Source organism: Cricetulus griseus, chromosome 10 (genome assembly GCF_003668045.3).
Source record: "Cricetulus griseus strain 17A/GY chromosome 10, alternate assembly CriGri-PICRH-1.0, whole genome shotgun sequence".
Taxonomy (NCBI): domain Eukaryota; kingdom Metazoa; phylum Chordata; class Mammalia; order Rodentia; family Cricetidae; genus Cricetulus; species Cricetulus griseus.
Window position 1 is genome coordinate 9311776 of NC_048603.1, and position 72089 is coordinate 9383864.

General features: G+C 40.7%; 1 protein-coding gene and 1 pseudogene across 1 annotated transcript; one reads left to right on the forward strand and one right to left on the reverse strand.

The window, feature by feature from the left end:
- The first annotated feature begins 39248 nt into the window (after nucleotides 1-39248).
- Nucleotides 39249-40152, forward strand: LOC113837413 (annotated as a pseudogene).
- A 2673-nt stretch (nucleotides 40153-42825) lies between these two features.
- Nucleotides 42826-43826, reverse strand: LOC113837414 (tudor and KH domain-containing protein-like). The gene has a single exon (XM_035449657.1). It carries the CDS (start codon nucleotides 43824-43826, stop codon nucleotides 42861-42863), a length of 966 nt encoding a protein of 321 aa, XP_035305548.1. The 3' UTR covers nucleotides 42826-42860.
- Nucleotides 43827-72089: the final 28263 nt, after the last annotated feature.

A 72089-nucleotide genomic window follows, 5' to 3' on the forward strand; every position in this document is an offset into this window, starting at 1 on the left:
TAGCTTAGGAATACATGCTAGACAGAAAATAGAAGAGGATCCAGGACCAACACCTAAAGTTATCCGTACACAAAAGCTGGGCAGAGGAAGAGACAGGACTGAAATCACAGAAAATTGTAGACTTTGTCTGGCTACCAGAGACTTGGCTGTTGTGGTGCATAACCTACAGATGCCTGTGACTTTGCATTTTCTTTTTTTTTTTTAATTTATTTTATATTTTTTATGTTTTATATATTTGAATTACAAGATTGAATTACATGGTGATCCCAGTTCCCTTCTCCCTCCCTTCCTCCTCTAACACCCCCCAACTAAAATCCTACCTGTCATATGTCCTTTCTTCTAATCTACACCTGTCTCAAAATTTCTGCTCCCTCATGACCTCTGCACCCTTCCTTTTCTTCCCTTCTCACTCTCGTAGCTTCCTCCCCCTTATTCCCATGCTCTCAATTTGCTCAGGGGATGGTGACCCCTTTCCCTTCTCCAGGGGAGCGTAATATTTGGACTGTTTGTGACTTTGCATTTTCATGGTCACTGATCTACTGTCATTCAGTGTGACTTTGCCACACGAGATTTTAATTTGAACTTGTGTTTCTAGCTTATAAAAACTGAGTAAGTGCAGATTGTATTAATAGTGTTAGTGATCTTCTTGGCCAATACAAATCCGTCAGTCTACATACAATGCCTTCTTAAATATTGAAATCTTGAAAGGGATGACTCTGGCACTACAAACAACTATCCTATCAGGATAAATTAATAAAAGTTGAACTTCTTCTTGTTATTATGTAATACTTCTATCTCGAGAACAGTTGTGAGCTACCCACAGTACAACCACAGAGTGTCTAGAAGGATGCTGTGTCTAGTTATCCAATTAGCCTAGTCTACCCAAATTTTAGCTGAGTTTTCTTTCCCCTTAGGCTAAGTTGTTTTTTTTTTTTATTTTTACTGTTTTCAAAAGTTTATTGTTTTAAATTTATATTTAATATGGGATAAACAGTGTCACAGAAAGAACAAAGACACAACAAACAACAAAAGCAGTTTCATTTGGTGTATAAATACCAACATAGGCAAAGCAATCTATTATCCTGCTTCACTTTTGGCATTATTTTTATCGAATTAAGTTGGATAAAAGTTCCAAATTTTCTTTGGGAAATATTTGGTTGTTTTCTTTAACAGCAGTTTTTACTTAATACAGAACAACTCCGTGGCAGATGCCCAGATTTTATACTGACGTGTAATTTTCCAAAAGAAATGTCAAGTCCGATTGCTTCCCCTTTAATATGGATTGATTAGATGCAATGTCAGAGTTCTTTTCAGAACATCTGAAATGGAGAATGCCTAGGAAAGTGGGCACATCCGTGGTAATACTAATATTTTGTTTCTACAGAGGGATTTTTTTTTTTTTGCTAAAACAGCACATTTCTCTGGGCTTCAATGAATAAGATCAAATTTCAGACTAACTGATGAAGTACAAACACTTGTGTTCAGATTCTGTTATTTTTGCACATGTATCCATGGCCCTCAGGGGACTTCCCGATTCCTGGAGATCCTCCTTAGCTTTGGGAGCTCCTGAGTCACCCAGCAACTGATGGGTGCATCCAATCCTAGTACCTCCTGACCATCCTCTCCCCCATGGGTCTTATTTGTCAAAAGTCGGCTGTGAAATACTTGGAGCCAAGAGCCTTGTTTTCTCCATTGCTGAATTAGTAATCACATTCTTTTCACCATCTCTGATTATATTTGAGTTTTCTGCTATAAGACTCTCAGGATGCTTGCCAAGACTGGATTCTAATCTTAAAACAACCAACGACATTTACCTTACAGTAATAAACTTGGATAAAATATCACAGTGTTTCTGATAAATTAAGCTTAAACCTATTTCTAGTTGCTGTAGCCACAGAGTAGGTGAGCGAATCTCATAACTAAGAATTACCGTTTATATCTTTCCTTTATGCGTCATAGTCATAGAAAGAGAAGCCCATTCCATATGTGTTAACAGGACATGTCTGTTTATATGTGTAAATGGATATATTTATATTTTATTTCATACACTGTTTTGCTAGCACTTAAATGGCTGAACAGTGTTGAGAGTTCTAGGCGAGTCTCGACTACAGAGTGAGACCTTAAAACCTTATCTCAAAAGAGTAAAAAAGAAAGCCTCAAGCTTTTTTTTTTGCAAATATCTATTAATATCCATTATATATAATACTAGCAACTTTAAAACTATTGCAATACTTTGTTAAGAAGAGATGAATCTTTTTCTATCCAGAACTTTTAAAACATTGAAACAAATAGGCCTTTAAATATCAGAAGTTTGCTTGTTTTTAAGGGACAGGGTCCTGACTATGTATTCCAAAATGGCTTCAAACTCTTTTTTTTTTTTCTGGTTTTTCAAAATAAGTCCTAAAACTCTGTAGACCAGGCTGGCCTAAAACTCACAAAGATCCGCCTGCCTCTGCCTCCCGAGTGCTGGGATTAAAGGCATGCGCCACCACCGCCTGGCCTCAAACTCTTGATCCATCTTCCTCTGCTCCCCAAATGCACCCAGAAACTCAGCTTTTAATAATATCTGTATATTTTAGAAAGTCATGCGTGGAGTGACTAACACTTGTCATCCAGCAACCAAGTAAAAGAATGGAGAATATAAGGCCCACTCCTGGGACTCTGGCATTATGCAATTACCCCAGTGCTAATCTAGGAAGTCTCAAATCTGTCCAGCCTTCATGCTAGAGACATGGAGGTCTTGATGGGTTACACACTCTCCTTTTCTCTCAGAGATGTCTGTATTTGATCAATTCAGTTCCTACTTGAAAATTGTAATAAGAAAATACAATATTGAATGCTTATGTGTATCTGAGTTGTGCTAAATTGCTTAGCCTGCTTCTTAAATTTTAACAATAGCCTAGCTTGCCAGGCTCTTCATCCTTTTGGGACTCCCCTTCATCGCAGACCCATGAGAACATTAATTTGACTAGTGATTACGTCAACACATACACATGGCACAAGGCCCATCTTCCTAACCTTGCTCATGAAGCTTCAACCTGAATGACATTCAAGTTCTCAAGTAGAAACCTTCGGAGTAATTTTAACTCCTGTCACCTTCCTCAAGGGACCATCCTGCAGCTAGCCCCAGCTGCAGCTAAATCTATACTCCAGTTCCTTTGATTCTTACATTTGCTACTGAAAGAATAACACAATCCTACTAAAGCCTTTTTCTGTGGTTTAACTAAAGTTAAAAAGAATGAAAAGAATATATATATATATATATATATATATATATATATTATTTTGAGCTTCATTTTGTTGTTCATACTTTATTTTTTATTGCTTTCCCCACTTTCTAATGGATCCCCCTTCACAAATCGATGCTTCTGAAACCCAACTTTTATTATATAATACACATGAACTTTCTAGTCTCTTGATGCCAAAATTTCTATGCTGAGACACCAAGTTCAATAGAATTTGATCAGAACGATATATTTCAGTCAGGCAGGTATGCTCTCCACTTCAATCGTGTTCCACTCTCTCCCACACAGAGCCATCCTCAAAGCCTTTAGTCCTTTGCCTTGCCATGCATGCCTCCTTTTAAGCTCTCCCCCATGTGTTTAATTTCATTCATCATTTAATGTCCCGCTTTGGTTTTCTTTCAGTAGCCCTGCCCTACGGTCAGCATGCGTTAATCTCTCCATATGGAACTTGCTGAATCCACTACTTCTTTTTTGTAGAAATGTATTGATTTATTTTACATCCCACCACAGTTTCCCCTACCTAGTCTCCTCCCAGTCCCTCCCCCCCACCTCTGCCTCCCCCATCTACTTCTCCTCCATTTCTATTCAGAAAAGGGAGGCTTCCCGTGGATATCAACAAAACATGGCGTATCCAGTTGCAGTTCAGACTAAGCATCTTGCCTTGTATTAAGGCTGGGCAGGGCGACCCAATATAAGGATTAAGGTCCCAAAAGCCAGTAAAGAAATCAGAGGCAGCCCCTGCTCCCGCTGTTAGAATTCCCCTATGCACAGGGCCTAGGTCAGTTCCATGTAGGCTCCCTGGTTGTCAGTTGAGTCTCTGCGAGCTCCTGTGATCCCAGATTAGTTAATTCTGTGGGTTTCCTTGACCTATCTGGTTCCTCCAATCCAACCCCCCCCCCACGCAGTCTCTTCAGCAAGATTCCCCAAGCTTGGCTTAATATTTGACTTGGGCCTCTGCATCTCTTTCCCTAGTTGCTGGAGGAAGCCTTTCTGATGACTATTGGACTATGCATGAATCTATAAGTATAGCAGAATATCGTTAGGCATCATTACATTGACACTTTTTTCTCCAGTTGTGTTCGGCTCTATCCTAGTTCTCTGGGCCATCCAGCTTCTGGGTCCTAGCCCTCCAGATAGTGTCAGGGGTGGGCTTAGCCTCATGGTATATGTCTGAGGCTTGACCAGTCATTGGTTGGCCACTCCTACATCTTCTGTGCCACCCTTCCCCCAGTACATCCCATAGACAGGAGGGCAGACTGTAGGTTGGAGGTTATGTGGCTGGGTTGGTGTCCCAATCCCTCCACTGATAGATAGCCTTGCACACTTGGTCAACTATGTTCATAGCAGCTTTTTTTGTAATAGCTAGAATCTGGAAGCAACCTGCATGCCCTTCAACTGAAGAATGGATAAAGAGAATGTTACACACACACACACACACACACACACACACACACACACACACACACACAAGAGTATTACTCAGCTGTTAAAAGCAATGACATCATGAAAGTCAAAGGCAAATTGATGGAACTAGAAAAAAAAACAATACCCAGGAAGACAAACATGATATGAACTCACATAAATGAGGCTAGGTAGCAAGGAGGGCCCAAGGGGGGAACTCAGATCTCCATGAAGAGAGATTTCGTGGGTGGACTGACAGCCCATGGGGATGAGAACATGAGAGATCAGGTGGGGACAGGGGAAAGGACTGAAATGTCCCACTAGAAAAGGGGGGCATCTCAGGGTCAGGTAGAAACCTAGTACAAGGGTTTCCCATGGATCTACAAAAATGACTCCCGCTAAGTCTGCTAGCAATTGCAGATGCGTGCTACGTCTTAAATGTACTGGCCCTCCAAAGAGGAGTTTAACCACAGCTTCTCGAGATTTTCAGTGGCTATCTGTTGCACTCTGACTCAAGTCCAATTTCAAAACTGTTGACTTCGAAGGCAGGTATTATAGGACCTTTCTTTCTCTGTGCCTCTTATTAAACTGTAATTAATTGTTTGTTTTCTCTTTAAGAAGCACTTGGAAATTCACTGATTTTTTGGTAGGAGAAAAAAAGTCAGTCAAAAATAATAAAATAATTTTTAGGTCTAAATTAATATTAAATAGTAGTGAAATCTTATCTACACGATCCTTCAGACTATTCTCTCTCTCTCTCTCTCTCTCTCTCTATATATATATATATATATATATATATATATATATATATGCAAGATGGCTTAGCAGCAACATCAGAAAATTGATTCACAAAGTTGAACTCTGACTTCCAAAGGAACATGATGGCACGCGTGCCCACATTCGTATACACGTGCACACACACGCATACTCCCGTCTGCTCATACTTGATATAATTACACTCACACACAATAAAAATAAGTAAAACTCAGTAGCTTTAAACATTTGGCTTATGACGGTTGTTATTCATATCCCCCAGTGGAAGCGGGGATAAGATTCTTTATGATAAATATCTGTAAACATGGTTTATAGAACTTCCCCCAAAGGTAAGGGTATGTATGTGGTACAACCTTGACTGTTCTTTCATAGCCAACATGAATGATAGTTTTAAAATCTATTTATAAGCCAGGCCTGTAAGCACAGCTATTGTAAGTGCTGAGAATAGCAGAGTTAGTCCAAGGCCGGACTGAGCAACTTAGGGAAAGACAACATCAATGTAAAACAACGGAGAAAGGCTGGAGAGATAGCTCAGTCCTGGAGTGTTTGACTACCATGTACAAGGTGGACTCCCAAGTTCTCTCCAGAAATCCAGTTATAGTATTTATTGTATGGGTCTCTGAGAAGAAGGCTTTGACCATGTTCTAATTCATAAAAGTACAAATCAACATGGACATATCCCTTATGCTAGAAAAAATGATACAAGAATTTTGTACAACAACCCATGCTTAGCTTCATAACTTTAGTATAAACTGTTTGAATGTAATAGATGGGGCTGGTATTGGCATTACTAATAAAACAATGTCAGTTTTTCAATCCTATCACTTTATCGAGCGTAGAGTTACAAGGACGCAAATGTCAGAGTCAGGGTAGCAGGTCTTTGCTTCACCTCCTGTCCCGGAGCACCCACTTAATTTCCCCAGGCTGCCTTCCCATCTATTGCTCAAGAGAGCAATTCTCACCTCCATTGTCTATGTGCTGACTCAGACAGAGCATACAGCATCTCTTTTCCTAACTTCAGCTATGTCACCGCAAATGCTGACTGCTGACCAACCTAAAAGAGGTTTCCATTTTAATCTCTCTTAACAACCTAAGTGTTTCCTTTACCAACTTTTTGTAACTTTTAATGATTCTGCTTATTCATTTCTTTACTTTAAAAAACTCCATTCCTATTGGATGGAATGCATCTACAAGACTGATAGTGCTATTTTGTTAACCGTAGATATCCATTGGCTGGTACAGTTGTTGGCGCACAGACTACAATTAATAAATATTAGCTAAATAGATATCTTCTATATTTTAGATGTTAGCCAACAGCTCTCTTTAGGTAATAACACCATGATTTCTTAGTTACATAATGTTTTATGAAAATAAATATTATGTTAATTTTTTGAAAACTTCACTAGAGGGATGTTTTGAAATAAAAAGATGATAAAAATTACTTACTTCTCCTTTGAAAGAACTTGTACAGATGAAAGGAACCTAAAATTTAATGTCCTTGTAGCTCTACCATAAGTTCTCCACTAACTACACCCAAGTCTTGATTGCAATGGTTTCTTCTTGTTTCAGGCCCAGCAATTGCAAGTTAGAACGTTAGGGCACTATTCATCTCACAGTTTATTCTGTGAGACCTTTGGGGCACGCTCACCATTTCTCCATACTCCCATAGCTGTTGTTTATTTAAAGCAACAAAATGCCAACTGGGCATCAGTATGAGAACCCAGTGTCATCAAAACAGCGGTGACTATGTCAATGCTAACCCAAGGATGATACTCGCTATGTGATCACGGTTCCGGGTCTCAACTGGTCTGAAAATATTTGACTCCTGACCCCCATATTTGCTCTTCTCTCTCTCTTTTCCCTTTCACTGTCATTTTACATCCTAAACTATCGTCTATTTTATTGACAACTATTTTTCTGCATTTTCAATCACGTATGACTTAAATTTTTTAGGGTAAGGATAAAACGCATAACAGCCCCTTGAGTGCCCGCTGAAATCTTATATCCCAACTACTCTATTTCAGTACTACTGGGAGGCAGTTTCAGTTTTACTGATGAGGCAATAAAGCTAAGAGAAAAAATGGAAATATACTAAATATGTCACTAAGAATTAGAGTTCCTCAAATAAAGTTCCCTCCGGGCAGCAGCAGTTGAGCCCTCTGCCCTGCCGTCTGATGACTTATAGGCTTTCATAGTGAGCAGTTCGGTGTGTCTGGGGACAACCGGCCATCTGGGAGGAAATGTTTAGGTTAAAAGATCTGCATCAGAGGTTGGGAATGTTGAAACACGAGCAAAGAAAATAAATGTCTTGAGGGGCTTAAACTTACAGCGAGCATATTTACCCCACATGAATATCTCGTGTGGCTGGGGGAACCCAGATATTTCACCTCTGAGGCGAGGAATGATAACAACAAAGGGTATTCCAAGAATGATGCTTTCTTTTCAGTTTTCTTAGCCGAGTCTCTAGGTAAGAGAAGATCAACTGGCCTCTGTGGGCTCTGCTCGCGTGGGAGACATTGGGTCACTACCTACAATACACCAGATACTGTAAGAAAAGATGGCTGACTTTACAAACACACACACGATGTGATAGGAAAGGCTTATACTCCAAGTATGGTATTTTGGGATTCGTATCATACAAGGGTCACACAAAGGAAGAAGGAACTCTTGAGTGGGTGTGAAGAAGGAGTCAGAGAAGATGAGCATCCGAATTGCAGTGACAGCCACTATCGGTTGCAGACTTTAGTTTTCCTGAAAGCCGTCTTTGAGTCAATGAGGTACAGTGTGAGGAATGGAGACAGTGAAAGCGCAGGGATGGGTAGATAATCGCTATGGTAACTGGCATCCCTGTACCGGTAAGACTCGGAGCTGTCGCAGAAATGTTCTAGTCTGGAGGAAACTGGTACTCACACACTTCCTGTTCCTTTACTTGAGAACTTCTTTAGGGCACACTCCCACAGGCAAAGAACACTCATAAGCAGAGTGGAACGGGAGGCCATGGGCATGTGAGAAAGCCATTGAGATGCCCGCTAGTAATTGCCAACACTGTCTACTCAAAACTTATCCGTCATTTCATCGAATGCCTTCTAAATAGAGCTCGTTTCGTATCGGCAGTGTGACATCCAATAGGCTACTCTCTTCAACACCCAGAATGAATGTTGATTACTGTAAACTGATTATTCCATTTCTCTTATCATTGATTTTTTAAAAGTAGAAATAGTGGGCCAAACTTAATAGATTTGCTGGGAGCCTTTGGGGAAATTTTCCCTCAATTTAAACTGTGTCAGAAGCAGGGTTGTGCGTCTTTTTGGATACTTCATGGGGAATTATGAAATCGTAAAGCTTAGAGATGCAGTACTCATCTTGAGTACTGACAGAAAGGTCTGCAGACTCGAGCCAGTGTATTAACAATGACAGAGGAGAAAGAAGGAAAACCCAGGCTCAGATCATTTCTTAAAGCTGCTCAAATTGTAACCTTGGAAATACCCAGACTTCCTGAATACGAAAACAAGGATGAGCCCACTGACCATTTTAAAGGCATGGGGCAGAGGAAAGGATGGAGGCTGACTTGCTGTCCTGCTTGGATATGGATTATTGATGATGGGCTATCCATTGTTTATCTATTCATTCCCCTAGGTTACCATTCACATGACAAGATAAAACATTAACAAGTCCATGAAGTTAAACATTCAGTGTTCTCTGGGACCCATTACCAACCCCATTTCTAGAGTTGGAACAGACAGAACATAGACTCCCAAGACCACAGTAAACTTAATCATGACTTTTGGGTGGGGCCTTTCAGACCTAGCTTTGAGTCACTTTTCACTTCAGAATCCTGGCTTCTTGCATGTCCATGCTAGCTAGCATAGTAGAGACCTCGGGTTAATTAGCACTACAAGCAAGTAGGAATTCTCATTAAAATCTGGAAGGGTCCAGAGGAAGAGTGAATGTTTTTAAGGAATAGGTTTTCTGGAGTCTGAAGATAGGGTATGCAATTGTTAGCTTGCAATGGTCAAGACGGCAAACCTAATGTCTTCTAAGGCACATTATTTTCTAGAAAAGAAATAAACCTAAATAATTATCGGAGAAAGATTCCATGTGTTGTAGGAGTTTCTTGGGTGAAGGCATGGAGAGGGAAGATAGATGACATGGTACCTAAGACTCAGGTACCAGTGACAGAAAGCCAGGCAGGAAGGAAGGGAAAGAAAGGGGCCATTGAGACACCCACAGCTAAACACTAAACTGAACCCTGGAACTCAGTTGCAGAGAAGGAGGAGTGAAGAGCAAAGAAGTCAACCCCAGGATGGTGAAACCCACAGAATCAGCTGACCTGAATAAGGGGGAGTGCATGGACCCCAGACTGCTGTCTGGGAGGCCAGCATGGGACTGATCCAAATCCCTGAACGTGAATGTCAATGAGGAGGCCTCGACACTCTATGGGGCCTCTGGTAGTGGATCAGTAATTTATCCCTGGAGTAAGAAAGGACTCTGGGAGCCCATCCTATGTGGAGGGATGCTGTCTCAGCCTGGACACATGGGGGAGGGCCTAGGCCCTGCCCAGAATGATATGACAGACTTTGGGGATCCCCCATGGAGGGCCTTTCCTTCCCTGGGGAACAGAGGGGGGATGGGCTGGGGGCAGGTGGGGGGCTGGGGAGTGGGGGAGGAGGGAGAGAGAGAAGGGATTGACATGTGAAGCAGGCTTGTTTCTAATTTGAACTAATAAAAAAAATAATTTCTTGCGGGGGTTGGGGGGAGATAGAGGCCATTGACAGCCAGCTGCTTCCCAGGCTCCGTTTGGGATATGTGGGTATGTCAGCTTCCTCTGGTACAAAAGACAGGCTCTGTTCCCAGGAGCATCTTTTCTCCCATGTTGGAAAGCCCTCTATGAGGCATATGACTACAAACATATTAGCAATCTTTGACACAAATAGCATGGTTGGTGATCCCCTGTGCTCCTATACAAATAGCTTGGTCACTGACTGGTTATACCCTTTTGATGTAAATAGCAGTTGCTTCCCTCAGCCAATAAGGGCAGGAAGCCTGCAATATGGAGAAAAGTCCTGTTTGTTAACCACAACAAGACCAGAACAGAGCCAAAGGGTAAAAAACGAGTATGTTGTGACTAAAGAGATGATAAGAGAATGGAGGTAATAACTGTTCCCTTAATGAGATATGTACATATACCCCCCCCAAAGACCCTTCTTCCACGCAGTTACTTTCAGACTCACCACTAAGGCTGTCTTCTCCCTTCCCTGCATCTTACATCTCTCTTCCCCCTTGGCCTAGTGCTGCTTGTGCTAATACACATGACTTCTCGTTCTTTCTAAAATTCCTCCTTGCAGCTATGCAGCTCCCACTGTGTAAGGACCCACAGGCATCCACTGTAGAGCTTCATAGATTGCTTGATTCTGTATCAAAAAGCCTATCTTCCTCTATTCCTCCTTCTCTATCCCCAGTCTGGAAGCTGCTAAGTTCTCTAGCTTGCTCTCTCTCTCTCTCTCTCTCTCTCTCTCTCTCTCTCTCTCTCTCTCTCTCTCTCTCTCGGAAGACATCACCCTTGGAATCCTTTCTGACTCTCTTTTTAAATGCTTATATTGATTAGTCCACAAATCTGCAAAAGGAACTCTGTCTCCCCCAGGGATACCAGAAGTCCACCTTTCACAATTAATGGTATCTAAGGAAGGCCCTGGACCTATTGAGCAGGAATGGTACCACAGGGATTGACATAGTCTAGTGCTGGGATGGTGTATAGTCACAGAAAACCTAATTCAATCCAATGTCCATGAGCCAGCTCTCTTGGAAAGTTGCACAGTGTACTGGTGTGTATGAGGGAGGGATGCACTGCTTATCTCCTGAAAATTTGGAGGAATTGTACTAATTTGTACACAGCTGTTAAGAGAAGTCTGACCATATTCTTATTCTTGGTCGGTTTTCCAGTGCTTGATAATAAGTCTCTTCCTTTTAGTAAAGAGAGATGGAATCCAGGGGGGTCACATTACTGGGATACTTTCATCTGGAAGAAGGAAAAACTGTTTTCATCTAGTCACTAAAGGATTTACACCATCTATGTATCAGGTACGGGTATAAGAGAAAAGGATGTCATCAGGAATAAGAGAAGCATCTGCCTTCAGAGAACTTATATTTCAGTAAAGACACAGAACCAAATGACAGCGTCTTTCAGTGTCTTTCACTGCTCGCATGAAACCCTAGAGATGACACCAGCACGGCGTCAGTCTGAGATGCAGGGACTATGTAGAAGAAGACTCTGGAGGTTCTCAAGAGATGCAAAGGCTCTAACCCAGTAATCCCCGAGGGAGAATGAAGAATGGGACACAAGGCCCTTCATTAAAAAGAGCTCAGAATGTATGATAACATTCAAGGGAAATAACGTTGTAGAATGTTAGACAGAGAAATGTGATCGTATTTCCATTTTGGAATGACAGTTAACATGGAGACAAAAGTAAGAGAGAATTAGTAGAGCGACCAGACAAGTTAGAATAAAGATGGTGGTTGTCAATATACGTACAGAAAGATGACTGAGATTTGGAAAGAGTAAAGACATCTTAGATTTGTGTCTAATGATTTGCTTCTTTAAAAGAAAAATGTGCAAAATGAAGAACACAGTATCATTCAAACAAGAGGGGTGTGTTCTACATAATAGTCTTTTTTCAGATTTTTTTATTTGAATTAGAAACAAGATTGTTTTACATGTCAATCCCAGTTCCCTCTCCCTGCCCTCCTCCCCTACCAACCCCCACCAACTACAACCCTACCTATCACATACCCTTTCTGTACCCCAGGGAGGGTGAGTCCATCCATAGGCTGTCATCAGAGTCTGTCATATCCTTTGGGATAGGGCCTAGGCCCACCCCTGTGTGTCTTGGCTCAGTGAGTATCCCTCTATGTGGAAAGGGCTCCCAAAGTCCACACCTATGCTAGGGATAAGTACTGATCTACTACAGGAGGTCTAGTAGATTTCCAAGGTGTCCTCACTGAAACCCACGTTCCTGGGGACTAGCTGGTATCCCAGCTATCAGTCTGGGGACCAAGAGCTCCCCGTTGTTCAGGTCAGCTGTTTCTGTGGGTTTCACCAGCCTGGTCTTGACCCCTTTGCTTATCACTCATTCTTCTTTGCAACTGGATTCCAGTTCAGTTCAGTGATTAGTTGTGGGTGTCTGCTTCTACTTCCACCAGCTGCTGGATGAAGGCTATAGGATGGCATATAAGACAGTCATCAATCTCATTTTCAAGGGAGGGCATTTAAGGTAGCCTCTCCTCTGTTGCTTAGATTGTCAACTGGTGTCATCTTTGTAGATCTCCAGACCTTTCCCTAGTGCCTGATTTCTCTGTAATCCTAAAATGTTTCCCTCTATTATGGTACAGCCTTTCTTGTTTTCTTCTATTCTTCCCCTGACTCATCCTTTTTGCTCCCTCATGTCCTCCTCACCCCTCCTCATCTCCCCTTCTCATTCTCCTGGCTCCCTCCCCCCTCCCCCCTCTTCCAGTGCTCCCAATTTGCTCAGAAGATCTTGTCCCTTTCCCCTTCTCCAGGGGACCATGTATGTCTCTCTTAGGGTCCTCCTTGTTTCCTAGCTTCTCTGGCAGTGTGGATTGTAGACTGGTAATCCTTTACTCTATGTCTAAAATCCACATATGAGTGAGTACATACCATGTTTGTCTTTTTGTGATTGGGTTACCTCACTCAGAATGGTTTCTTCTAGTTTCCTTATTGTTCTTTATTATAAAAATTGTTCTTTATTGTTAGAAATAGATTTTTAAAAGCATGTTCTTTTTGTAATAACAATTGCTAATGGAAGGGTACGGTAGAGCCAGTTGGAAAACGCAAGAGCCTTTCATTGGGTCTTTGGCATTCAGGATTCCAGGGACTAGAGGAGGGCAGCACTACCCAGCCCTCGTCTGCTGCCAGGTAGGAACTCAGACTTGGTGCTGCCAGGGGATTTAATAGTCTATTTTTTTCCCTAGTGTGAAATGTCCCCATTTTAAAGAGTTGGCAATGGATCCAAATGAACTAAACAAAGTAAAATGAAACACTACGAGAATCTAAATGAGGCGGGGAAGGAAACAAAGAAAGGAGGAGGGAAAGACATCAAATGCTCGTTCACATCGTTTATTCGCCCTTCTGCCTCCGGTTCTGCCACCTCTGCTGAGAGATCCACATGACAACCTCTTTCTGTGATAAACCTAGACGATATCGTCGTGTTTGCGTTGAGGAAAGCATTATTCAAATCCAGAAGGTGAAAATATCCCAGAGCTCTTACAAAAAAAGAAAAAAAGAAGAAGTGTTATTAACCAGAGCCCTGGAGTCCCCATGGAGAGGAGACTTGGCTCTGGCAAGGGTGATTCTTAACCTCTTGTATTCTTTTCAGTCTGCAAATCCTACACTGTGGGAACCTCAGAAAAGGAGCCAGACTTTTCCATTGACTCCAAGGCTGTGTCAGCACATGCCAGACCCAGCAGGCCCTTTGTATTATAGGCTAAGGGTCCAAACAGCTGTAAATAGTTTATGCCAGGATCCCTACAAGTGTGACAAACACACAGCATTCTAAGTGCCTCAGCAGGCCAGTTAAAGCTAGGAGACAGCCCAGATGACAATCTCTGAATACCGTGGCCACACCTCTCAGGGCTGATGGCCATGGTGGTTTTTTCTGTTCTCTCCTCATCAGAAATGACTCTAGGGTTGGAAGTTAGTTATCCATGGGTTTGCTTTAGTTTTTAGTGAAGGATTTTTGGAACTCTGTCTTTCCTAAAGCAAAATGACTGCCTACATGTTGAATTCCTACGTCTTCTTCTGTATGCCCTCTCGAGTGACTTGCTTGTACAGCTTTCCTCTAGTTTTATCCAAACGAGGGAAGAAATTAATGGATATATTCACATGTCAGAAACTGCATTGCAAAGACCTGAAATATCTTTATGCTGTGTGAGAAATTGTTTGTTGAGTCTTTCAATATTGTTTTTGGCATATTGTTTTCCATAACTCACAAACTTCCTGGCTATAAAATTAATCTTCCTTAAAGGAACTCTGCTTTTATATGTGTACCTCTTAAGTCCTGTTTTTATTATTTATAATTTTGGAGTATTTTTTTTTTTCGAGACAGGGTTTCTCTGTGGCTTTGGAGCCTGTCCTGGAACTAGCTCCTGTAGACTAGGCTGAATTTTGGAGTTTTATTGAATCATTGTATCAGATTTATTTGGTAACATGTTATCATAAATTATTAGTGGCATGAGATTGGGAAAGCCAAAGTCATACAAGATGAGCCATGGCCATATAGTGTTCTTGTGACTATGTGTACAATTGCCAGCTGCTATGATTCCTTAGAAACAGTTAGTGTAAATATACATTTACACCTAACTGGAGAATTATAGTGTGCTTTATATAAGGCAGCAGAAGAGAAAAGAGAAATAAGGGTACTGATGCTGAAACACTGCCTAGTGGAATGCTGAGTATGTACAAAGTCAAGTGAATTTTTGCTTTGTAAGGAGATAGTCTCATATGTGGGTATTATTCATAAAATAATAGGATTCCGGAGCCAGGCAGTAGTGGCTCACACCCTTAATCCCAGCAGAGGTAGGTGGATATCTGTGAGTTCCAGACCAGCCTGGTCTACAGAGTGAGTTCCACGGCAGGTTCTAAAGCTACAGAGAAACTTTGTCTCAAAAACAAAAATTCTTAAAACATAATGATCAAAGTCTTCAAATCAAATAATCATGTTACTTCTGAAATGGTGTGACTTCTTGTAGGTTCTTGTTGCCTATATTTCCATTTATTTGACATGTATAGCCAACCACCTCGCTTCAAGAGTGGAATTCCATAAAGGACAAAGCTGCATAAATAGTAAAATTACTATTTTTCTGTTGTATATAAAACTCACAATAGCCTGGTAGTGGGGGCACATGCATTTAATCCCAGAGGCAGGCAGATCTCTTGAGTTTGAGGGCAACCTGGTTTACAGAGCAAGATCCAGGACAGCCAGGGCTACACAGAGAAACCCATTCTAGAAAACAGCAACAACAAAACTTGTAAGTGAAGCAATATCTAAAAATCCCAATTGCTTTGAGTAACTTTGTAACTAACTAACAACAACACCAATAACAATAATAATAAAATCCACTAGAATTTTAGCTGGGGGGGTGGTGTTGCACACCTTTAATCTCATCATTCAGGAGGCACAGGCAGGCAGATCTCTGAGTTTGAACCCAACCTTGTCTACAGAATGAGTACCAGGACAGCCAGGGATATACAAAGAAACTCTGTGTCGAAAAACCTAGAAAAACAAAACTAAACCTAACACAAGTTAGGGATTATTATCAGTGCACTTTTTAATATATTCATCAATCAAATAAATTAATGGTTATGTTGAGAAACTGTGGATAAACTAAGAATATAATTAGGAATGAAACCACTTGGATAAGTTAGCAAAAATTAACAAAACATCAGCAAGGACAAGAGTTTATAAACATTAATTTTCTTTATATAATTGTGTAGGCAAGTTCCTTATTTTATTGTTTAGAATCCAAAACCTAAGGATAATCCTTGGCTGTCTTTGGCTCCATGTTGAAATAACAAGAGCTATCCAGCCAGAAATAAATCAGCTGCATGTTGTCAATTAATCTTGATCAGAGAGAAGCCTCAAACAAAACTGGGCCCACTCTGCTGTTTGCCTTGCCAACTACACTCTACTCCTCTGTCTTGCAAACAAGGCTACAGGACAGCTGGATTGATAATCTCCCAACTCCAGCCCCAGGAGATAGACTCTTAGCAGTAGTCTCTGTAGATCTTATGAATCTCATTTCCTGAGGACCCACCCACAGGTAAGCACACAATCCTGACAAGAAAAGCAAGACATAAGGAGACTTCTTCATGTTTTGGATCTGCGATAAAAAGAAAACCGGAAACCAAAACTTTGAACCAACATTGATTGAGTGGATGCATGCCAAACCCTGATTTTTAGAACTAATGAAAAACAAATACAGTTTGGAGAGAGGGACATCTATAGAAGAAGCCATTATACTTCTGTTAAAATAGATTTCTCTGACACATTCTTCTTGCATGCTTTTATCAGCGGTCATGTTGTTGGCCTCTGTGAAGTTCAAGTTGCCTTTCAAGTTTGATATGGTGGAACAACTAGTTACTCATTTCCCCATTTACCAGTTGTGTTTCTAGCCTTTCTAGTCTTCATCAGCCTTGTTAATAAAAGGTGATTATCATAGTGTATGACTAATAGGACTTTTGTGGATAAAAGAAAATCTGAACAGAAAATTACTGCTATGATCATTAGCTTTTGGTTCCTTTGCTATATAATTTTAATGAAAATTTTGACAGAATGCTGATCTATATGCGATAGCACTAGGTAAAGCATGTCATATGTATATATATATGTGTGTGTGTGTGTGTGTGTGTGTGTGTGTATAATGAGTTAGTTAAACTTAAAATAATGTTACCCCAAATACAATTTAAAATGAAGTGTAACAAAAAGAAAAACACTAAGTAAACTTTGCCATTACCATTTTTAATCAATAGATTTTATTTTGATTATAACTAGAAACAGAAAGTAGAGCTAAGTTGGCCTTTTCAACACCAACCATATAAAAACAGCAATTATCACCAATGTGAGCAGGGAGGATTTTAGGCTTGGGAACTATAAGTCAGCACAAAAACTGATTTTCTCTGTGCTTAGAATGAATCATTATGGGAAAATCAGATTTTATATGGTAGACAGATCCACATTTGGCATGCACAGACTTTTAGATACATAATAAATTAATAATTTTAGCATGAACATCTCATTTAGAAACTGTCATCATTCTCTTTAGTGGTCCAGTTCCAAAGTCCAATTTCCATCCCACTCTTCTAAATGGCATTAAATTTCTGCCTCACTTATATTTAGGCTTCTTTCTTTCATCAGTACATTGATTATAAAATGACATACTTATTGACTAACTTTTATTAATTTTGACTTCAAGATTCTTCATAGAACTGGGCTTATGAAATTTAGGTCTCTTTAAGTATAATAGAAAAAATGAAACAGTGCCTACAATATGACTAGGAGTGTAGATGGATATTTTTTTGTAAAAGTGCTGCTAAAAGAATTGTTCTGGGGGATAACCTCTTCAAGCATGAGAAGTAATTTTTAGCAATTTTAAAGCATCTAGATTACTAAATGATACATACATCTTGAAATAGTTACATTTTTATATGCAGTTAAGCTGGTTTTCCTATTCAGAAGAATACACAAATTTGAAGTGAGCCTGACTTGTCTTCTCTCTCCTTGTATTGATTTTGATCTTAAGTGCCCATGTGCTGAAGGCTTGCTGGAGAAGATGATGGGGTCCAACCAGATGTGTTTAAGATAATTAAGAATGTCCTTGATGCTTCTCTGGGCTTATGGTTGTAGTCTGGCTATCTTTTATTTTATGCCTGGTATACACTTATGAGTGAATACATACTATATTTGTCTTTCTGGTCTTCTCAGGTCTGACAAATGGGGAACTTGCTTAAGACCAAACTAGACTCCTTTAATATAGGTGACAGTGGTATGACTGGGACAGTATATGAGGCCACTGGCAGTGGATCCAAGATCTAACACTAATGTACAAACTGACTTAGTGGAGCCCATTCTATATGGAGAGATACCTTGCCCAGCCTAGAAACAGGGGTGAGGGGGTGGGGAGGTGTCTTGGTCCTGCCTCAAGGAGATGATGGGACAGACTTAGTAGACGTCCTAGGGGAGGCCTTACCCTCTCTGTGGAGCGGAGGGGAGGAGCAGGGAGTGTGGGAAGTGGGAGGAGAGGAGGGAGGGGGAACTGGAATTGGAATGTAAAAATAAATTAATAAATAAAAAGAGTGCCCCTCAGAAAGAGATTAAGGAATTCTGTCCACTTGGTCTTAACTCCTCTTTGCTTCCTGGCCATACAATTTTTACATTTTAATTACCAGCTGAGGAGGAGGATATGAGAACAACTTTATAGCGTGGTTTCTTTCTGTCCACCTTTACATGGGTGCCTGCAGGGCTCTAACTCTCCTGACCACACTTCTGTGGCAGTTGCCGTTCTCCGCTGAGCCATCTGTCTCACTGATCCTCTTGTTCATACAGGTAAGCAGCTTTGTTCTGTCCGTGTTTTCTGCCGTCGCCTTCGCACTCCCACTGAATAGTAAAAGGAATGATTCTATCATTTCACAATTAGAACTTCGAAAACTATACACCAAACACTGACCCCGTTCCTTTTACAAATTTGCTGGTATTTAGTATAATGACAGAAAGCAGACTTAAGTCTCTTCCCCTGTAAGATTTGGATATGTTTGTGGTGTAGTGAAAGCTTTTACTCACTTGAGTCATTTGGAAAGTATTATGGTATGTGCCGGTCCACTTTCCTCATAAACAATAAAATGGGACTCCTGGCTTCAGAGCTTTTGTAACAATTACATGAGCTAACGCCGTGAAACACTTACATTGAACACTGGTTATTTTAAACCTTTAAATCTAATCCTCTTACCCCATCAAAGTCTATTTGTGATATGTCATTATTCAAAGACCTCACTCACTTGCAGCTAGCTATCATATGTCATAACTTTTATGTTTCAAGTTACTTTAGCTGAAGAAAAGAACCACCAATTACTGATGGGAGTTCTGGGGACCCCAAAATTGTCAGCCTAGTATGATGAGCAAATAAAGCTGGTTAGCGCCACATGCTAAATACACTGGGAAAGTGGACACCTCCAGTTCCATAGGTATCCCTGAGGGTGATGAGAAAGTCTTCAGAATGCAGTCATCCCCTGCTCCCAATCCTGCTCCCTATGGACTGTCTTCCCTCTGTGGCCTTTCTTTCTTTGTGCACTTAACCTTCTGCCCAGTCCCCAAAGCTCTGCAAATACAAAGCCATTGGGTTCTTCAGCAATGTTTTGTTAAGGAGAACATTTGAAGAGAGGGACTATGTGCAACCTGGAACAGGAAAAGTAGAAAACTGATCATTGGAATTCTTCTTCTACGTGTCTCCCTACCCTAGAGGTCCAAACCCTAAATTTGTACCTCCATGCCCTTCATTGAATTCATAGTTTTAGTGTAACTTGCCTTGTCCAGTTATGTATTTACTGACAGTATACTTGATTTTTATCAGTCATTCACTCAATGTTTCTTACATACTCCATCAAAATAATCTTTGTTCTATCATAATTGGAACAGCTTTGGAAGAAACTGACTCCTTCTGTTTTGTATCTAACAAAAGTTTATGTCTTGTTAAATATGCCATATTGGTTTATAATCGTGCCAGTGTTTTTGACTCCTATTTCATTTGCAGATTCTCAAATTATTTGGGGGACTTTTGTTTGTTATTTTTAAAACATTTGAAGAAATTCATCAAGATTTTGTGGCATAAGGACAAAGAATTTGGATTGTTATGTTCTGATGATGTTACCCTATCCAAATTCCTAAAGAGGTATTGGGCAATTTAAAAAATTCTCATACTTTGAAACTTCAGTGAGGATAATACATCATCAGAATATTGAATACATTAAGGAATAGCATTCAAAGAATTCTAAGGCTTATTTGGCTTTATTTTATAAAATAGAATATTAGCATGTACTGTTAAAATTTTAAATTATTGTGTATAGACTTAATTGTGCTCAATTTCTTCATTTACAGCCCAAATAATCTGAGTTATATAATAACAATACTACTAACAGTTAAGATGGGTGTGTGTGTGTGTGTGTGTGTGTGTGTGTGTGTGTGTGTGTGTGTGTGTGTGTGTGTGTGTTTTGAGACAGCATCTCACTATGTAGTTCTGGCTGGTCTGAAACTAACTGTGTAGACTTGCCCGGCCTTGAATTCACAGAAATGAACCTTATTCTGTCTCCTGTGTGCTAAGATTAAAGATATATAACCATGTCTCACTTGGTTTCATTTTGTTAACAGTTACAGATAAATAAATTCTATAGAGATTATGGAAGTTATATTATGGAAAACAATATTGGGGGAAATATTTTGTCATTTGTTTCTCTATCTAAATATGCTGATTTTTTAAAAAATTAAACATTATCTACTGATATCTTCCTGTTGCAATTAAGCAAATCAACCTCCTTTGTCTTACCATCTCCAGATATACACTTCTTTTTCGTTGCTAACCTCTTTGCTATAGATATGACCCAATTTAAGTTATTCTTTGCCCCAGTTGCCATCAGAATAAATTGTATCATTGTTTACTGTTGTCATCAGTATAATTTTGTATCATTGTTCACTGTTGCCATCAGTATAACTTTGTAGATGCCCATCAAAGGCATGATATTCATGGTGGACAGTCTTGATTTTCAGTGTGACTGAATTTAGAGCAGCCAGGGGACAGACTTTGAGGTGTATCTGTGAGGATAGATACTGGACTCAACAGAAGGAAGAAATAAGCATCACTATTCATCTCTCCCTCTTTCTGAATTTGGACCCAGCGGGATCGTGCTCCTTCAGTGTGAGCTTGAGCTGACCTCACTGCCATGCATTCCCCACTGTGATAGACTGTACTCGAAAACTGTGGGCCAACAGATCCCTCCTTTTATCGGCCTCTTTTGTCAGCTCTGTCATGATAGCAATGAGAAAAGTAACTAGTCCTGAAAATTGATACTGAGAGGAAAGCTGTTGCTATGAAATAACCCGACTAGTTCTTAGACTTTTGGGACTGGCTTGTAAGAGAGGAATGTGGAAGAGCGTGGCATCGAAGTCTCCAAGAGTCTTAGAATGTAAGTGAAATCGATGAGTACTTCTTACGGGAGTTTGGAAGAGCTGACATAATTTAGTGCAGGCATTAAAGGCCTGCTTCGTGAGGTTTCCGAGCAGGACAAGGATGCCTATCGAGAACTGTGCTGGAGGACATTCGTGATACTCTCACAATACGACTTGCTTCATTCTGGCCATGCACTTAGTTGAATTGCATTTAGAAGTCGTGGGATTCATCTGTTGGAGGACATTCAAGATATCTCGGCATTTGAGAAAAGCATGCTCTGACCTTCTCCAGGTCTATTAGTGAAAGAGAACAGCAAAGGGAGTGTGGAGAAGACGGAAGTGTGAAAGAGCCTCAAGCTCAGACAAGGCATTCTGGGAGAAGGCCACTGTGATTGCTAAACAGATCAGTCTCATTAAAGAAAACAGATTCTCCACAAGGACAACAGGAAAGGTGTCCTGAGAGTCAGGCTCTACCTACCAAAGGCACTAACTTGTGAAAGTGCAAATTCATCTGAAGGGAACCTACACTGAAAATACTCCATGGACGGATGTTTCTGGTTTTCACAAAAAGTCAATTGCTTAGAAACATTAAAGCACACACACACACACACACACACACACACACACTCAGCCATTTACATGTTCAGAGAGCACTACAGCTGGCTTGAAAGGGGCCAGACTACATCTTGAGCTTGCAGAAGAACTTGGCAGCAAGCTCTACCCAGGGCTCATTTTACAGGCATGCAAAATGGAAGAGTGCAAGGGTGATGGAGATCTGAACCAAATATCCAGGAAGCTGCTGAGACCAGACCATGCGAGGCAAGGACAGATTCCCTCTAAGGAACCCAAGGGGCCATTGCCTTAAGCTAGGGAAGCCCAAATCACAGTGGAGACCCCAGCGTGGTGGAGATGGCAGGCCCTTGAGGTGTGTGCTGAGGAAATAGCAAGTATTAAGTGGAGCTGGCCCTAAAAGTAGGTTTAGTGTGGTCCAGACAGCAGAACTATGGCGTCAGGGCTCCCCAAACCCTGGTAGATGAGAGGCCACCATCAGAAACCTCCGATGGCCAGCAAAGAGCTGTCGGGGTTGGTGTTTGCCTTACTGGGGTTTTGTTCTTGCCTTGGTCCAGTCTTAAGTTGGAATGCTCCCACTCCTTCATTTTGGCTTGGGAATATGTATCCTGTGTCATGTGTAGAAATTAAGTAACATTTTTTTGTCTAGGGGCTCACTGTTAAGAGTTTGTCTGAGTCACAGACAAGAGTCTGAACCTAAATTCTGAATAATTTTGAAACTATCAAGGCGTTAGAGGATTTTAGAGATGGATAGATTGTATTTCATTTTTGCATTATGAGATGAACATTATCATTTAGGGAGCAAAAGTGAGATGTTAGTGGTTTATTGGGGCTTCCGCTTGACACAGGATGGATTTAAGATGGCTAAACTTTACTGTTAGTCAACAGATTGGACATATCACCTAGAAGAAAAATCTCTGAACATGGTATGAAGGTGCTTTCAGAGACACCTGAGGTGGGATGTTACAGTTACAGGGATGACCTACCCTGTAACTGATGTGGCAAATGAAAATACTCCAGTGAGACATTTGGACTTCTCCAATTATCAAATTAAAATAATAGACTCCAAGAGATTGGAATTTGCCTAGGCAAGTCATGCAGAAGGATGGCTTGTCTCTCAGAGAGAAATTTCAGAGTTGTGACAACTTGTCAGAGACCACTTTTCCAGAGAGTCTGCAGCCCGGGTCATGAAGGTGGGCGGGACTACCCGTGACCAGCACTGCTTCGTTACACTCATGCCTTCTGGGTACAGTATGACTGCTACACCCTGAACTCACAGCAGCCTGGCTTGCCTGCACAAGAGCTATGCAAGACCAAATCAGCTGCATTTGAGCATGGGGAGCTGTTTCCCAGCTCCTATCCCTAACTGAGGAGCTACGAAGAGCTGGTGGCTTCCAGGGGAGGAAAAGTCAGTTCTCTTGAAGAGTGAGGGCCCAGGTAACTTGGCCATGATCCAAGATGCTGTTGCACCATGAGCACATGAGTATCACTAAAAAAGGACATGAACTTTGGGGCAGAAGGAAGGAAGATTGATCTGGGAGAACTTAAGGGAATGAGTGAGACAAATATAAAAAAATATATATGATTTTTTTCAGAGAATTAAAAAATAATATATTTTAGAGCCAGGCGGTGGTGGCACATGCCTTTAATCCCAGCACTTGGGAGGCAGAGGCAGGCGGATCTCTGTGAGTTCGAGACCAGCCTGGTCTACAAGAGCTAGTTCCAGGACAGGCTCCAAAGCCACAGAGAAACCCTGTCTCAGAAAATAAATAATAATAATAATAATAATAATAATAATAATAATAATAATAATATATTTTAAACAAAGCATGCGTATTTGGGAAGAAACAGTGATGGGAGAAGGGGAGAATTGAAAGTGTCCCAGGAAAGTATATAATGTGTGGGGAGTTGGAAGTCATTGTGCCTCCATTATAAGATAAAGCCACTTAAATTCCTTTTATCCATGAACATGCATCTACCTTAGGAAGCCTCTGCAGCACTGTGATTCCTTTGTCACTTCAAAGGTCTTCAGTGTCAGTTAATCACATACGCCCACCTCCCCTTGCCCTCCCACGCCCCACCCCATTTAACCCTTCCTGCTTCTATGTTTAATTTCGAAGAACTCTAGATTATTTTCAGTTTACAAGATCGCCACCTGTCTGAGGACTGTGATGATTGCCAAACTTTCTTGCCACTGCATAGCCTCCGCTCCATCCAACACCTTATATTATTTCTCTTGCTTTTTCTCTTTGCCTCTGTACCCATAAAGGCTTTTCTCTCTCAAGAGCTCAGTCATCTTAAATATCTACTCATTAAAAGGTAGGGACCAACACTTGGCAAGAAGATCTGAACATGAGGTGTAATTAACAACCATTGTCTTCACAGTAGAATAACTTCATGATATTTTGTTGATATGCTTCCGGTTGCAGGATTTTGCACACATTTTCTGAGGACAACCACTTTCCCAGAACTGTCTTCTAGTTGCTCCGGTGTATTTTCCTCGTGAATAGTAACCCTCAGAATTTTACTTAGAGTGAACTGGTGCCACCCACCAGCTGCAGAGAGATGAGGCCGAGCCTCTCATTGCTTTTCAGATATCCTTCTGCCAATAGTCTCCACGTTCAAGCTACTAATCCCAAACAGTTTGGGGTTCTTCGAAGCAAACTAGGCTCTCCGCTTTATTATTTCTGCTGCTGGCTTGAGATTTAGCATTCTCCAGTTTGCTACATCATTACCACTTAATGAGCTGCCTAAAAGCTTCAAGAGTCTTGTGCTATTTTTCCCTCCTCTGTTTTCTCTTACACGGGGTCTCCTCCTTTTGTGTGGAGCTGGGGACAAGATAAAAGTGGATTTATGTGTATATGTGTGTTCTTCCTTTCTCTTTTTGGCTGAGAGTAGCAATGTCATCCTTTGGGTTTGTCTGGATCCACAACAGATGGAGTTCCATAACCTCTTCTCAGAGGAGCCTCATTTTTAAAAGAACATAAATTTTATAGAGTTTTTTTTACCCCCCCATAATTTCTGTTTATTCAAATCATGGTTCCCTAAAATGTTTCATTCTTTGACCTTATAAGATTAACCTTGGCACTTTAATTTTCTTTACCTAAAACACTAGGTACCTTTGTGAATGGAAAGACAGAGCAGTTTACTCATCAGTAACTTACTTCTCTACTCCACACAAAGCATTTGTTTTATTTATTTTTTGTATATAAAGCAAAGGCTGAAGAGTGGGAGAAGAAAAAAATCAATTAAAAGCAGAGAAATGAACAGATTCCTGGTAGCAGTTCAATGTTTACTTTATATCTTCCCCAGCTACACGTATCAATAATAAATTACGATTTTCCCCCAAATCAATTACATTGAATTTCTCTCAGTACTGAAACCGCTCTCATTAATTCCATGAACTTCTAGCAGTTTTCTGGTACTAAGAATAAGGGAATGATTTTTGTCAGCATGTTTAGAATGAATATTTTAACTGCCTAAGAAATTATAGGGACATTTATATCTACCTTTGTGTTTCTGTCCAGTTAAAGCAGACTGTTACGGTTTGGATTCAAAGCACCCCCCCCCAAAGGTTCAGGTCTCAATGTCTTCGTCCTAAAATGAAGAGTCCAATCATTAAGAAGTGATTGGATATTGAAAGTTCTGATCTATCTGTGGCCTGGTGCCTTCGTAGGTTCAGGATACAATATCATAGTGAGGACCCAGGGGAAAACTACAAATTGGAGCCTTGTAGAACAAAGTAGAGGTTAGTGAGACTATGTCCTTAAGGAACTGGATCTTATCCTCATCTTCCTCACCCAAGACTCAAGGAAAGGGATCTAGCTAGCCTTAGATTAAACCTCTGAAAATATGAGCCAAAATAAACCTTCCCTTTGAAAATTGTTTGGTCAGAGCCCCAAAAAACATATTTAATAAAGTCCTGAACAAACCGAATAATTACTGCGCACATCTGCATTTAAGACTCCGTCTATTTCAGTCTTTTATTCTCTTAATCAAATTCCCATGAAGTAAATGTAAAGAATACAATCTCTTGAGATTAAAATTTTCTAGAACTGATTTTTTTTAAGATCACAATGTCTGCTTTTTTCTTATCTTTCTAGCAAATATCAAAATAATTTCTCAGGAAATTATTAAATTCAGAAATACAGCCCAACCAGCAGTGTTGGAAAGCTGGGCCTCATGTTTTGTTTTGTTGCTGTTGTTGTTGTTGTTTGTGTGTGTGTGTGTGTGTGTGTGTGTGTTGTGTGTCCTTCCAAATATGTCATTTTATTGGAAACTTTATGCAATTTTGAGATGTATAAATCTCCCCTACCTTTAACACAATGTCAATTTGGTAATTAAAATGAGCCTGGTCATATATTGGCAACATGTATATCTACTTGGGGACCAATGGACAGCACAAAAAGTTATTAAAAATAATTCTTTCAGTCTCCATGATATCTAGTTATCTAGAACTAACTAATATCTCAACTAGTAATACCTTAATGTCTGCAACATATGTAACATATACAGTGTCCTATGTGGTACAGTCTCAGCACTCAAGTCTTCACCTTTAGCTTTTAAACACTCAAAATATAGACTATAACTGTACTTTTAATCTGTTTCTCTCTCCTCTTCCTAGGTTCCTATGCTTTATGAAAATCTTTCTGCTTAAAATTGGATGCCAGATCCCTTAAAGCATCAGTCTCGATCACTCACAGCAAATTTTGACTTTGTTCTCCAAGAAATTATTTTCTATTAGTTCAAATTAGAAACAAGCCTGCTTCACATGTCAATCCCTGCTCCCTCTCCCTCCCCTCCTCCCCCATCCCCACCCCCACCAAGTCTGCACCCTATCCCCCCTCTGCTCCCCAGGGAGGGTAAGAGCCTCCATGGGGGATCCCCAAAGTCTGTCATATCATCCTGGGCAGAGCCTATGCCCTCCCCCATGTGTGCAGGCTGAGTGAGCATCCCTCCACATGGGATGGGCTCCCGGAGTCCTTTCTTACTCCAGGGATAAATACTGATCTACTACCAGAGGCCTCCTCACTGACATCCACATTCAGGGGTCTGGATTAGTCCCACGCTGGCCTCCCAGCTATCAGTCTGGGGTCCATTCACTCCCCCATGTTCAGGTCAGCTGTTTCTGTGGGTTTCACCAGCCTGGTCTTGACCTCTTTGCTCTTCACTCCTCCCTCTCTGCAATTGGGTTCCAGAGTTCAGTTCAGTGTTTAGCTGTGGGTGTCTGCTTCTCCTTCCATCAGCCATTGATTAAGGCTCTAGGATGGCATATAAGGTAGTCGTCAATCTCATTATGGGGAAGGATATTTAAGGCAGCCTCTCCACTATTGCTTAGTTTGCCACTTGGTGTCATCCTTGTAGATCTCTGGAAATCTCCCTAGTGCGAGATCTCTCCTCAAACCTATAATAGCTCCCTCTATTATGGTATCTCTCATCCTTCTCTCCTCTATTCTTCCCCTGACTCAACCTTCCTGATCCCCCATTTCCTCCTCTCCCCTCCTCTTCTCCACTTGTCTTTCTCCCAGGTCCATCTCCCATGCCCCCCTGCTCCCAATTAGCTCAGGAGATCCTGTCCCTTCCCCTTCTCAGATTTTGACATTTTTACATTTTTCTCATATAGAATAGAAACCTTAACAAGGAAGACCAAATTTTCAATGAAAGCAAAATAAAATAGTAAGTATAAATACATCACCAACTCAACCCATCCCTAGTGATGGGAAAACATAGTACTGCTGTAAGTGTGGACGAGAGCCTCTGGTGTTCACCTGGAAAACTCGTAGAATTGACAAGCTATAAAACTTATTTTGGAAGCAATCACCACCTTGGCTTCACTTAACCTCTAACATATATCACAGTTTTTCATCTCATCTCTGTCTGTTCATACTTAGGCTCCAGTGTCCAGTAGTTCAGAAAAGAGCCATGATACACATAAGCACAGCACAATGGTTACTCTTACATCATATAAATAAGTGTTGTCATTTAAAGTCAGGTACCCTGAGGAGCTCTCGTTCCCACCCCTTGGTAGATTAGGTTGTTGAGCCTTTTAAGTGGGGGATTTCTATGAGTTACTCCTATCCACTCCTGTGGCTGCTTCTCTGCCAGCAGAATAAATTGGTGGGTTTTTTGTTGGTTTTTTTTTTTTTTTTTTGAGAGTTTGAAGCTCAGTCTTCAGTTTCACAGGTTGATCTTTAGGACACTCAGAGTATTTGGAAATGTATTCATGCATTCAACTTCAAGGTCCCAAGAGCAATCACCTAATGGTATTTAATAGATATATTTATCACTGACAAATTAGCTTCCAGTAGATGGAATAGAGCTGAACCCACTGCAGTCTGTTGCATAAACATGATTTAACACAGGTTACAAAAACCAAGACAGTCGTTGTTTTAAGAAGATGCATGGGTTTGTTGTTGTTTTAACTTTACACTGGTTTGAAAAATAACTGACTTTTCTATCTCTGGAAGTATGTAAATCAATAAAAAAAAAAAAAACAGTGCGATCAGTTGCCATTCAGGCAATTTGAAGAATGTACATATGCAGAAAAACTTGTCCCTTCCACTTGGTTTAAGTTTCTGGCAAAATAGAACTAAGCAAGTGTTTAAAAACATGATGTGAGTGAGTGCCTTTAGGTTGGTGATTTATAGCTGTCCGCAGCTATCAATTTTTATTTTAAAATTATTGAAGCAATTATGAGCAGAAGATGAAAGCTGAACTTGAAAACATGACCCCTAGATGATTTATATAGTGAAAACTACACACAAACGTGGCTTCCCTGGATAAAATATGCTCAGCATTTTCTTTTATGTAAGGGTCTTCCTATGATATGGTCCCCAGAAAGCCTCCCCATCCACTCTCTCACACTTAGACATTTTTACTATTTTGGAAAAATGCAATAAGGAAATGAAACGAAAAATAAAGTATTGCAAATGTGGATGCAGTATTTTCAAGTGGACTTATTACTATCTAGTAGGCTCCAAAGATGACAACTCAACTATTAGTTTAAAAGATAAATAATAGTAATAAAGATGATAGATTCCCTATACATGTTTAAAAGTGGATTAAGTTTTTACAAAGAAAAAAATGAATTCTCTATAGAAACTAAGAATCAGAGCTGTGTTTTTTTTTTAAAGCAAAACCATTATACTCTGCTCATGATATCAATATTCAGGAAAATATATTTTCCTTTCTAAAACATTAAATATCGTTATTTCATTTACATCTAATGTATAGATGTAACTGTGATTCCAACTAGAAATTATTTTAAAAATCCAAATTTTAATTGGTGTATGATTGTATCTAGTATGTTATCAAAGAAGATCTAAACTAAAAGTAAAAACCAGATAGCACTGACAAATATAAAATATGCTACAAAGATACAGTAGTTAAAATAGCACATACTGAAACAAAAATAAGACCACTGGCACATGTCAGAAAGTATTGAGCATGTTTGGGAATTCAGTATAAGCTGTTGAAGAAACACTGATGAGGTAATAAATTGTGTTTGATGACTGGCTAGCCATTTGGAAACTAATTAAGCTAGATTCCTACCTAACTCATTATCCTAAAATAGATTCCAGATGGATAAAATATTAAACTTAAGCCATGGAAGTAGTCTAAAAGGAACTTGGGTAACTGTCTTTAATAAACTCACAATAGAAAAGGCTTTGAAAGGTGACACACAGCTAGAATGCCAAGGGGGGAGAGCCTGATCATTCTAACCACACAGAAATGAAAGTTTACTCTTTAAAGCTAATAAATGAACAAAGTTAAATTCGACAAGACTAATATGGTAGTCAGAAGCTAATTCCCTTAGTGAAAAATATGAAAGCTCTTAAAGATACATTGTTTTTAATTCTTGGGGACTCAGTAGCATATTGACAAACTACTCCAAGTTCCTAGCCTCAGAAGAAAATACTCACTATATAAACCTGTGAGAAGACAGCTGTAGTTTTACAATTACAAAATTAAAGAGAGCAATAGAATTTTCTGAAGACATATAAACAAAGATTAATATTTGGTACTATGAATTACACACAGGAAAAGATGAAAAGAACATGGATGTTTTTCAAGGAGTATAAAGTATTGTGTGTGTGCTTTACTTGAAAGCAATTTACACTTAAGCATAACAATAGAATGTAAATGACACTTGAATGTCACTTACATTTAAGTATAACAATATAAATTTCCATTGAAGTACCAGTTGCAGCAATTTAAACAACAGATACATTCAGAAATTACCAAAGATACATATACAAGCAGACACTGAATATATCCAATTGGCAGAGTTGTAACCATGTGAGTAATTAATAAACTTTTTTTTTCTTTTTCTTTTATTAGTTCAAGTTAGAGAACAAGCTTGTTTCACATGTAAGTCCCTTCTCCCTCTCCCTCCCCTCACCCCCATCCCTCCTCCCCCACCCCAACCTACCCCCACCCCATCCACCCACCACTCCCCAGGCAGGGTAGGGCCCTCAATGGGGGCTCTGCAAAGTCCACCAAATCTTCCTGTGCTGGGCCTGGGCCCTTCCCCATGTGTCCAGGGCCAGAGTGTATCCCTTCACGTGGGATGGGCTCTCAAAGTCCCTTCTTACACCAGGGAAAAATGCTAATCCACTTCCAGAGGCTCCCTGGAGTGCTGAGGCCTCCTTATTGACATCCATGTTCAGGAGGCTCGATCAGTCTTGTACTGGTCTCCCCGACAGCATCTGGGGTCGATGTGCTCTCCCTTGTTCAGGCCAGCTGTTTCTGTGGGTTTCTCCAACCTGGTACAGACCCCTTCGATCTTCATTCCTCCCTCTCTTCAGCTAAATTCCCGATTTCAGCTCAGTGTATATCTGTGGATGTCTGTCTCTGCTTCCTTCAGCCACTGGATGAGGGCTCTAGGATGGCATAAAGAGAAGTCATCAATCTCCTTTTAGGGGAAGGGCTTTTAGGTTATCCTCTCCACCATTGCCTGGACTGTCAGATCGTGTCATCCTTGTAGGTCTCTGGAGATCTCCCTGGTTCCAGATCTCTATAGTGGCTCCCTCTGATATGGTATCTCTCATCCTGCTCTCTCTCCTCTATTCTTCCCCCTACTCAATGTCTCTGCTCCTCCATTTCCTCTCCTCTACTCCTCTTCTCTTGCTCTTATTGTAGCAGCACCCTCTCCTCTACCCTCATGCTCCCAATGAGCTCAGGAATTCATGCCACTTCCCGTTCCTGGGGACCATTTATCCCTTAGAGTCCTTTATGTTTCCTAGTTTCTTTGGTGAAGAGGATTATAGGCTGGTAAAATCAGAAATGAAAAGGGGATATAACAACGGACACTGAGGAAATCCAGAGAATCTTCAGGTCATACTTTGAAAACCTGTACTCCACAAAATTCGAAAATCTAAAGGAAATGGACAGCTTTCTGGACAAATATCACTTACCAAAATTAAATCAAGATCAGACAAACAGTTTAAATCGACCTATAACCCCTAATGAAATAGAAGCAGTCATCAAAAGCTTCCCAACCCAAAAAAAGCCCAGGGCCAGATGGCTTCACTGCAGAATTCTACCAGAAATTCAAACAAGAGCTGATACCAGTACTCCTCAAACTGTTCCGCACAATAGAAACAGATGGGATATTGCCAAACTCTTTCTACGAGACTACAATCACTTTGATACCCAAGCCACACAAAGATATGACTAAGAAAGAACTACAGACCAATATCCCTCATGAACATCGATGCTAAAATACTCAATAAAATATTGGTGAACTGAATCCAAGAACATATCAGAAAAATCATCCACCATGATCAAGAAGGCTTCATCCCACAGATGCAAGGATGGTTCAACATACGAAAATCCATCAATGTAATCCACCATATAAACAAACTGAAAAAGAAAAACTACATGATCATCTCACTAGATGCTGAAAAAGCCTTTGACAAAATCCAACATCCCTTCATGATAAAGATCTTGGAGAGAACAGGAATAACAGGAATATATCTAAACATGATAAACGCGATGTACTTAATGTTTTCTAACTTGAGACTTAAATGCTGCCAAAACTTGCTCTCTTTTCTGAAATATCCTTACATCAGCTTTTCTTTGCTAATATTGGGGCTGAGTTGGGATGGAGATGTGTGGTGTGTGTGTGTGTGTGTGTGTGTGTGTGTGTGTGTGTGTGTGTGTGTGTGTGTTCATTTATGTGTGTGTTCATTCTTGTGATTTTTAAAATTAGCCATATATATATATATATATATATATATTCTAAAATCAAAGTAGTTATAAAATAAGAATAATATATGCTGTACATCTGAGTCATATTAGTGCTGAAACACTATAAAACTGTGTAGCTAGGTCTGAATAATGGTAGAGCTTTATAATTATAATACAAAGGTTCTTGCTGCCAAGATCCTCAATGGTCTTATGCATTCAGCTTTCATTGTGTAGATTTTCCTTGGCTGCTATGCAGTATGTCAGTATTATTTACTACCTTTTAGTAGGGCTAATTTCTATTCCAACACCAGGAATATATTTGGAATAAAAGGAGTGCTGAGACGATTCCTAGCTACAAATTACTTTTATGATGACTTTCTTTTCAGAATTTGATACATTTGTTTAGTCTGTTTTGGATATTTATATGTATATATTTGTATGTGTGTACATGAATATATATTTATATGTGTGTACATGAATATATACACACATATAAATATATACATATCCCAAACAAAAATATTAGGTATATAAAGAGATATATTGAACTGTGTTCAAAAGGTAGAATGAGGTCATCTTCTTAGAAAAATGCAAGAATCAAAAACAATCATTAAATTGTAAAAGAAATTTACTTACTCTAGAAAGATGGTTTGCAAGTATGTGACTAAAGAAACTTTGGAAACACTTCAATAAAGATCAATGATAATTCATCAATTTAATCTAGCTAATAAAACGAGTGGCACCACAGAAGGTGGTAGTTAGCATGGAATGAATAGCAACATATCACAATAAGATCTCACCGTATTTGCCACCACAGTCGTGAGTGGAATGTAAATTCCTCATAGTGAGTGTAAGTGTGTTGACTCAATAATGTCTCTCTCCACTGATTCGAATTTGCAATGTATCAACCTCGTGATTAATTTTATTTACTGTGGATAGCTTTTGCTGAGGACACTGTGTGATAACCAGACAATAGCAGACACTGGATAACTGATTTTATTTCATTCTTTCTTTCTTTCTTTGGAAAATAATACTTTATATAATATATTCTCATCATGGTTTCCCCTCCCTCACCTCCTCCCTGTACCCAATACCTCCCCTTCTTTCTCTCTTCAGAAAACAGGCAAAAAACAAGATACAATTTTTTTAAAGAACAAGTACCAAACACACACACACAAAAAAAAAAAAATCATGAAAACAAAGTGTTTCCTGTTTGTGAGTCAATCTTTTATGTGCCTGTTTAGCAAGAGATTTGATGATTATTTCCTAACTTTACTTGCTATTTAATAGAAATTACTCTGGAATATCCTCCTGGAAAGAATGGGTGAGATTTTTCTTGTATTTTGCGTTTTCTTTGTTATACCCATGCTTGACTGAAAGCTTGGTTAGGTCCAGGAGTTTAATTGAATATAATTCTCATTTAGTGTTTGGAAAGCATATTTGTGTGTTGTCCCTAAGAAAGATGCTACCATTCTGATTCTTATTTTTTTTTTCCAAGACAGGGTTTCTCTGTGTAGCTTTGGAGCCTATCCTGGCACTCGCTCTGTAGACCAGGCTGGCCTCGAACTCACAGACATCCACCTGCCCCTGCCTCCAGCGTGTGCCACCAATGCAGGCTCCATTCTGAGTCTTGATCCTTCAGATAATGACCCCCCTTTTTTGGATACTCTCCTCCCCAGAGACTTCTGGATCATTTCTACATACTGTATGTTCATTCTGTTGTTCTCCATGGATATTTTATTTTTCATCTCATTTTATTGATTAGGAAACTAAGAGAAATTAAACAGATTGCAGTCATACGATTAACTACTGGAAGCAAAATCCAAACAAAATCTATCTAATTCAAGATTGTGTGTGCTTTATGTAATATCATGTGACAGTTAGGGGTTTAAGGGACTTTTGTAGTACATTTAACTCAGTTACTGTGGTTATACCAGTAACTCACTTTCGATTTTATCCCTCCACCAAATCCTAGGGCAGTTTCTTCTCTGAAGAATTACACTTGTGCATAAGAAAGGTCTCAAAATTTCATTCTTATAGAAAATACCTCCACCTGTTAATAGTTATTTGTTGACACAAGCCAATGACAATGTGCACTAAGATAAATAAAACATTTTCAAATACTAATCATCCTATGTATTCTAATAGAATTCTCTTTTAAACAAAACATTCTGATTAGCAAAGATGGTAACTCTAAAGTGTTCCGTGTTTCTTAATGTCTTACAATTGGTTCCCAAATCATTGCTAAACATAAGTTGTTTCTTGTAAGGAGTGCTAAACCTTTATTCTGTTTCCTTCAGCTGTTTATCATAAACTTGATACTAAATCACTAAGGACATTCCAAAGAAAATCAGCAGCTCAGAATGGCTGCTACTTGAACATGTTAAGAGGATCTCATTTCAACAAGATGTAGCCCAATCCTTTTACAAACAGCAACGTAGTAAAATTAAAATTTGTGACAATTGTGCTTACATAAGATTCTGACTGCTTTTTACTAAAGCTCACAGTTATCACCCAATTATGTACCCTAGTTTTTTATGCACAATATTTGTATTCCTGATGAAAACAAACATAAAATGAAATAGTTTCCTTATGGTTTTCAGGTTAAAAGATTCAGAAGTACTGGCATATTTAAGGTGATAAAGAGTCAACATACATATCTAAACCCAACAGTTATTAGTCATATTTCTTTTATTACTATGTTCTTGAATATTCAACTGATCTTATATTTGCTTCATTGTGGAAACAGAGAGACATATGTATCCACTATAAAACAACTGGGGTTTTTATGCTCTCTATTGTAGATTACTTATGTACCTATTGTACCTGCTTCCTCAAGACTATGGTGTACAGTACACACGTACACATACTCATAGATGTGCACACACACACACACACACACACACACACACACACACACACACACACGCACACATGCACACACATACACACACACATGCACACTCAAAACGATAATGGTAACCATTAACTCAGCACTGGCCTTCCAGAATTTCTAAAAATATATTACAAAAAGTAATTTAAGTCCATGTCTCAAAGTATGTTTTATGGGATGATTATTCATGTCACAGGAAAATAAGTGAGGGACGGACCTAGCCAGTTAACGTCTGGGTGGTTTTAATTGCAACGTTTTAAAGACATTAATATGTTACACTGTGTCACTACATTCTTTAGAACAAAAGTAAGCTACTGCATAAAATATTCCAAGACTAATTTTATGGGGAGCCTATTTTAACAGAAGCCTAATTTTTTTCTAGATATGACTTGAAAATCTGGAGACATTGTTTTAGAGACTCTTGGTACATCATTCTTGCTGTTACAAACTTAAACAAGCGTGTGGATTTGAATAGCTGATTTCCAGAAAAACCTGGATTTATGGAGAAGGAATCTATGCAGGAAATAAGGGTGTAAAATTAAACTGGATTTTCTATACAGAATCCAGGAATGAGTTCTCTTAAGATATTTAATAGAAATAAATTATTCAAACCTTTTAGCTTAGTGGTTCTTTGTGAACCACTTCTTAAAAATACATTCTTCCTTTTCTTCAAATGAGGTATTAGTGCCTTCTTACTGTAGACCTGACCGAGTAGGAAGTAGAGGTTTCCTATAGAGATGATTTAAAGCCAATGTTTAGAAGGAAAGGAACAGAGACAAGCAGAGGCTTGAGGCTCCTTTAAGAGAGGCTTCTTGACTCAGCATAAGTGGCAAAACCCTCAAGGCTCTTTTAGCCATGCTGTTTAGCAGATAAAAGACTATGTGGCCAGAAAAGGGTAAAGATCTACTGTAAAGAGAGATTCAGATGAAGAAAAAACTCTAAAGGTTTACAGTGTGTTTAAAAATATATGTAGGCTTGTGAGAGAAAAGAAACAGGATAAAGTAATTAAGAGAGAGAGAGAGAGAGAGAGAGAAGTCAGTTGTGGTGGCTGGTAGGATTTGCTGAAGGAGGCAGAGGCAGGAGGATCACGAGTTCGAGGCCACCTTGTCCCTGTTTATATTCTGAGTCTGCCTACTATGTCACTTCCTGCCTGGGTCACAAGACTTCTCTTTACTACATTTCCCAGAACCCTCCTCGACGCCTAGTCCCTCCTAACTTGCTTCCCTATTGGCCAACATTACTTTATCAACCAATAAGATAAACATATATACACAGAAGGATTTGCCCCTTCATCTCCTCTTTTCTGTCTAAATAAAAAGGGTTTTAACATTAACATATTAAAATATATAACTAAACGGGTAACAAGTAAGAACTATAGTGATGGGGAAGGTACTGTGTATGTTTATCTTATTGATTGTTAAATAAAATACTGTTGGCCAATGAGATAGCAAGTTAGGCAGGACTAGGAGTCAAAGAGTATTCTGGGAAATGTAGTAGAGAAATGGTGATCCAGGCAGGAAGTGACATAGCAAGGAGACTCATATTTAAGCGAAGGAGAAACAGGAAGGGCCCTCTTTTCCCCTCCGCTCCTGCTCCAGCAGCACAATGTGATCCACCAGCAAGGGTGGACGCCAATAAGGTGTGCGATAAGATAAGTCTTATAACATACATAGATTTATGATAATTAAGACTGAGCTAACAGATGAGGAATCCTAGTCATTGGCCAAGCAGCACTGAACCTAATACAAGTTTCTGTGTATTCATTTGGGCCTAACTCAAGAGGGTAGCTGGTGTAAAGCTCCCACGTGGCGGTAGGGCTCGGCGGCTTTTGGCAGAAAGATTTATCAGAACACTATAGTTTCAGTATTTAGTTCATTAACATTTAGCAAGATTTAAAGAAAGGTCAGTGTCACCTGTGCCAGTCCTCAAAGGGCATGGTCAGCATTTCCCCCTACACTAATGTTGTCCTTCAGTTATTCCATAAGCTCAGTGTCACTTAACATATGGCTATGCTAATTATCCTAATCTAATCATTGCACATGGATTAAAATGTAACCCTATACTCCTAACTAGGTACAATTACTGTGTATCAACTAAGGATTTTTAAAAAATGTTTTATAAAACTTGGATTTTAAAATCAGGTGTTCATCTATTACTAGATTAAAAAACAAAACATGTCCAAAGGGAAATAACCTTTCCCAGTAAGATAGTACCAATAGTGCCATGCCATGATTTAGCAAGAAGGCCCATACAGTTGCAGGCTGATTCTCAGGCTCTAGAAACATGGGTTAAACAAACCTTTCTTAGTTAAACGCTCCCTTTTTATTGTATATTCTACTCCAGCATCAAAAAAAAAAAAACAGACTAAACTTATGAAAAGTGAAATTGAGGACAGCAAGGATGAATGGCAGTGATTGAGATTATTTTGTTATATGATATCTGTACATGAAAAATGGCAGAGGGCTAAATCAAAGTAGACATAAAAATAACCAAACATGTATTTTGTGAAGTCTCTAGTGACCATTTCAAATACTTTGAGTTATAATTGAGATCATAAGACAAAAAATATGAACTCCTGTAGAATTATAAATAAGACTAGAGGTGGCAACTATAGAATCAAAGTCTCAAAAAACCAATAACAACAAAAGGCCCCAAGGAAAACAAATATGAAATAATTATAAGAATGGTAAGTAGTCAACTATATCAAAAATCACTTTGATGTCAATGATCTAAATTCAGCAATAAAAAAAAAAATCTGTCCAAATTGACAGAAATTTAAATACTCCACTAGATCTAGAAGAAAGCCATTTTAAATGTAAAAGCACAACTAGATTAAAAATGGATAGAGCAAGGTATACTATAAAAATCAGATGATAAGTATTACCCCATGCTCATTTCAGACATAGCACACCTCCACGTACACACAGTTGCCATGTGTGACGAGAAACATGACTTAATAATTAAGGAGTGAGTGCTTGCTGGAAAGATGGCTCAGTGGTCTAGGCGGATTTTGGAGGGGGTCACCAGCTCACAGGAAACAATATAGAAACTTACTATTAATTATAAAAAAATGATTGCCCTATGGGTTAGACTTGTCCCACTAGCTCTTATAACTTAAACTAACCCATTTATGTTCATCTGTTTTGCCTCATGTCTTTTTACCTATCTTCCATCTTGTACCTCCTGTTTTCTCTCCCTGTCTTCTGGCATCCCTCTCTTCCCTAGATTTATCTCCTTTTATTCTCTGTCTGCCTGGAAGTCCTGCCTAACCTCTTACTGCTCAGCTATTGGCCATTCAACTCTTCATTAAACCAATCAAAAGGCACCTTGGAAAAGACTCATCTTCTCAGTGTACAAAAAGATTATTCCACAACACAGTGGTTTAGAGCACTCATAGTTCTCAAAGAGGCCCTGGTTTCAATCCTCAGTTCTCAGATGCCAATATATATATATTACAAACGCTCTTGTGCTAAGGCCAGGACAAGCAACCCAGTATGAGAAGTTGGGTCCCAGTAAAAGAGTCAGAGACAAAAAAACCAAGCCACACAATTGTCACATATATGTAAAGGGCCTAGGTCAGTCCCATTCAGGCTCCTTGGTTGTCAGTTCAGTCACTGTGAGCTCCTATGAGCCCAGGTTAGTTGATCCTGTGGGTTTTTTTGTCATGTCCCTGATCCCTCTATCTCCTACAATCCATTTTCCTCTTCTGCAGGATTGCCCAAGCTTGGCCTAATGTTTGACTGTGGGTTGCTGCCATCTGTTTCAACTAGTCACTGAATGAAGCCTCTCCAATGACTATTGGGTTAGATAGTTCTGCTATGAATAGGGCAGAATATCGTTAGGCATCATTACATTGGATTTTTTTTTCTCCAGTCATGTTTGGTTCTATCCTAGGTCTCTGGACCATCAAACCTGTAAGTCCTAGGGCTCCAGGCAGCGTCAGGGTGGACTCAGCCTCAGGCTAGACCAGTCATTGGTTGGCCACTCCCACGATCTCTCCTTCATTGCTGGTGAGCCTACAAAAAGTTAGAGCTACGTTGGAAGGCAGTTTGGCAGTGACTTAAATAGATAAACTTCATACCCACCTGTTACTTCCTGGTATATCAAAATGAGTTGAAACCATGTCCATGCAAAACTCTACACATAAATGCTTATAAATCCTTAATTTATAATTATGAAAGCTTTGAAGTAACCAAGATGCTATTTATCAAGCAAATAAAGTCTACATATACTCAATGGAGCATTATTCATCAATAAATAAAATTCTGCTGCTAAGTCTCAAGAAACACATGGCATAAACTTAAGTGCATAATACTAATTAATAGGAAGGAAAGCCATTAGAAATAGGCTATTCAAGGTACAATTGCAATTATAAGATGCTCTCAAAAAAGACAAAATCGTCCCTTCCTGCTGCCCACTCCAGGCTCCTCATGCGGCGCTCAGCCCCCCACTCCAACCATGGCCACACTGAGGGTCCATCCTGAAGCCCAAGCCAAGGTGGATGTGTTTCGGGAAGACCTGTGTAGCAAAACAGAGAACCTGCTTGGGAGCCGTTTTCCCAAGAAGATCTCAGAGCTGGATGCATTCTTAAAGGAGCCAGCTCTCAATGAAGCCAAACTGAGCAATCTGAAGGCTCCATTGAACATCCCAATACCTGATCCAGTCAAGGAGAAAGAGAAGGAGGAGCAGAAGAAACAACAGGAGAAAGAAGAGAAGGATGAGAAGAAGAAAGGGGAAGATGAAGACAAAGATCCTCCCTGTGGCCCAGTGAACTGCAATGGAAAAATCGTGGCCCTCCTGCAGCGCCTAAAGCCTGAGATCAAGGATGTCATTGAGCAACTCAATCTGGTCACTACTTGGTTGCAACTACAGATACCTCCGATAGAGGATGGAAATAATTTTGGAGCGGCTGTCCAGGAGAAGGTGTTTGAGCTGATGACAGCCTTCATACCAAGCTGGAGGGCTTCCACACTCAAATCTCTAAGTACTTCTCAGAGAGGTACTGATGCAGTGACCAAAGGAGCCAAGCAGCCACAAGTGGGTGATTATCTGCAGCTGGTGCTCAAGCTGGATGAGGCAGAGTACCAGGACATCCTGCTGATGGTCATGGAGATCCGTAATGCTTATGCTGTGTTATATGACATCATCCTGAAGAATTTCGAGACGCTCAAGAAGCCCCGTGGGGAAACTAGGGGAATGATTTATTGAGTCTCCTCTCTTGTTCTGTGATGGGTACAACAGAGACCTTCCTGCTCTTTACCAGGAACTATAGACTGTACCCAATCTTCTTCCTGCTGGGGTTTTTTCCCCTGCTCTGCCTCCCAAACACAATAAGTATATGGTTGCCCAACCAAAAAAATAAAGACAAAATCTAAGTTAAAAAAGTGAAATTCCCTGCTGCCTTTAATCCCATCACTCTGAAGGCAGAGGCAGGCAGATCTCTGTGAGTTTGAGTCCAGCCTGGTCTACGGAGCAAGTTCCAGGACAGTAGGGGCTACACAGAGAAACTCTGTCTCAAAAAAAAAAAAAAAAAGAATTCTCAAAAAACTAAGAGAAAGTCAGGAAAAAATAACACAGTGACTGTCAGGTGATCAGAGTAATACAGAAAGAAAATGATAAGAAATGGGGAGTGGACAATGAAAGTATTGTGAATGATTGGTGGTGATTGATCTCAGAGAACCACACAACATAAGGAATGAATCCCAATGTAGTTAGAAATGTTCTTTGGGCCATCAACCAGCTCCCAAATAAAGACATGGAGACTTATTAATTAGGAATGCTTGACCTCAGCTTAGGCTTTTCCCACCAGCTCTTTTAACTTAATCTAACCTGTTTCTATTCATCTTCTACATTTTGTCTGGGGGCTTTTTATCTTTCTTTCATTCTGTGTGTCCTACTTTCTACTTCCTTGGTGTCTGGCTGGCTAGCCCCTGGCCTCTCCTTGGTGTCTCTTTTTTCTTTCTCTTCGGAGCCTAAATTCCTCTTACTACTTACTGCACCTGCCTGGAAGTCCCACCTATACCTCCTCGCTTGCTATTGGGTGTTCAGCTTTTTATTAGACCAATCAGGTACCTCAGGCAGGCAAGCAACGCATCTTCACATAGACAAATATGCAACATAAAAAAATGCAACACATCTTTGCATAGTTAAACAAATATTACACATTGCCCCAAAGGTATAGGTGCAGTCATATCAGTATTGGCTCATCAATTATAACCAAGATAATATTACAGAAAAATGTTAAAAGCAAACAAACACAAAAAACTGTGTGTAGTATAGGGTTGGATGGATGGCAAGTGGGCAGTCTACATACTTCATGCTCATGCTTTCAAGACATTACAAGATATTCTGATAAATAAATTTGGAAGACAAATTATCATTTAGAATTATATTTTGGCCAGAAGCCATATATTTAGAAATTTTTTTTTACCCAAAGTAATAGTCCCATCCTGAATTGAGGTATATGGTTCTGCAAGATATAATGATAGTTCATGTCAGAAGATTGTCATAGGTTAATATTGATGTTCTGTGTCATTCATTTACTACATGGATGTCTCATCCGGAGTGGATCCAGAATGCAACTGTGATATGGACTCATTTATTGACTTTAAAAATACCCTTTCTTCCCACAGTTTCTTTTAAATCACTTCCAATCTCAGTACGATTGGAAACTATTTCAAGTTTTTATTTAAAGTAATAAGTCCTATGTCCCTCTTTCCATGGTCTTCAACTGGTAATTTAATTTATGGGAATGTACCCACTAGTTCTGGGATGTCTGCCTGGGAGATTAGCTAGTGGTTGACTTTTTACTATACGTACTCTATCAATTAATGATTGGCCAGAAAATTTGACATTATTTTGCTCTGCATGAAAGCCAAATGGAAGAAAAAAAAACATCCCCAAATAGGCCCAACTTGCTATCTCAAGTATCCAAGAATTATTTCAAGAAACAGTCAAATTTGTCTAGTTTGGAGTAACCCTGTGGTTCCATCTGACTCTAAACCTGTGTTTAATCTAGTAAGTCTCAACACGTAAGGAAGGGGTAGGCATTTGCTGTTAGGTAGCTTCTCAGCAATGTAAAATACTACTCAACTTCATAACTCTCCCCAGTACTTTTAACAACCCCAACTTCCTCTTTCTACCCATTGTCAATCTAAGTTATGATATATCAATATTTCCATGGGATAAACCCTGAGAGTGGAATTTTTAAATGAAGACTTTCAAAACAACACAGAATTTATTTGAAAGTGTGTTTATACAGACAAAAAAAAAAACAGAAATACAATTAAATAGATGTGTAAGAACTCTACAGAGGGAGTTCCAGGACAGGCTCCAAAACAATACAGAAGAACCCTGTCTCAAAAAACCAAAGGGAAAAAAATAGAACTCAGATCTTAAAAGATAGTGACTTTGGGGGTAGGGCGGTCACTCGGTTAATAAGTGACCTGTCATTCACCTTATTATTTCTACTCAGATCTCTAGAATTTACATGATGAAGCTGCATATGGTGGAAAATGCTTGTCACCCCAGCCTTGGAGGGCAGGCCCAGAGACAGCTAGGTCATCGATTTGTTTGGGCCAAACAACCAGCCTGGCCCAGTCAGTGAGATTCAGGTTCAGTGAAAGACTTTCAAAGAATAAAGAGTGATTGAGAAAGACATTGGATGCCGACCTCAGGCCCCCATATGCATGTGTACCCAAACACACATGCACACACACAGAGACACACACAAAAACACACCATGCACCACACACACACCACACATATAACCCACACACCACACACACACAGACACACACACACACACACCATGCACCACACACATATACTCCACACCACACAGACACACACACACACACACACACACACACACACACACACACACACACCATGGGTAGTTCTTTTGATGTTGAAAGAACATTGACAGTGTCTTTTAGTGGCTTCTGGTTTTCTTTTTTTTTTTATTCTTACTCAAAATCATTTTATTTAATGACAATAATAACTGATGACAAGTTAGTCCTGAAAACTTCACAGATGAATCCTGGGCTACACAAGAAAACACTATATAGTTTCTTCTGATGAGCTGAGGCAGGATAGGGAATGTGCTGTCTCTTCAGGGCTCTCTCTGGTCTCATTGCGTATGCTGACAGGAGAAGCATCTGCTTCAGGGGCCATGGCCTTCAACACATCTGGGAGAGTCCCATCTTCTTCCGCATCTTCAGGAACTTCTACTGCATATCCTTTGTGAACTAATTCCATCCCGATATCAAGTTTCTTCCCATGACTGGTATCGTATAAATGGATTTTTGGCCAACTTGAGTTTCCAGTCCGGACACAGCTAGAGATCTTGGCCATCAATGGCTTAGAGTCAGCAAAATGAGTGAGTCTCACAAACTCACCTAGAACTTCTTCTTCCCACTGTTCACCTGAGGGGGTGATTTGTGCCAGACTGCATTCTATTGCTTGAAAGGGAAGGCTCAGGAAGTCACTCCTGAGAGCCCTGAGTTCCTTCAGTGGGCAATCTCCATTATTTCCCCAGTCCACAAAATAGACGTCCCAGTTCCCATTTTCCAGGGTACCAAGAATCTTGGCTCGATACCAGGAACCATCTGCAGAATAACGGGCTGCTACAGTGTCTCCTACGTGCACAGTCAAGTCTTCAGGCAGACTGTTTTCATAGTGCTGGTTCATCTCAATGAGAAGCTGATCCAACTGGTGGCTGTGGGAGCCAATGATTTGGATCCAGAAGTGGGTAGGGTGTTCATAAGCAGAAATGTAGATGTCTAGACACTCATCCTGATGGAAACTGAAGTCAGGACTGGGAACTTTAATCCTGGACATCTCTGGACTGTTCTGGGCACCAGAATTCTCAAGGCTGTCATTCCAAGGTTCCTCCTCCCAGAAACTTTCTTCTGGTCCTGCAGCAACCATATCACCAGCACCATTGCAGCAAAAAACCTCGATGGGTACAAGTGGCGTCGAGGGATCATTCCATAAAGCTTCTTCACCAGCTCCATCTGGCTCCATCGCTGAGAGTTTCAGAACAGCCCGGCCTACACTGACAAACCCCTGGTGACCAGCAGGAACTCCCGTCTTCTCCAGAGTGATGTTACTGTATATCTCACTTCTGGTTTTCTATGTGATGAGTCTGAAGTGAACTGTTAGGAGACAGCAACTTACATCAAACTTATAAACAAGAACAGAGTATTAATACGTGCTAAAGTGAAGATAGTATCGGCCTTACCATGATCTGCAGATGGTAAAGCATTCCCTATCAAGTGACACTTAGGAAAGAGATGCAGAGAAAACAAAAGGAGGGAGGGAAGAGTAAGAAAGGACAATGGGTCCCTTCCCAGCTTCACAACACGGGGTTGTAGAATAAAGATTTTAAAAGTCTCTTTTCATGAAACTGTTTCTCACTTCCAACCCAGCTCATTTATTTGGGGTTCTTTTTTAAAACTATTCAATTTTAGATGTACTCAAAGCATTGGTTAGCCATGAATATGTGCTAACCTTGGAACATTGTCCGTGGTTCCTAAAGGAACCCCCTGGCTTATTTTTAGGAATCAGTTCTCTTTATTTATTTTCTTCTCTCCCATTGTGAAATCGGTAGTTGACTTTCTGTCTGTGTTTGCCTATTCTGAATCTGTACATGTTTTTGTGGATATATGTTGTAATTCATCTTGGCTATATGCTCAGAATGGAACTGCATTGTGCAGTTACCTGCTGACATTTGGGTCTAGAATGTGTCTTGCTTGATATCTTGTTAAAAGCTTTTGCCCTAGAGTTTTATTACTTAGAAATGGCGGAACCTTTGAGACATGTGGCCTAAAAGGAAGTGCTAGCTCATTGGGGCTATGTCCTTGAAGAGGGTGGTGATACCACTCCTTTTCCTTTAATATTTTTAAAGAAAATTTGTGTGTGTGCACGCATGCGTGTGCCTGTACGTGCTCATGTGTGCACACAAATGTGCACCACAACACATATGTACAAAGCAACTCGAGGGAGTGAGTTCTCCCTTTCCACCACCTTGTTCCCTAGGATGAAATACATGTCATCAAGGTTGGATTGCAAGGGCTGTACCTACTGAGCCATGATGCTGCCCCCTGTCTCTCTTTTGAAATCTGCCCCTGAGACAGATGATTTTGCCAATGCTGTCACCATCATGCACTGCTCTACCACAGGCCCACATCAGTGGGACCAACTGGTCATTAACTGAAACCCTTGAAAGCTTCAACATTAGCCTTTCTTCTTCTCAAGTTTGTTATCTCAGGTATTTTGTTAGAGTATCCGAAAGCTAACAAGTAATTCCTGGTCTGTTTTTATAAGGAACTGCCATACTGTTTCCTAAGGACCTACACCCGTTTGTGTCTTCACCAGAAAAGTATGAGGGTCCCAGTTTTCACAAATTAAATCTTAGTTTTATAAATTTTCATACTAAAAATAAAGAAAGCAAATCCACATTGTAAAAAACAAGCAGAGGGTATGGAAGAGAGGTGACAAGGAAGGAAAGAGGGAGTGAGGGGGAAAAGAAGGAAGGAAGGAAGAAAGGAAGAAAGGAAAGAGGGAGGGAGGGAGGAAGGAAGTCAACTTGCTACAAGGTCATTCCACTGATGAATTAGACCATTTGGAATATATATATATATGTGTGTGTGTGTGTGTGTGTGTGTGTGTGTGTGTGTGTGTGTTAAATTATGTTGGACATTCTTCCTACATTTTTAACCTTGTTCTCCATGGAATAATGATCCTAAATATTGTTATGATATATGAAGTGGAAAAAAATGTAAGAAACCAAACAGTTTCATGCACACACATTTTTTTTCACAAGCAAAAGATCTACAAGAAAATGCACCAAGGTCACCACTTTCTGTCTTTTAGAAATCATGATCATGTGTCAGTTTTGTTGTGCTCATTTTTGCTTATGTATGGCTGCCTTTTAAAAAGCAATGACTGTGTGTACTTTTCCCTACTTTTAAAGAGTATATGCTCCTGCCACCTGGCCCTGGACCACCCATTCTCAGTCTATCCAAACACAAGCTCTGAAGACTTTTTTATTTTTAAGCTACCAGTGCCTGGCTTCTACCTTCCTGAGAATGTCCTGATTAAGTGCTCTGGGGTTATGTGTGTGGAGGCAGGGTGCAGAACCCATGCTGCTATGCCTTCCTTCTTCATAATTATTTACTGAGTTTTGTGAGGGGGGAAAATGTCTTCCTATGGAATGACAGTCTCCTGATTTGAGCTTAGAGGAGATCACTTTATTTATGGTTCACAAGGTATTATTTTTACTGGGCTGCATCTGCAGACAGTTCCATAGTATCAAGAGGCTACTTCAAGAAACCTGTGACGAGGTGTCCCAAACTTTCTCCTGGCAAGTGTCACAGGGAGATCAGCAACTTAACGTGGGAAGGAAACCATCTGGCACTTAAGAAGCTCTGAACCCAGGACAAGCTGTCGTGCAAGCCGCTCTTTAACATAAAGCTGTCTTGGGCTTAATGGATAAAATATTTAGACATTGATTTGTCTTGTAGCTCTCGACTGCACGGCAATGTGGAATTCACAGGAACAATATAGGGAAGGAGGGAAGAGGGTGTAAACACGGAAGTGCTTGGCAAAAATGAGAGTCAGCACACGTTATCTGTTGCCTTTGCCTTCAGTGTATGGAGAAAAATAAGACCCTTTGAAGCATATGATTCTGGATAGCACAGCAAAGAAACAAATGTCTTCAAGAAGAGCAAAGCAGGGGCTGCAGACATGGCTCAGCAGTCAAGAGTACCCAGATGCTCTTCCAAAGGTCCTGAGTTCAAATCCCAGCAACCATATGGTGACTCACAACATGTAGGCAGAACACTGGGTACATAATAAATAAATGATAAATCTTTTTTCCTTTTTTCTTTTCTTTTTTATTTAAATTCGAAACAAGCTTGTTTTACATGTCAATTCCAGTTCCTTCTCCCTCCTCTCCTCCCCTGCCCCCACCGATCCCCTAGATCATCCCCTTTCTGCTCCATAGGAAGAGTGAGGCCTTCCATGGGGGATCTTCAAATGGGGGATCATTTGGAACAGGGCCTAGCTAAGGAGACTGATGACTACCTTATATGCCATCCTAGAGCCTTCATCCAGTAGCTGATGGAAGCAGAAGCAGACACCCACAGCTAAACACTGCGCTGAACTCTGGAATCCAGTTGCAGAGAGGGAGGAGTGGTGACCAAAGGGGTCAAGACCAGGCTGGTGAAACCCACAGAAATGGCTGAGCTGAACAAGAGGGAGCTCATGGATCCCAGACTGATGTCTAGGAGGCCATCATGGGACTGTTCCAGACCCCACTGAACAAGGATGTCAGTTTGGAGGTCTGGTTAATCTTCGGGGCCTCCAGTAATGGATCAGTATTTATCCCTAGTACACAAATGGACTTTGGGAACCCACTCCACTCAGCCAAATTTAAAAAAATGTTAAAAAGAAGCAAAGCAAAGAGCTTCTTCATAGTCCAGTCATGAAGCAATGTACCGTATGTATCTTATACTGTCAAATTTAAGATGCTGGGTCCCAGGCAGGAAGGCCTATTCCTAAAGGACCTGAAGATTTTGACTTTAAAAGTATGTTCCTTCATAAATCTTAGAATTCCTTCTTCCTCTCCTTTTATTGGGGAAAGAAGTGAGATGGGGAGAATGATTCGCTTCCTCTGTGACCAAGGGAAAACTATTAATGAACTTACATCGATCACCACCCAAATGCCAGCTCTTTTTATGAAGATTTTCATGTCTTCATCTACAAGCCAGTTGTAATGAATCGCAGCAGTGTCCAGGCAGCATAGTAAGTATACAGGAAAGCCAAATGTCAATGACACTATTCAAGCTTTTGGATCTTATCTTTCAGAAAATAAATAAAGTACTCAGATGATTACTAAGCAATGTGGATGATGAAAATTATTTGAAAGTATTACATATTTTTTTAATTCTTAAAAGAAACTAGAGAAATTGGGGTCTACCTAACACAAAATGATAATACACTTGACACGCACAAAAGATGCAAGGATATAATTTCATACTTTTCAGGGAAAATAACTTTCCACTTAGTATGTAAGACATAGAAGACCACTAGGAATAGAGAAAACGTTATTTGGAGTAGAAGAAATTGAATGTTTTCCACCATTATCTTAAAGTTGAATTTTTCCTGTTATTTCTAAAGTGTGATGCTTTGGGGCTGCTGGATAGTTCACTCAGTAAAATGTTTGCCATGCAAAGAGGAGGTCCTGAATTCAAATACTCAGCAGTCACCTGTGGCCTCAAGATGAGGGAGGTTGAGACAGTCCAATTCCTGGGGCTCACTGGGTCAGTGAGATCCAGTTATAGTGAAAGTCTTTGCATCACAAGAATAAAGTCAAGTACATTTGAGGACAATTACCATCCATGTCTGAGCTCCACACACATGTAGGCACATATGCATGCCACACACATGTCCATATATGTACAACACACACACACACACACACACACACACACACACACACACACAGCCCTGTTTAAAAAAAGAAAAAAAAAACTAAATATCTTTTGTCCTCTGCCATCATATTACTCAATGTTTTAGCAATGTTACATTTTACTCTAATTTTTAGAACTACACATCATTTAGTATTTAATCCTAAATGTATCTGCATGCATTTCATTAGTTCACCATTGGTTTCTCCACGTATTGCCTTCTACTTACAATCCCCGTCTTGCTGAAGTGTCTATTTTTCCTAATATTTCTGTAAGAATTTATGAATACAAACTATCTCACTTTGTACATCTGAATTTTTATTTGAACTTTAACTTTGCTCTTCATTGTTCATATAATATTGCATATTAAGTGGGGACTTATTTTCCCTCAAAAGCATGGAATTGTATCCTGGCATCTTTTGTGCTTGCTAAGACCACTGTGATTCCTTGGTAGATAGACTATAATTTCTCTAATTTCTTTTATGAACTTTAAAAATACGCTTTGGTGGCTGGAGAGATGGCTCAGCAGTTAAGAGCAACCCCAGATAATATCTAGACTGGCCCATTTGACATTAGTTCCCATTCTGGCTTCAATGACTCTCTTCATTCCCCAATAATATATGGCTTCTATTTTCCCAAACTTAGATAGGGGTATGCATATTTTGTGGTTATTGAATCTATTCAGAAATAATCAATGTTTGGAGCAATGGGTAGGAGAGGCAAATCTACCATATGTTTAGTTAGAAACCTCAGTTTCCTTGTGGAATTACATGGCTCTGTTGATTTCATCTGTGCCCTCAATTTGTTCCTTTTTTATTTTTCAATTACATAGATCAATAGATCACCTTGGTTGCTTTTTTAAAATGTACTCTTGAATCGTATCGGTCTGTGTTTACATTTGCTCATTTTCAGCACATGACAAATTCCTAAAGGAATGTCAGACGGTACACATGGAGACACACATTAGCAACATGGGAAAGTGGAAACACACGAAGCAGCATGCATGGAGTCTCAGAATATCCCACTCACCAGAAAATCATGTTTCTAAGTTGGCAGCTTTCTTTTGGGAAACATAATTTCATGGATTCAAACTTGATGCAGCATTCCTTTTGGTGCCTTTCTATTATAAAAGGGCACTTTTAGAATACAAAAGAAATTATTCTACCTACTGAACTTGCTTTCTATGAACAAATCTCTAGAAATGGACTTTTTTTTTCCACAACAGACATTACCTGGTCAACAGTTACTTACCAACTCAAATGTAATGAGAAACTTTTCTTTCCTTCTTTTTTCTCTTTTCTTTTTTTCCTTCCCTTTCTGTCTTTCTGTCCTTCCTTCTTTCCGTTCCATTCATCTGTGTGTGTGTGTGTGTGTGTGTGTGTGTGTGTGTGTGTGTATAGGGTAGAATTATGAACTATAAAACTGAGGTGACAGGAAGGTGCTAGGAGAAATGTTCAAAACATTGATGTGATTTATGAATATGAACATGTGGCAAACAGATGTGGTGGGGTAATGGGGACCCTCATCTCCTTCTATAAATTCCAGTCACATTTGTGTCTCTCTTACAACAACACCACCCTTAGGTTCATAATATGCTTTATTAAAATTCTCCGCAGGGCATATGGATGATTAATAATTGTTGATGACAGAAATTTGGTTTGGGTAAGCTGTGTAGTGAAAGATAAATACAACAGGGCTATTTTAACCTCTGTATATTATGCTTATTAGAGTGAGGCTTCTCTGTGAGATGGCCTGTGTTGAGATTGGGTGTGATTAATGGAAAGTCACCAACGACCCCGGTTCTGGAAAACCTCTTAAAATCTCTTTTGTTGTAATCATCACTTGAGTTTCATTCCTCACTAGGGAAAATCATTTTTAGTTGAAAAAAAAATCCAATCAAGAGTAGTTAAAACAAAGTATATATTGACTGGCTATCTAGAAATAAAATACAAACAAAGCCATATATAGTTATTAGATGTAAAAATTTGTTTGCAACCAATGCTAAATGTGCTGTAATTGTTTTGAAAACCCACAGACAGGAAAACATTGGAATATTTGGTTTTGATTCTCTTTCCATCTATGACAACTGAAATCTTTAGATCAGCCATTCTTTCTACCTTTCTTAGGAAAACAAGCATTAGGCAATTAGTAGAGTAGCCATAGTATTATCTGGGAAAATTAATAAAACCCATTTAAGAAAGTGTTGCTTCCACATAGCAAGAAATTCTAGCAGTACAAACGTATGTATAGTAAAGAACTGTGTTCCCTCTCATCTTTTCCAAGTCCTCAGTATCACTAGTCAAGATGTAACTACTATTATAAATGAAAATACTAAGATCTCGTTTTTTTTTTTTTTTTTCAAGTGGGAATATTGACATTTACTGTAAATTGCATTTAGCATTCTGTACTTCTCCCAGTGAATTAATAGTCATTTGTAACACTGGCAGTTACACTATAATCATGGAATTCCCCCTTCACTCAAGTAATCTATTTTGGACATTTTAACAAAATTAAAAGAAAAAAACAATCAAAACAATGCCGTATGTATCATGTTGACTGATTCTGTATGCTGTGGCTGTGGTGGAGACTCTGCGAGGCAGGCCTGAAGGACATGTTTGAGACTCTTCAATCTCTAAACACCTCTATTTCTCCCAAGTGAAAGTCCAGCTAGCAGTTGTCTGCAAGACACAAAGAATGAGTGCTAGCTGGGGGCCTCCTACAAAGCCACATGGGGCCATTCCATGCTTAATGTGTAAGTTTAAACGAGAAAAAGGACCAGGGCCAAGCTATGCTTCATGGCCTCATGTTTCAACCAAACAGAGAAATCATAAAAACAGTAACAAAACTTTTTTTTTTTTTTTTAACTCACAGTGACAGCATCCGAATGCTTTTGAAAACCAATGCTGAAGATAGACTTAACCACCTTTAAAATTTGGAGGCAACTATTCTGGATCTAGATGGGAGTGTATTGCTTATGTCCCAGACAACTTCCCTTCCCTTGATTCAGGTCATAGCTTACCCCTCTAGCAGTAATGGCTAGGAACTCAGCTCTACAATGCATTCTTTAAAAATGTTCAGAGTGTTTCCCCTTCGAGAAAAAAGAAATAGAAGCACCCACCTCTCTTTCCTGTTCTTTCTGTCTTTGGAGTATTTGGTCCTCAGTCTGGGGCTGGCTTTAAGGCATTTTGACTTGAATAACTGGCAAGTACCTTGATTTTTTTTTTCTAAATTGAAGCACCTTGGTGGTTGAACAATTGAAGAACAATTTACAGTTCCTGGAGTGCTCCTAACAGTTGGAATTTGGAGCTCAAATAATAGCAGGAGTCTGTGTCCTGGGTATGGCTTGAGCATATATCAGGCCTCAAAGCCCACCCCCACAGTGACACACTTCCTCCAATAAGGCCACACTTCCTCCAACAAAATCACACATCTGTGAAGTGCCACCGCCTGTGGCCAAGCATTCAAACACTTTAGTCTATTCAAGCCACCATATTCCACTCCTTGGCCCCCACAGGATTACAGCCATCTCATAATGCAAAATATATTAAGTCCAACTTTAAAATATCCCATAGTCTATCACAGTCTCAGCAATGTTTAAAAATCCAAACTTCGAAATCTCTTGAGTTTCATGCAATCTCTTAACTGTAATTCCCTATAAAAACAGAATCAAAAAACATATCACGTACTTCCAACATATAATGGCAAAGGATATACATTATCATTCCAAAATGGAAGAAAAGGAGGACAGTGAGGAAATACCAAACCGAGCAAGACTGAAAACCAGCTGGGAAAACTCCAAGCTCTACATCTTCATCTCTGATGTCAAAGCATTCTTCTGGCTGTCCAACTCCTTTTAGCTTTGTTGACTGCAACATGCATCTTTCTCTTGGGCTGGTTCCACTCCCTGTTAGCAGCTCTCCTCAGCAGTTATTCCGTAGCTCTGGCATCTCTAGAATTTTGGGGTCTCCAAGGCAATCCCAGCTTCACCTCCACAGCTCCACACCATGGCCTCGCTAGGCCTCCGTTCATGGGCACCCCTGACACATGCCTGGCCTCAGCAGCTTTCCTTAGTCATGGAGGCAGATTCCATAGCCCCTTTATTGTATCCTTGACTCTAAAGCCACAACCATGTGGCCAAAGGTACCAAATTCACTGCTTGCTGGGGCTGGAACATGGACCCCTCATTCAATTTCATCTTCACCAGCTTTCTGTTTTCTGCAGTTTGCTTTGCTGCTTAAACCTGGCTGTCCTAGAACTTATTCTGTAAACCAGGCTGGTATCAAATTCAGAAGTCTGCCAGCCTCAGCCTCTGGAGTACTAGGAGTAAAGGTGTGTACCACTGTTAGACCCCCGGAAAACTCAGGTATCCGGGGTCCCAGGCCACGTTCTCGGTCACCCCAATCACCAGGCGGATTCGAGAGCTTGCTGCAAACTGCACGAGGCTTTATTGTAATTTAACAAGCTAACCCCATGTTAGCTCGGGTCTTTCACCCACCCGCCATGGTGGATGGCTAGAAAAGACGGCTCCTAGGGCCTCCCGAGAGATCTTATAGGACAGCGTAAGGGGAGTGTCTAGGGATACACACAGGCTCAGGATTGGTGTGCCTCCAGGCTTGGAGGGTCTGCCCTGTGTTGATTGGTCAACTGGTTGTTATGGCCCATAGGCCCTCCCAGGGTGGTTGCTATGCTCTCTATGTCATTGCTGTGCGCTTGTCTGTAAAGCACACCCAGGGTCGTAAAGCATAGTGCCACCAGCTAACTTCTGATTGGTTCCTTGTCACAAGGCAGGCATCTGACTTTTTAGTGTCTAGGACAAGGTCATAGAAGCACGTGTTCGGCTGTTATGGCTGCCAAAAGGGAAGCTGGTCCCTTCACCACCACAACTGGCCCTAAGCTTTTTTTTTAAATTCCTTTTCACAAGTTGGAGGTTTAGTTGGGTGGGATCTTGTCCTGAGGTCACCAATCCCTTTTTTCCGTTTCTCAATCTGCTAATCTCCTTGAACACAGGTTTAGCCAGATTTTTCTTTGGGCCGCCAACTCACAGATAATGGCATGGAGACTTCTAATTAATGATGAAAGCTCTGCCTATAGCTTAGGCTTATTCCTAACTCACTCTTATAACAAATGAACCCATTTATATTAACCAGTGTTCCATCCTGTGGTGTTTCCTTGCTTCCATCTTCACCTTCTGTTTCCTCTCTGTGTCTCCTGGCATCTTCTGTGTGCCTCGATTCCCTCTCTTCCTTCCTCTCCCCAGAAACTCCTTCTATACCTCCTGCTTAGCTATTGACCACTCAGCGTTTTTATGGCACCGATCACAGCAATGCATCTTCACACCATATGCAACTATCCCACGCACAGGACTTAGCTTCATTCCAGTTCTTGGTGCCCCCTTTTTTTTTCAGTCTGTGTAGTTTGTATTTTTCCTTAATCGGCTTGCTCCTTTTCATTATAACTCTTCATTAGAGTTAACACCGAAAACCACAAGACAGAGCCTATACTAGGCTATTTTCAGGCTGCCAAGGGAATTCATCCAAAACTCTTCACTTCAGCCTCAGGCAGAATCTTTTTTGAACAAGAGCAAAAAGCAGTCACATTCATAGCCAAAATATCACAAGAACGATTTCTAGGCAGCATACTAAAATTCTTCTCCTCTGAGACACCTTGAGCCAGGCCCACGCAGTTCAAAGCACCCTCGGCGCCACTGTCTTCCATGTTCCTACTAGTCCCTAATAGTACTTAAATCATTCAACTGCTTTTCTAGCCTAAACTCCCAAAGTCGACATTCCTCCAAACAAAAGCATGGTCAGGTCTATCCCAGCAATACCCCAGTCCCTGGTACCAACTTCTGTCTTAGAGTTTCTATTGCTGGGAAGAGACACCAGGACCATGGCAACTCTTAGGAAGGAAAGCTGTTGATTAGGGGTGGCTTACAGTTTCAGAGGTCTAGTCCATTATCATCGTATGGGTTCGAACAGTTTGCAAGATGGACATGGTGATTTAGAAGAAGCTGAGAGTTCTGCATCTTTATCTGCAGGTAGCAAAAGGAGTCTTTGCCACTGGGTGTGACTTGAACATGTATCAGACCTCAAAGCCCGCCTCCACAGTAACACACTTCCCCCAACGAGGTCACACCTACTGCAACGAGGTCACACCTCCTATCCTAATACTGCCACTCCCTATGGCCAAGCATTTAAACACATAAGTCTATGGGGGTAGGGGGCATATCTATTCAAACCAGCACAATATGTCAAAGAAAATAAGTAACAATGTGAAGAAGTTACAATATCTGTGCCTTTTAGTTGGTTATATTGGTAGAGGAAGGATCGCTACCTAATAGAATACTAGACATAAGAGAGGGAAAGAGCTTGACACCCCTCCCTAGAGGAACTAGAAGTGACCCAAAGATGCTGGCATTCACGAGTGTGATACGCAGTGGGCACGATTGGGTTCTTGAGAGAGAGCACAAAGCTGTGAATGTGGGTATCTGGAATGAGAAAGTGGAGCCTGGCCCACGTTAAAAAGTTTGGCTATATCACATTAAGAATCTTGTTTTCAGTGTTCAGCTGTGGCTGAACTCCTGGAACCCAGTTTCGGAGAGGGAGGAGTGATGAGCAAAGGGGTCAAGACCTGGCTGGTGAAATCCACAGAAACAGCTGACCTGAACAAAAGGGGCCTGTGGTAGCACATCAGTATTTATCCCTGGTGCACGAATGGACTTTGAGAGCCCACTCCTCGGAGGGATGCTCTCTCAGCTTAGACTCATGGGGGAGGGCCTAGGCCCTCTGCCTAGGATGATATGACAGACTTTGGAGATCCCCATGGAGAGCCTTACCCTCCCTGGGAAGCAGAGGGGGAATGGGGTGGGGCCTTGGGAGGGTTGGGGGGGCAGGGGAAGTGGGGAGGGAGAGGGAGCTGGGATTGACACGTGAAGCAAGCCTGTTACTAATTTAAATTAAAAAATTAAAAAATAAACTTGTTTTCACTTCAGCCAATGAAAAGTTTTCTAGGATGCACAAACAGAAAAATTAACATGATTAGGCTTGTGTTTACACAAAAATCAGCCGGGAACAGGACTCCAGTGAGGAAAAGCAGACAGAGGCCGTGAAGAAGATAAAACACATAAGTGGACATGCACAGGGGAGGAGAGGAGACGAGAGGAGACGGGAGGAGAGGGGAGGGGAGGGAGGGGAGGGAGGGGAGGGGAGGGGAGGGGAGGGAGGGAGGGGAGGGGAACAAATTCCCTCCATCCCTAGGCAACACTGTGCTGGTCCCATGCTCATCACTCCCTCCAACAAGCTCTCTGCTCTCTCTCTCTCTCTCTCTCTCTCCCCTCCCTTCTCTCTCTCCCTCCCTCTCTCTCTCCCCTCCCTCCCTCCCTCCCTTCCTCCCTTCCTCCCTTCTCTCTCTCTCTCTCTCTCCTCCTCTCTCTCTCTCTCTCTCCCTCCCTCCCACCCTCCCTCCCTCCCTCCCCTCTCTCTCTCTCTCTCCCTCCTCCCTCCCTCTCTCCTCTTCTCTCTCTCTCTCTCTCTCTCTCTCTCCCTTCCCTTCCTCTCTCTCCCTCCTCTCTCCTCCCTCCCTCCTTCCTCCCTCCTCTCTCTCTCTCTCTCTCTCTCTCTCTCTCTCTCCTCCCTCCCTTCCTCTCCTCTCCCTCCTCTCTCCTCTCCCTCCCTTCCTCCCTTCCTCCTTCCTCTCTTTCTCTCCTCTCTCTCTCTCTCTCTCTCTCTCTCTCTCTCTCTCCCTCCCTCCCTCCCTCCCTCCCTCCTCCCCCCCTCTCTCTCTCTCTCCCTCCCTCCCTCCCTCTCTCTCTCTCTCTCTCTCTCTCTCTCTCTCCTCTCTCTTTCTCTCTCAAGCTGCTGCACAGTTTGCAAAGTTCCCATTTATCTCCTTTAAAAAGTATGATGCATTTAAAGACTTGTGATGCACTGAGCATCCCCAAGCCCACTGTTAGTTCAGGAAAGGAGACACTGGCACTGCTGGAGGCCTTGGCTTGTGTGTGGAAGTCAGAGAACAACTTTCAGGAGCCACTCTCTTCTTCCACCCTCTGGGATCTGGAAGTGTAACTCGGGTCATCAGGCCTGACAGCAAGTGCCACCTCCACCCACCTAGTTTCGCTACTTAAACATACCACAATTTACTTATTATCCATCTCATAAGTAGATGTCTTCATTCTTTTTTAAAGACCTATTTTATGTTTAGCTATGTGTTTTTTAACCCAGGATGGCCTAAAACTCATGATCCTCCTGCCTCCTTCAGCAAATCCTACCTGCATGAACCACCACAACCATTCTTATACTTGAGGTTTTGACAAAAATTTTGTCTCTGTCACTTTCTATCAAGGAGGGTTTTTTTTTTTTTTTTTTTTTTTTGTACAGATACAAGAACAAAATTCCTGAAGGTACTTTTTTTTTTTTTTTTTTCAGTTTCATTAGGTACTGATAGATTGTTCTCCAAAGGGATTATAACAGCAAACTAAAATTTAAAGTAAATTGAAAAAATCAAAATTAACAAAATAAAAGCTCTTAATCGGTACTCAATATTGATAGATTTTACATTTTTGCCGGATGCCTTTTAAGCCATCTTTAGGTTTTCTTTGGAGACAGAAAGTCCCTGGAGGATTTCAAATAGAAGGGTGAAATTTTATGACGTGGCACAATCACTCCAGCCACTATGTTGAAAATAGATGTCTGTGAGAACATGTGTGTCTCTGTGTCATACGTGTTTCTTGTGCCTTTCTCTTGGCTTGCCTTCTTCTGTTTGTTATGTCCGTGTTTTATCTTAAGTCCTTAGACATCTGTTCATTTTCTAAGGAGAGAGAGGGGGAAGGGAGAGGAACTGGAAGAAGGTGGAGAAGAAGAAACCATAATCAGAATTTATTGTGTTGAAAAAAATTATTTTCAAAATAAGAGAATAGATGCTAAGAGCATAAGAGATAGAAGCCATGTTGACAGTTAAGTGGCTGCTGTGTAATCTCCTCAGCTCCCAGGAAAATTCAACCTCCTGGTTGTACAACAGAGGGGGGAAAGTCTTCCCAAGTGTAATCACAGACAATCCTTGTCATTGTCATTACTTTCTGACTATTGAAAATAATGTTTCTCATTTGATTCCCTCTTTTTCTTTGATTTCTCAGTGGCTTAAAGTCAAATGAAAGCTTCTAGTTTTTGTGTTTTGCTTGTTTTAATTTGGTTTGGCTTTGAGCACTGGTGACTGGCGGCTATTCCTTCCATTGTTCAAAGTGGCAACCTAAGTGCTTAGCTATGTACAAAGGAGAATCATGGATGACTAGGTTGTCCAGTTCCATGCATCTTACTCTAAAAGAAAAAGCAAAATTAAAACACATGAATACAGACACACCTGACCATGCCTGTTGCAGCAAATGGGCAGGAGTTTTCAAATGTGTTACGGCTACTGACCTCAACATCTTGCTTAATTTCATTTATTTGTTGAGCTCGGCACCTTATGTTTTATGCACATCTCTCACAGAACATGGAACTCACTGATTGGCTAGGCTGACTGGCCAGCAGCTCTAGGGGTCGGCCTGTTTATGTCCTACCAGAACTGGGATTGAAAGGCCAGGATAAAGAAGACCTCCTCAGCAGACAAAATAAGGCCTGGGATATAGGGTGGCTAGCCGGTTCAGCAACTCTGTTCCAGGAAAAGGCTAGCCATAAAAAGTTAGATTAGAATCTTACAAACGATCTTAAGGAATAGGGAGTTTCCCCTTGTGATTTCCCTCGGGACCTTTCACTGGTATTCTTGGTATTTTGGGTTGGGGTTTCTTCCCTCACTGGTATTTTTGGTAATTTGGGTTGTGGATTCTTCCTTTAAAAACCACTATTCCCAGCCATTCAGGGTCAAAACTCCTCTACCCCTGATGGGAAATGTACTGTGTATGTTCATCTTATTGATTGCTAAATAAAATAATGTTTGGCCAATGAGATGGCAAGTTAGACAGGACTAGGAGTCAAAGAGGATTCTCCGAAATGTAGTAGAGAAGTGGTGATCCAGGCAGGAAGTGACATAGCAAGGAGACTCATATTTAAGCAACGGAGAAACAGGAACGGTCCCTCTTTTCCCCTCCACTCCTGCTCCAGCGGCAAGGAGGGACGCCAATAAGCCATCTGATAAGATAAGTCTTGTAAAATATATAGATATGTGATAATTAAGACTGAGCTAGCAGATGAGAAGTCCTAGTTATTGGCCAAGCAGCTTTGAACCTAATACAAGTTTCTGTGTATTCATTTGTGCCTAACTCAGGCGGGCAGCTGGCATAAAGCTCACACGTGACCGTGGGGCTCAGCCGGCTTTTGGCGGAAAGATTTATCATAACACACCCCGCGTGGGATATAAGTCTTGGCCCCAGCACGCTGGTTCCTGTCAATAAATCTCGTGTGAGTTCTTGGGCGGGGGTCGCATCATCCAGAGACTTGAGTGAGGATCTTCCCTCTGGGGGGGGGGGGGGGGTCTTACAGGATCATGGACACATGTAGCCATGTCTTCCTCTCTACAGGGTTGTTGAGGATCAGAATTCAGGTCCTAGTGTCTTCGTGGAGTCATTTTACCTACTGAATCGTTCATCTCAGCCCCTCATGCTTTGTTTTTCGTATTGATTTCTTCACTCCACTGAATTCTGAGTGACATGGGAGGATGAATGGGCTCTAAAAATGTGTGTCTTCGTCTTTCAAAGGTTCGGCATAGCAGAGACAACACAGTTGATCGTGCTTGGAGTGACACACCAAAATCATTTAAAGAGCCCTTCCTCCCTCAATTACCAGGAAATAAAACCTCACCAAACCTCAAACCACAGTTGACACATCATGCTGGCCAGTGCCTAGAGCTTGAAATGACTCAAGTTGCTTCCCACTCCTCTTTTTAAATAAGAAACGGTCATTTTAAGCGTACAATAAAAGCAATCACTTTGCGTGAGGATTGTTTGCCTTTCTTGTCATGCCAAAGTGATACATTGAATTTGATTTAATAACGATGACTCCAACTCCATAAGACTGCTGGGTTTGCCAATTGTTTTCTAAGGTCGGTAGCATGAATAGAATAGAGCTTGTTGAACCTCAGGGAGCAGCAGAAATCCCCAGAGAAGCACAGACCACGGCCCAACAAGGAGCCTGTAGTCACATTTAGATGCTAACCCTGTGAGGGTATTGTTTTCCCTTGAACCACCAGAATGCCAGTCTAGAGAAATGTTAAGTGTCAATTTTAAAGTTATACAATAGAAATAATTAAGTGTGGTGTCAACATGTCGTGTTTCAAATGCATTTTCACAAAAGCAACTTAATGACCACAGAAGAGAAGTCCTCCAGGTTTTGCCCTGCCTAGATTCTGAGCCTCACCTCACACATCCTACCATCAGTCTCCGAAGTCAGTTGGCACATTGAGAGCCCAGAACCATTCCCTTTGCCATTTCTGGTTTTTCCTCAGGGTGCCTTTCATGTGACATCAATGATAGGTATCCTCATTAGACACACAGAACTGTGTGAGAGTCACAGCTGCAAAACAATGGACACAGAACACAGAACAGTCTCGAGAAAAGAAAAGAGGAATGTTAGGGACAAAGAAAGTTCCATTATAGAATGTCTTAAGGTCCAGCTCCCGTTTCAGTAAATAGGAGCACCCAGGAGCTCCGGCCTACTATTGTATTGCTAATTCGAGCAAGTCTGCTATTGTATAGCATGGCCTCAGTGTTGATACCTCCTAGTTTGCATCTCTACAGAACTAAGCATTTGAACAGGCCTGCACCTGGGCAGGAGGTTAGGTGTGTAACAGAGAGTTAGGAGCCTTCTAGCAGAGAGGAGTCAACTGAAGGAGACAGAAATGGCCTTGTGGCCTTGGAAGCCTGGTTAGAAAACAGACAGGAAGATGCCGAATAAAGAAGAGACTAGTTTTACAGCATGGAACTGAGAGGTTTCTAAAGATGACAAGATGCCTGTGTTGGGTCTTTATCGCTGTTGGGTTGCTAGGAGTTTCCATGTCCATGCTCCCCGACTCAGGTCGAACCTCATGGCTTCCGTGGCTTGGGGCTGAGACATGCCAGGCCACGACAGAGGAAGTTGAAAAATGGATGGTCTACCTGCCATAATCCTGCTCTTTCAGCTCGATGCATGTTGGAAACCAGAAGAGTAGGAATGAGGAATGGTAAAGAGTCTAGAAAGAGTCAGAAAGGATAACCTGATTATGTTTCTTCAAACGTAGGAGATAATTGCACTGCCATCTTCAGGAGTTCCAAGCAGCTATTAGGAAGGAGACAGGTTAGTGTTTGCCCTTGGACTCCTGGGGAGGCTTCTCCCTTCTTCCCAGTGCAGCCAAAGCTGGTGGCATTAGTAGACTTGACTTTTTTAGTAGTAAGAGACACTTCTCTAACTTGCCCTGAGATATGTAAATTTTGTTTTTACTAGTTTTGTCCAGAAGGTTAGTTTTTTTTCCATTTTATAAAATCCATATGTTAATTACCCTTGAAGGGACCAGCTTCCCTTTTGGCAGCCATAACAGCCGAACACGTGCTTCTATGACCTTGTCCTAGACACTAAAAAGTCAGATGCCTGCCTTGTGACAAGGAACCAATCAGAAGTTAGCTGGTGGCGCTATGCTTTACGACCCTGGGTGTGCTTTACGGACAAGCACACAGCAATGACGTAGAGAGCATAGCAACCACCCTCGGAGGGCCTATGGGCCATAACAACCAGTTGCCCAATCAACACAGGGCAAGCCCTCCAAGGCTGGAGGCACACCAATCCTGAGCCTGTGCGTACCCCTAGATACTCCCCTTACGCTGCCCTATAAGATCTCTCGGGAGCCCCTAGGAGCTGTCTTTTCTAGCCATCTGCCATGGCGGGTGGGTGAAAGACCCGAGCTAACATGGAGTTAGCTGGTTAAATTACAATAAAGCCTCGTGCAGTTTGCAGCAAGCTCTCGAATCCACCTGGTGATTGGGGTGACCGAGAACGTGGCTTGGGACCCCGGATACTTGAGTTTTCCAGGGGTCTAACACCCTCCGATATGATGACTGGCACCCTAGAGATATTGAAGTGATATGAATTTGATAAAACTTGGATGTTACTAGGCTGCAGAACGTTGTGTGTCTGAGGGTAATGCCGTCAACAAATCAAAACCTTAGTAAAATTTACCATCTCTTAAAATCTCTCTCAGAAGCAAAAATTCATCAGTTATTTGCCATATTTTATAATTTAGAAAATAAAATTAATTTTAGGAAACTTTTAGGGAGGAAATTTTAAAGGGGTTTTGTTTGTATTTGTGTGTGTGTGTGTGTGTGTGTGTGTGTGTGTGTGTGTGTGTGGTGGGGAGTGTTTCGAGACAGGGTTTCTCTGTGGCTTTGGGGGCTGTCCTGGAACTAGCTCTTGTAGACCAGGCTGGTCTCAAACTCACAGAGATCCGCCTGCCTCTGCCTCTGCCTCCCAAGTGCTGGGGTTAAAGGTATGTGCTACCATGCCCGGCTGGAATTGTGTTTGTATTAAGAAAATTTGAATTGTCCAGACATGGTGACACACGCCTTTAATCCCGTCTTTCAGGAGGCATAGGCAGCCAGATCTCTGTGAGTTCCAGGTGATCCTGGTGTATGTAGTGAGAAATACAATACAGGCTACATATGAGAGTCTGTCTGTCTCTCTCTTTATCTCTATCTATCTGTCTATCTATCTACATATACACATATATGTATATAAATGGATGTATATAATTTAAAAATAGAGCACTTACAGTGGTAGGTGCAGATCTAAGAATTTAACATACATTAATTGAGTCCTGAGTCCAGTTCCTGAGGCCTCATGGTCATTCTGTGACCTTCAATTCAATCTTTATAATAATTCTATTAAAGAGATAGTATTACAATGCTTATTTCAACTGTGAGGAAACTATAGCATTCCTGAGACCCCAAAACCTGCAAATAGGTTAAACATGACTTAGTTGTAAGGAGTTTGGTTCTAGAATCTGGTCTTTTCTATAAGCAATAATACTCCAGTAAATTTATACTGGATGGATGGATGATGGATGGATGGATGGACAAGTGTGGGTGAAATGAAGTATTAAAAATTGTCAAATCTTGTATGTTTTTTGGATAATGTTTCTTATTATATTTTATATCGCTTATGTATGTATGGGTTTATAATAATACTTAAATATTTAAAAAGGAATCTGCAGACTATCTCCCATACATATAGAGAGACTGTGTGTTGTTTTCTAATAGTGGAAATTTGTACACTGTGGGTTTTGGAAGTAGTTTGAGTTTGATACCATTAATGTCTTTCCAGCATTCCTTGCATGAACTGGGAATATAATATCAGTCATATGATAGTTTAGAGGATAATTTAAATGAGAACGAAACTCCAGAAAGCACACAGGGACTGTGGATTGACAACAAACTTTCTTTTGCTTCAGTAAATGATTGATAATTTCAGGAGATGGATATAGTAGCTTTTCCCTGTTTGTATTCTTATGTCTGGCCTGAGAGGCAGAGAGAGGATGATATGTAAGCTGTTCAAAGTTCGGGAAAAGGGGAAGCATCTGATTGTGGAGAGTCTGTGCCTTGATACAAGGTTTCATTTATGTGCAGGGCGTTAACTAAAACTGTTGGCGATGGCTTAAGCTTCTATTGGCTAGCTCTGTCTTAACTATTAACCCACAACTACTAATCTATGTATTTCTGCATGGCCTTATGGTACCAGAAAATTCCTGGTGCGTTCTATCTTCCCAGTCTCTACATGGCTTCCTCAGCAGCCCCTCTCTTTCCCCAGATAGTGCCACCTAGCTTCCGGCCTCTACTGGTCAATTAGTGTTTTATTCATCAACCAGTAAGAGAAACAAAAGGACATCCCCCATCAGCTGCCTGCCAGAGCTTATATATCCATTTACAACAGTATCCCAATTCATCTGTATCACATTTTACTGTCCATATATGTGTGTGTGTGTGTGTGTGTGTGTGTGTGTGTGTGTGTGTATATATATATATATATATATATATATATATATATATATATATATATAATATAATGTGACTTCCTCATGCAAACTTCACTTTGTTTAAGCTTTCTTCATCCCCCCGGCTTCCCCATCCCTCCACTCTGCTGTCTGTCTGAACCTTTCTTCCTCCATTATTTCACCTCTACCTTCATCTCACCTATAATCCGATACCTCGCTCCCTAAAGGCATCCACCACCAATCCACTGGTCCATTACTGTTTTCCTCACTTCCAAATGTACTCCAGGCTAAGCACACAACACAATATTTGAAGCCAGCACCCACATATGAGCAAGAACATGCAGCATTTGTTTTTGGGGAGGGATGGAAACATTTTTTTTTTTTTTGATTTTTCGAGACAGGGTTTCCCTGTGTAGCTTTGGAGCCTATCCTGGCACTCGCTGGCCTCAAACTCACAGAGATTTGCCTGCCTCTGCCTCCCGAGTGCTGGGATTAAAGACGTGTGCCACCAATGCCCGGTGGGATGGAAACTTTTTAAATGATGCCTGTTTGTATTCTTATATCTGGCCTAAGAGGCAGAGAGAGCCCACTGACTATAGACAACAGAGTCATGCCCGTGTAGACGGATGTGTCGGTAGGCCTAGTTACCCAGTCAGCTATGAACTGCATATATGTGAAGTGTCCTGAGTTTGATATATCATGAAATGTATTTGCTCCAGCGGTCTCAGCCATTAAAATCCTGGGAGTTTCCTAAGCAATAGTACTTTTTGTTAGTCATTATTCATCTCTACTGATCACACTAGAGCTCTTAGCACTGGGGTGACTTATGGTAGTGTACTTAAACAGTCAGGCAGTTTGACCAGAAAGATCAAGATATTTGCACCCTACTGGATGACTTCAGGAATGGCTAAGAGATTAATCACTGTAAAAGACTATCACATAGGATGTGGTGAGCTTCAGGGTGCTGAACTGTTAAGGAGATGCATTACCCCAGAGAAAGAAGGGTGGGCATGGGAGCTCTACCCTTCCCCAGTAACAATTTGTTTTATTTTATCTGTGTGGATGTTTGACCTGCAGTTATGTCCGCAGACCACTTCCCTGCCTTCTGCCATGGCACCCAGAAGAGGTAGACCATTGGATTCCTTGGATCTGTAGTTACAGAAAGTGAGCAGCCGTATGGATGCTGGGAAGAGCACCAAATGCTCTTAAGATCCAGCCCCCATCCCTCCCTCCATTTTTGCACTGTGCAACTGTTCTATTCGCTGCTTCTTAGCTGAACCCTTGGCAATGAGCTTGTAGGTACTCAGTCGGGCCTTTCCCCGAGCTCACCTAGCAAATTATCTAACTAGAAGTATGTGGGGGTGTCACAGAAGCATGATTGATAACCTACCACTGAGAAATAGTGGCGGCCCGGACTTCACAATGACATCTAAAGTAAGCACAGTCTAATGGGACTGAGCTCTTAACTTGTGAGACCAGATACCAACATCAGACAACGTGAGAACTGCACTGAATTCTCGGACAGCTATTGTGCCCACTGGAGAACTGTTTGGCTTGTGTGTCAAAGCGAGCATTCCCATGGCTTAGTTAAAGATCTGCACACCTAATACGCTCCATTTCCCTCTTAGTTCACCCAAAAATTGCCAGTTCTTTCTCAAGGAATGTTTTCCATGGGATTGAGTTTTTGTAAAAACCATTTTTTTTAAATCCATAACAGCTTTTGCATAATGCCTAACCCAAGATTTTGCTATTCACTTCTACCCAGTGTGTTTGTGTGTGTGTGTGTGTGTGTGTGTGTGTGTGTGTGTGTGTGTGTGTGTGTATATATATATATATATATATATATATATATATATATATATATATCACATTCGTCACTATAAATTAGGTGACATTTTTAAAAAACTAAATCTGGCTAAGGGAATTTTGTTTGTTTTTCAATTTCAAATAGCAACCGGAATACAGTAATCACATGAACATTAAAACCTAAAGGCAAGAATATAGCTCCTCGGTGAAGCGTTTATCTGACACATAAAGTCCTAGGTTTGATCCCCAAATTATAACACATCAAAAACTTATATGCAATAAATTAGTGAACTCTCTTCAGTCTCACGGATTTGCATTACAAAGGATGTGTGCTATAAGTTATTTCATTAAAAATCTAAGGCATAATAAACCAACATTTGGAATCAATTGAAATGCGTGAGTGCCATTTAGAGTGACTTTTGAACTCCTCTGATTTGGGGCACAGATAAGAGTAAACGATGGGCTAATTAATTTGTGAACCTTTTTTAAAGGCTCCCCATCTTGACAAGTTAACGAATATGGTAAATAGATGCCCATTTCAGGCAACCTTAAGTGCATTGAGCACTTTAAATGCTGTTCACATTTGAGGACCTGTCATTGACACTTCAGGGGTGTTTTCGTCTTCTTAGTGAGTGGACTTTGATTGTTCCATGTCGTATAAACATTAACCCTTGCTGGTGTCCCCTAATCTCGACTGTTTGCCAAAATGTGGCCTTGTCTTCCTTTCTGCTCGAGAGATGGAAGCTAGAGTGCTAGAACGACGTGTAGGTACATGTAATTTTGTTTGTATGTCTTTTTTCTTTTCCATAAACTGTAGAGAAGAGAATTAAAGCTTCGACATGCTTTGTGTACGTACTCTGTGTTAGGCACATTATTTTCTTGAAACTGTATGTTTGTGAACAAAAAAAAAAAAAAACTTGTTTTGTTTTAACTTGTCTGGTTAAAACATATAAGGAGTCACGCAGGAGGAAATCAACAAGACATAGGGACTATAGAACTCACTCCAAGTTGTACATAAAGACATGGAGCCAAATTCAGAAACAAAGCTGCTTACTCCTTACCCAGAGTGTTTCTCAGTCTTCTTGCAGCAGAATGTCCTCAGACCATTGATTTAAAATACATGTTTGTGGTACCCTCTCCAGTCTCATGGAAACTGAGGGATGGGTTGCAGAAGCATTGCTTTGGTGCATCCATAAATTTCATAGAAATGATGGACATTTAAAGCATATTTGAGAAAGACTCTCTCTTCCACTTGAAGCCTAGTTATGGAAAGTTTCCAGCACCTGAGAACAAGCATTTCTCGTGACTAATGTTTTCTCCGGGATAATTACAGCTTTATGCTAAGCTAATGCTAATAAATCTGTCTGCAAAGCCCAAGCCTTAGTTGAGGCTGACAGTGAATCATTGTCCTAGGCACCAAAACTTCAAAGGGAATTAAGTGAGGGCAGTGTCGCAAATGCCATTTCTCTGGCACCAGATTTCCCCCTTGTACATTGGCACAGCTTTTTTTTTCTTTTAAAATTCTTTATTTTTTAATTAATTTTTATTTAAATAAAAAAACATACTTATTTTATATACCAATCCCAGTTCCCTCTCCCTCCCAGCCTCCCATGCCCCCCACCAACCCTGGCGAAACTTTTTTTTTTCTCTTGAGTTGTTTTTCAATTAAGAATAGAAATGTAAAGTTATTCTAACAATTGAAACTGGAAACGAGAAAATAAACCAGAGACTGAATTCCAAAATAAACCAGCTGTGCACCCGTTAACTGGGCCTGCGTCTCCCTCCCTCTCTCTCTTTCCTGCCTTCCCACTCCATAACTTCTTCCAAAAAATAAATTAAAAAATGTACCAGATTAACATTCAAGGAGAAAAAAAACAAAAACAATATTAGTTTGCAAAGAGGACTCCATTAACCTTGTAGTTAGCACTAATTGATTAATTTTTTTTAATTTCTAAATTTCTTTCAAAGAGAAAATTGAATTTTCCTTTTATGTCACTATTTCAGCTTGAATGTAGGAAAGGTTGAAATGAACCGTTGGGCAGGGGAGATGGTGCAGTAAGCGAATTACTTGCGATGCTAGTGTAAGCAGGGCCAGAGCTCAGACCCTCGGAACCCAGGCTAAGCCAGACTTTGCGGGCCCTGTCTGTAATCCCAGGGCTCCTAAGGTGAACTGGAAGGCAAGACAGGAGACTATTCGAAAGCTCACAAGGGGGTCAGCTAACTTGGCACATTTAGAAGCAAACTAAAGAAGGAACCCTGTCTCAGATAAGCAAAAAGTAAAGGCTACCATCTGAAGCTGGCGTGTGTCCTCTATTTGTGCACTGTGGAATGAGTGACATGGGGCTGGGCGGGGGTAGGAAAGAGAGAGAAGGAAGGAGGGAAGGAATCAGACTGTCTTCAAAATCCCAATGAACTGTCAATTCATCATTAAAAAACAGTACTTTTCCAGATGCATTCAATTTGAAAGAAAGGAAAGATGAAAGGGGAGAGAGAGAATTCAAAGATATATATATACATATATATATATATATATCATATATATTACATATATATATATCATATATATTACATATATATATAAAGATTAATGTTGAGTAGTAGTTGACTAGAACAGTTAATATCAACCAGAAACAAAAGGGGGGAAATTACCACTTAATCGTAGCAAAGACAAAACACAGTTGTCTCAGGTCCTAGTAATTTGAGGTAAATGAGAAAGTTAGGTTTCATGATTGGTTTCTCTTGTCCGAGCAAATGCATAATCATATGGAATTTTGTGCGAATCAGAATGTGTAGTGGGCTAATTTTTTAAATAAATTTTATTTAAATTAGAAATAATCTTATTTTGCATATCAATCCCAGTTCCCTCACCCTACCATTCTCCCATGCCCCCCAACAATCCCCCATCCCATCCCCCACCCACTCCCCAGGGAGGGTGAGGCCTTTCATGAGGGATCATCAAAATCTGTCAAGTCAGTAGGGGCAGGGCCTAGGCCCTCCCCTGTGTAAGTGGACTAAGGGAGCATCCCTACATGGTCCCAAAGTCCGTTCGTGCACTAGGGATACATCCTGGTTCCACAGCCAGAGGCCCATAGACTGATAGTGGGCTAATTTACTGACAGGCTGGGAACTATGAGAGAAGGGAGCAGGTGTTCTATTTTGCCTCACCTGGCTGCCTCACGTAGTCAGTTCAGAATGGAAAGGGCAGGTGGCAATCTGGAAGAATAGAATACAAAGATTTATTTATGAAGAGGTGACAGCAAGGATGAACTCTCGAGGAATCTGCCTTGTTATGGCAATCCCATTGCCAAACAGGCACAGGAGAGTATATGTGTAAGTCAAAGATGGCAACACAAATACAGTCTCTTCACAGCCGTGGTCACTATTGTGGGGACCCAATATTTATTGGTCCCATGGTACCTGTGTATCCACTCTTTGGAATAGCTTCTTGCATTTCTTTTGGTTATGTAATACCCATCACAGACATGGGGGAATGGTTTTCCAAAAATAACCCAATATCCTATAGACACAATGTGAAATTTCTCAAAAAAATGATCCTATCTAGAGAATTACCTTGCAGCTACATTATTGCTGGGCTTCCCAAATGACTACTAAACCTGTGCTTTCCACCTCTGATGTTTCAAAGATTTTCCAGTGATGATTGCTGTGGAATAATCCTTTTGTAGATTGTGAAAATGTGTTGCTCTCGTTGTTAATAAAGAGCTGATTGGCTGATCGCTAGGCAGAGAGTTTCGGGGAAGAGAGAATGCTGGGAGGCAGAAGGGCAGAGTCTGAGGAGTCTCCAGCAGACACAGAGAGAAGCAAGATGGGCATATGGTGCTGAGAAAAGGTACCAAGCCATGTGGCAAGGAATAGATGAGAAATATGGGTCAATCTAAATGTGAGAGTTAGCTAGTAGCAAGCCTGAGCTATTGGCCAAGCATTTATATTTAAAGCTTCTGTATGGTTACTTGGGAGCGGCTTCTGGGACAGAAACTTCTGCCTACAGATGATCCTTTTAATATAATATCTGCATAAAACAGGATGATAAAGGGATACCGTGGAGTTAGACATAGAGGTGGTGGTCTCTGACCTTTATGGAAGGGATTGAAACTCAGAACAGCAGTATAACATCAAGAAACTAATCACTAACAGTCCATCTTGCGTTGGGTGCCACAAGATTCCTCTCAGGTCTGGTTTATGTAGAAGAATGCTTGGAGATATGGTTATTTCCGTACCGCCCCCTCAAATCCAGTGATTATACTTTAATACGAATTGGTAATTAATTAGTTAATTAATTAATCTCCTTTCCTTTATTTAGGCTGCTGTTGTTCATCCCTAAGAATTGTAGGGGTGCCTACAATGATATTTTAACATTTAGACAAAGTACCCAGAAGCCATCAGACTACTCCTGGTGAAATGTCCACATGTTCAGCTTGAGAACAACATACTGCTCGGGCTAGGGAGATGCTCAGAGCATGGGGACCTGAGCTCAGATACCCAGCATCCACATAAAAGCTGTGTGCACACCCGTAACCCTACTGCTGAGGGGTGGGGGAGCGGGGCAGAGGATGCAAGCAGCCGGCCTAGCTCCATATTCGGTGAAATCCCTGCCTCAAGGGAATAAGAGATAGAATCGGAAACTGGCATCCCCCTCTGGTCTTCCCATGCAAGTGCTCAGGCACACCCATCTTCACCCACTGCCACCCACATACTACACGAATGTACCCACACACACTCAAAATACTACTCATGTACTTGCTTTTCAGTAAGACGTTGTCTAATGGATATAATTGAAGTATTTTTCAGTTTATCCAGTGATATTTTTTTCTGAATTGGAAGCAGAAAATCTTGTTTTTGTTTTATTTTTCTCCATTTTTTAAATTTAAATTAGAAACAAGATTGTTTTACATGTCAAATCCCAGTTCCCTCTCCCTCCCCTCCTCCCCTGCCCCCCACTAACACCCTACCTCTCCCATACCATTTCTGCTCCCCAGGGAGGGTGAGGCCTTCCGTAGGGGGTCTTCACAGTCTGTCATAGCCTTTAGAACAGGGCCTAGGCCCACCCCTGTGTGTCTTGGCTCAGGGAGTATCCCTCTATGTGAAATGGACTCCCAAAGTCCATTCCTATACTAGGGATAAGTACTGATTTACTACAAGGGGCCCCATAGATTTCTGAGGCCTCCTCACTGACACCCACATTCATGGGGTCTGGATCAGTTTCCCATGCTGGTTTCCCAGTGGTCAGTCTGGGGACCATGAGCTTTCACTTGCTCAGGTCAGCTGTTTCTGTGGGCTTCACCAGCCTGGTCTGGACCCCTTTGCTTATCAATCCTCCTTCTCTGCAGTTGGATTCCAGATCAGGTCAGTGTTTAACTGTGGGTGTCTGCCTCTACTTCCATCAGCTGCTGGATGAAGGCTATAGGAAGGCATATAAGTCAGTCATCAGTCTCATTATCAGGGGAGGGCATTTAAGGCAACCTCTCCACTAAGCATTTATATTTTATTTTTAGAATTTACTTTATGTGTATATTTTGCTTGCAGGTATATATCCCCTAGATCTGGAGTCATAGACGGTTGTGAGCCTTCGTGGGTGCTGGGAACTGAACCACCCAGTTCAGTTCCACCCTCTGAAAAAGCAACAAGCACTCTACTTTTAGATCCATGACTTTAGCTCTATAGCATTATTTTAACAGCAAACATTCTGATGGCAATGTAGTATGGGCTCCCTTACATTAAATAACCTGTTGAATTGTAATCAGTCATGTTAAATATACTAGATGCTTTATGACTGACAGTTGAATATCTTTTGCTTCTGTTTTGCATGAAACTTAACAAAACATACTCATAAAAATTTTATGGTAGATAAAAATTAGAAATGCTTGTCAATATCTGTATGAAAATCAATACCAAATTATTTCAAACCGATTAAGTGAAAGTTAAGCTGGCCCTGGTGACCCGTTGCCTGTTATTTCAGCTACTCATGACATTAAGGCAGGAGAATCGGAAATTCAAAGCCATCTTGGGCTACTTAACATGATTCTGTTTCAAAACATTTTTTAAAATGGGCTGAGTATATTAGCTCAATGGTAGAGTATTTGCCTATCATGTGAAACACTCTGGGGTGAATTTCTAATAGTATTTTTTTTTTTTGAAAAGAGTAAATGAAAACGAATCCAGGTGTGGTGATGCACACTTAACCCCAGCACACTGGAGGCTGAGGAAAGAGAACAGGAGAATGCAAAGCCACTATGCTTAACACAGTGTTTAGCACCAACCTGGAGCAATGCTATACCATTCTAAATAAATAAAGTATATGAGTGCATAAAGGGTGTTTTAATGATTTTAATGTGGACTTTGGAGAATAATTGATCTCAATAGCTTTATTAAGCGCTGTGTTTTCCCGAGTCTTTAAAAAAAAAGATTTCATTTGATTTTGTACATATGTACAAATTCCTGCATATGTGTATGTGCACCATGTAAGTATGTGATGCCCACAGTGGACAGAAGAGAGCGTTGGATCCCTTTGCACTGGAGTTTCAGGTGGCTATAAGCTGCCATGTGGGTGTTAGGAACTCGAACCTGGGTCCTCTGCAAAACCAGGTGCTTTTAACCACTGAGTCATCTCTGCAGCCCCTCCCAGATCTTTTTTAAGCTTCCATTTTCCTTGTCTGGAAATGAAGGCAAATAAATTTACCATCTCATGGTTCTTTGTACATATTATCTAAGATTTGTATAGTGTTTGCTATATGGTGAAAGTAAAACTAGGAGTTACTGTACATTTATGTGGCACATATTTTTTTGTTTTCCAAAGTAACAGTTTCAAAAACTTTTTATATAATTTTCAAACTCTAGAAAGCCAAATTGTTAATTAAACACAAGATCTCCGCATTAGGAAAGGTTGGACTTGATAAATATTGCCGTCTGGGATCCAAACAATGTATTGAAAATGATGTTAGGAGGAAACTACTTGGACTAATTTTTGATTGTTGTTTAAGATGCACGCTGGCTTTGTAGCCCAGGTTAGCCTTGAACTGACTAGGTAGGACAGGCTGACCTCAAACCCAAG

Coding starts and splice junctions, on each gene's coding strand:
- LOC113837414 (XM_035449657.1), bottom strand. CDS start 43,826: ATGGAGCCAGATGGAGCTGGTGAAGAAGCTTTATGGAATGATCCCTCG.